The 60948-nt window shown below is 39.5% G+C and overlaps 1 protein-coding gene and 1 long non-coding RNA gene across 2 annotated transcripts in view; both read right to left on the bottom strand.

Annotated features, from left to right (window-relative positions):
- The window catches only part of LOC118163005, a 7857-nt gene extending 3519 nt beyond the window's left edge, over window positions 1-4338 (bottom strand). The window contains exon 1 of the long non-coding RNA XR_004748774.1: window positions 4212-4338. This is a non-coding gene — a long non-coding RNA (uncharacterized LOC118163005). The remainder of the gene's footprint in view (window positions 1-4211) is intronic.
- Window positions 4339-21788: 17450 nt separating this feature from the next.
- On the bottom strand, window positions 21789-60315 carry ATP6V1H (ATPase H+ transporting V1 subunit H). Its single transcript, XM_035318223.1, has 14 exons — window positions 60218-60315; window positions 59110-59236; window positions 54102-54204; window positions 53565-53654; window positions 50360-50473; window positions 48306-48410; window positions 47348-47401; window positions 44538-44635; window positions 42098-42290; window positions 39050-39228; window positions 38173-38298; window positions 36596-36697; window positions 32059-32172; window positions 21789-22626 (listed from the first exon to the last, which is right to left on the bottom strand). Exons 2-14 carry the CDS (start codon window positions 59211-59213, stop codon window positions 22566-22568), a joined length of 1443 nt encoding a protein of 480 aa, XP_035174114.1. The 5' UTR covers window positions 59214-59236; window positions 60218-60315; the 3' UTR covers window positions 21789-22565.
- Window positions 60316-60948: the final 633 nt, after the last annotated feature.

Below are 60948 nucleotides of genomic sequence, written 5' to 3' on the forward strand. Positions count from 1 at the left end.
TGATTAGATGTTGCCCAGACAGTAGCATTCTGTCAAGTTAATGAATATTAGCATAGTGACAAATCATTTTGTTTCTAATTTGGCACTCCAGTATTCTCCCTTTCAGTTAAATGATTTTAGAGTATTTCAGCATGTTTGGTTGCTCTTGCATGTTTTTTTTTCTCCATTTGAAGCATATGAATACTTTGAGAGAACTTTCCCAAATTTTCAGCAATTTAAAAGCACACACAGTTAATTTTTGTTAACCAGTCCTGCTGTTCACAATCATGCCCAAAGCACACAAATTGCATCACTCTTTATACATTTATACATCATCCATAGCAGCAGATTCTGAAAAACGTTCTTTTAAGAGTCAAGGAGGTACTCAGGCTTGAATGCATCATTTCTGTATTTTCAGAGAGCAAAAGCATGCTGATGAATGAGCAACCTCACAGCTGTAGAAACAAATGGTCTTTTTCCCCCCAGTTGCCTCCACTAGCATCCTCACAGATGACTTGGGCATCCTTTCTTCCCAATTACTGAAACACTCTGCCTGTAGAGCCATATGCATATTGATGTTGTGCTGTTACCAGATGCTTACACTACAGAAATTCTAATTACAGGATTGGACTCTGCATAGATGATGGTAGTCTGTCAAATTAATAACTATTATAACTCAGTCACTGCCGGCACCACAAAGCCCTGACATTTTCTTATTTAAATGATTTTGATTCAGAGCACAAGGAAGCTAATGGCTTCCTCACAGAAACAAAAAACTATTACATCAGAAAAAGACTTATGGACAGATTTATAATCCATTCAAGGGCTAATACAAATCATGCTGCTTCTTTTGGGCATAGTTCAAGCATTTTCTCTTCCATGTTGTGCCTGTTTCAAGTAGAAGTAACCAAAATAAAATAATTCAAGACAAATGACTCTTTGCCTCGCAGGACACAGATCCAAATCCTTAATTACAATCAGTTTGATCACGGTCCTTAAGGTGCCTAGTGCACCAGGAGTGGGGACTACTGGAAGACACCCAGCACTTCCCAGGACTAAACTCTGACAGATGCTTTCCACTCCAAGCAGTGACTGGAGTAGAGTCATGGTGGCTGGAACAGACCTTCAGGATCACCAGATCCACCCACCAGCCTGACCTACCGAGGTCCATCACTAAACCACGTCCCTTAGTGCCACATCTACACATCTCTTAAGTATCTCCAGGAATGGGGAGTCCACCACTTCGTTGGACAGCCTATTCCAATGCCTAACCACCCTTTCCATGAAGAAATTCTTCCTGAAGTCCAGTCGAATGTCTGTCCACCGCTGAGGCAACTCAAGACCTTAACCTCTACTGACAGTGAATGCTCGCAGACCCTTGCTGTCCTTGTGAGAAATAAAACTCATGCTGTTTAAATCCTAACGTACGTGAAGTTCTTCACTTTTGTCTTTGTTTATTAAAGCAAACTTACACAATTTGTATGAATCCTACCCCCGCCCCCAAGAGCAGAGAGAAGATTAGATTTTTTTTAATTTAATTGGATTTTTCCAATGTAGTTGATGAGTGCTTTTTATAAAATAAAATTATGATTTAATTACCTTGAGGGAAATAATTGCATCATCACCTGTGTTTAATATTAGCAAATAAGGAAGAGGAAGAAAAAATATCTAATAATGCACAGAGGATGGATTGACTGGTCTTGTATTTAATGACTTCGCTCCTAGTTCATTAATTTTAAGTCCAAATAATCCCTCTCAGTTTCTGATATGACAATGACAGATACAGGTACCAGAATTCTAAGGACATTTGTACTTGAGTAAGGAGAAGCAGCACCAAGCCTGCAGGCAGGGGCAAGAGCTTGTGACTGCCCCATGCTGGCAACCGGAACACCTGCCTGCGCCTCTGAGACCTGACCCTGGTGCAAGCTTTTAAACTTTCTGATAATCTCTCAGGCTTTGTGTCTGTTGCTTGCAACAACACTTAGGACAATTATCCCTCTGATGCTACTGATGAATCACTCTTCCCATTTGGGTGTGTAATTCTTTATCTTGAACATGCAGCAGAAGAATACAGTACATCCAGAAGCCTCAGTATCAAAGTCCATGCAATTCTACTGGTCCACTATTTTATAAATAAATGAGTGCTTAGAACTCCTTTAAATATAAATATGTACATTTACATATTGTTGACAGCCAGAAGAGACAAATTAAGGTGGGATTTAACACATTAACAGTAACCAGGTGACCTGACACAACTGAAGAGATTCTTCCCAATATAATATTTTATCTCTGCAGAGAATGCCTGCTTATCTGGCATATGTCTAATGTGCTTTATTGCTGCAGCAGCCAGAGTGTTTATTTGGAGCCTCACTGTGCTGCAGTACCACAGCCAGAGAAGTCACTGCACCATTCAGCCCTGGTTGCAGACCTGTGCTCCCAGACTTTGGCTTTTAGTTAGGCCACTGATGCACCTACCCCAGAAACGCTCCTGGACCTCACAGTGATGGAAAAAACAGTGCAAAGGTGGATTACTAAATGCCTTTGGCTTTTCCTAAAACAAGATCATTACCGTTCTTTAATTTTTTGTTGTTGTTGTTAATCACTTATGAAAGGTGGGTGGGAAATGCAAAAGTCATCATGCTTTTTAATTCCTGTAATACAAAATTAGACTTCTGCCTACATGTTTTAGTTGCAGCATTGTCTTATTCTTCAGGATTCTGTTTAAAAAATAAAAATAAAAAAAAGCAGTTCAAAAAGTGTTTTCCTTCAGTGACTATGACCTTTAAAAATATTCAAGCTGGTGTTTGATTTAACATTTCAACAGCAAATATATTTTAATGCACATAGGACTATTCTCAAAGTTCACAAAACTGTTTGCATAGATGAAAGGAGCAGCTAAAAGACTGTACTAGGAAATTAGATATATATATATATGTATGTAGATTCCTTCCAGGTATAGGATAACCTGAAACCAGCAAGTTTGCTCATATACAGTCTGACACTGCACATTTCTGATAAACCCCAGCTCCAAATCAGCATTTATAAGCAGCTCTGTTCAAAGTTCACATATATAACCAGGAAAACTTTCACTGTTTCAGTGGAATTGGATCACGTCCTTGCCACTTATTAGGCATTTTCCTGCAACCATGTTGCAAAGCAGAAACAGATTTTAGAGGAAGGACATACCTCACTCAAGGAGAGTATGTGAAGACACCAGAACATAGGAGAGGTTACACCATCACCATCTCTGGCTCCTGACCAAGGATCAGACCACAGTTCATTTGTTTAACTGACTGTACGTTGTCAACATGCAAGTGGGAAATGGTACAAGATGAACAGAGATGGTGCCTGGTGATCTATGTACCCACAGCTGAACGTCAAGATACTAGACTTATTTTCAGTGTTCACAGATCTTTCATAAAATAATCAGTGCCCTACTATCTTTGGAATTTGTTAACCCCTCTAAAGATTATTTATCTAAATCAGTTTCACACGTGGACCCAGTTACTTGTCCTTGTGCAATCTAAATTGCGTGTTCTGGCTTTTCTCTAGTGTTCAGGTTCACATTTTTCAAAGTTTCAGGATTTGTAAAAGTCCTGAAATCAGTAATTTCAGTAGCTACTGAAGTTTGTTAAATATAGCATGCCCCCAAGGAGGGGTGGAGGTGTGCGAAGGTCACTCATTTCAGCAGAAGCATCTGCTGTTCTTGTGCACATGCCTCACAGATATTTTTGCTTCTTTCACTGTTGCTTAGCAAGCATCTCCCATGTGCTGAGCTCTGGCTTGACTCAGTCAGCCAAACCTCGGCACCCGGTGCCACACAAGATGCCTTGGGGAATCCCAAGCCCCAGCACTGGCTGACTTGTATGACTGATACTATCTATGGCATCTCAAATTGCTCTAGATACCCCTGTTCAGATAAATAACTTACATCTGTTGTGCTAGAGGCCTTCCCCCTCGCCTCCCCAGTGCATTTGTAACCATACGCCTCAGCCTTGCCTTGTCTCCTCAGCACCTGAGCCTCAGCTTCTACTCTTACACCAGGGGATTTGGCAAGGCTCTCAGCCAAATGTGGCCGTGGAGACAACGTGGTGAAAGGGGACAGCTCTTGGAGGCCAGATCTTCTCTCCCCTGGGGCTGAAGACATGAAGTCCATGCCCATCCCCATCCCAGCAGCCTGGGAGCTGCTTGCTAATCTACATGCAATGTGCCAACACTGCCCACACCTGTACCTTGAATGTCAGAAGGCTGCTCCTGCATTTTTGGTGCTGCCAGATCTGGGATCAGTTCAGAAAGCCTCATGCAGACCCAGAGCCGATGATCTCGTTCTGGTCTGTCAGCAGCAGAATCCAAACAGAGGCCCCTTCAATTAGAAAAAAAAAAATAAAAAGAGTTTGCCTAGAATAATGCACATATATTACTGAAAGAGCATGAGACCCCTCCCGTTCACCTCTACTTCTGAGAGAAAAAGTTTGTCTTTTTCTATAGGTCTAGTGTCATAATGCTGCCTTAATCTCTCCAGCTGGGCAACTGCTGTTTTTTATGGATGATGTTTATCTTTTTCTGCTGTTGCATTATTTAAACATTCTGTCACAGACAGTGGCACTCAGGCTAAATATTTTAAAAATCAATAAAACAAAAGCCTTTCAAAATATTAGTTGTGGGGGGACGTGTTATCAGGACTGTACTGGGTGTCAGTTTTATAGTGGTCAACCTTACTAATACTCCATTTGTGCTTACAGACATTTGCAGATAAGAGAGCTTCCAGGAAAAATGCTAATGAAATATTGGCAGTTATAGTGCAAACTATTCACTGAAGCAGATTTCTAATCTGCTTTGAAAATATTGTCTGGAAAATTCAGAAGCAACAACACAGCATGCAAGGAAAATGAGACAGAATCCAACTCATCCTTGGACTGATGCTGCTTGATCCTGCTCTTTAAGATAGCAGGCAACTCAAAACCAGTTTTCACTGAAGGATCCAATAAAGTTTCCTTTACTTCTGTGTATGAAACACTGCCTTTACTGTTTGGGATTACATCTACTGGTATCTCCCAAGACCTGAAAACCAAAGAACATATGTGCTTTTAAATACATTCATGGTTCTTCACAAGAACTGAGTCAATGATCCATGCAGCTGTGTTTTTACTCATTCCGGGAAGAAGATTTCACAGCTAGAAAGGAAAACACCTTTGAGTCTTTGCTTTCATCTTCACAAAAGGGCAGCCAGAGCAAGTGTGCAATTTCTTTCCACCTAAATACTAACAGATCAAAGAGCAAAAATTGCTAGCTTGAATGCCTACAGTGCTTTGTACTCCAGGAAATCATTTTGTCCCCCAGCCATACTCTCTGGGCTGTGTGGAGGCTCCATGTTGGTGCCTGTCCAACAGTAATACTACTGCCTGTTGGTGTTGGTCCATACAGCAATACTAACATAAAGATGGCTCCAGAAGGGAAGCTAAAGGTCTGTGCTTACAGATAGCGAGCAATTCTGGAGAAAAACAAAAGCAAAACCCCCCACTGGCAATTTATTCATGCAAGAGGTGGTGCAGGACTCTGTCACAGGATGCTATAAATGTGAAGCGTTGAGCTCAAAAAGAGTGCTGGAAAATTTATGCAAAACCAAATTAAGCCTCAAGATCACACCAAAATCTTTCTCTAGTAAACAACCCCCCTCAGGTTCTAGAAGCCCCTTAAAGTTTACTGGATGCCAGCAAAACTCTTCATGGGATTAAAAAGCCTATCCTGCCCTCCCACTGTGTCTGCTATGCTGAGGCTGCCCACTCTCCTGTGCCAAACAAACTTCTGGCCTCAGCAAGTACAGGCCTTCTCCCCGTGCCACGTACAACCTCCCTGTGCCCCCTAGCACTGCACTGGGAAGGCTACCCTGATACAGAAAGAGTGCAATGGGAATAAGTCACTAAGGGAACCATAAAACCACACTTCAGTTATTGTGCTGTAACTTCTCCAAGCAGGTGAGCCTTACAACGGATCAAACTTCACTGACAAAAAGCTTATTTTCCCAGAGAACACAAAATGACATCTCTTGCAACATATTTTTCCAAGGTCTACTTCTGCCAGGAGACCTTAGTTAAATAACACCCCAAATCATTCACAGCACAGTCATCTTCCCACAGCTACTTCTCCAAAGAAGGGGCTCAAAATATCCACAGAGCTATTCAGTGCTTTAGTAGTGAGTTACAAATATTTATTGCTTTAGCTTTCCAAGAGACTCAAGTGTACAGCCTGTTATCTAGCTTAAAGGTACATATCCCCTTCTTAAGCCTTGCTAGAGAAGTAAAGGATTTCTGCCAAGCTAGTTTATTGTCCTTCTCTTTCCCCCATGGCTATCAATACCACAGAGACCTGTATGTCAGCCTTCTGCTCAGGGATTGATTTTAGCCTCTAGTCTGCCACAAACATGGTGAGATTGGCTGGTGCCTTTCTGATGGAGATGCTTTTCCTCTGGGTTTGTGCTAAGAAAGAAGTGCCCTCTTCACCTTAATCCAACTAAATTTTTATAACCAGTATTCTTCCTGCAAACTGCATGCTCACAGTTTAAGTGCCAGAAGCAAACATTACATAGAGAGGTACAACGTAGTGATGCCACCAGGTCATTTCCCATACTATTCACTTACAAGCTTCAGCTGAATTCCTCCTGTGTTTGGTGCCAGAAGGCCCAGTAACAAGAGACCATGAGAGCAAGCTTCATGAACACCTGCTCTACATGGCAAAAGCCAGACCTGGAGAGATCTCAATGGCACTTTTTCTTTCCCAGTGTAAAAATTAGTCCAAGATGAACAGATATTGGGAAAACTTCCCTTGAAATGATTATAAACTCGCCAATATGATTTCAGCACACAGTCCAATGCACTCCAGCAGACACAACACAGTACGTACATATAAAGCTATTATCAGAGTCAGATTGTTTATAACCCCTGAAGTTTTACCCACGTACATTTAACATAATGCTCATCATCTGTATTATAGAGCTGGGGTTTTTAAATGATTCCAAACAGCCCATAACTAAATCAGTCCAAAAAATGGTTATCGATTTAAGTTTCATTCATCATACATGTGATTTTGGTGCAGTTATCCACCAGAAGACCCTGCAGATGCTTTGCTTGCTATTTAAGTAAAAGAATTGTGATCCAAACATTACTGTATTTATTTCACCTTGCCGAGGTTTAACAACCACTGATGATGGATTATTGAACAGAGAAAGATAAAATCTCTTTAAATCTCCATACTTTTTTTTAATGTCAGTTCTATTAACATGCCTTTTCATCTTTTAAACAATTGGCAGCTGCTCAATCACAAACACACCTTTCATCATTTAAAAAGCCCACAAGTGCTTTTGTGCTACCTCTTTCCTACCACACAGATGAAGAGCAGCCCAGCAGGCATTTGTTAAACCTCTCCTTTGAAGTACAGTTGTTCTGATGTCATGGACGTTTCTTCTAGCCTGACCTTATGAAAGAGATGATTCACTTTTCACTCTCTCTATTGTACGTAATTTAGAGTCCATGTAAAGCAAAGAAATGAGAAATTATGCCTTTGTAAACTTAGAAAAACACGGGGTTAGATTGCAGTCCTGCCTGTGACTCCAGCTCCCTGCAGCTGCTCCTTGATCACAGCCCTCTGGGGACACTGGAGCTCAGTCTCCGAGCAGAGAAAGGCCAATGACTACACCAGCTCAGAGGAGATCTTACATTATCTAAGCAGAGGCACTGATCCAGAGCAACAGGAAAGCACGGGCACCACACCGCTAACTCATACGCCACTGCCTGGCCACAGGAATTTTCTTTGCCTGAAATGAGAGGAAACTCCTATGCAGGTTGTGTGTCTGAGGGCAGAGGGACGTGCATAGTGGTGCCAGGTGAACCTCCTGAAGAAGCCCCACAACCTCTTGATCCCCTTTGATGAGCCGTTGCTCAAGCAGGTGGGGATGTGCTCGGCAAACACTGCCACCACACCGTCAGTGCCAGTTCACAGTCAGCAAGGCCTTATCTAATTGTTCCCGTCAGGCTCACCCTTGGCCAAGGTTCAAGGTGTAAAGCACCAACACACAACCTGCCACTGTTTTCTGCTTACACCACATCCAGAGTTTCTCCTAGGCATTTCTGCCACACCACCACAAATTGGTTACAGATTCTTAGAGTATCTTGCTTCTCCTCTTAATCCTTGGATTTTTGCTATGCCTTCATTATTACAGCCTTTATTACGATGTCTCATTTAACTAGTTTTATATCAACAAAATAATTCTGTTGACTCCAGTCTACTTCAGCCGCCATGTTTTTTGCTCAACTGTACATATAAAGAACACATGCCTTTTTTACATAACAGTCCATAGCTAGTGAGTGCAAAATATATTCTCTCAGGCATTAGGAGTGGAAAAATTATATTGAGGGCACATCAGAGAACTATGCTTTGGGGCATAGTAGCTTGAAGGTATGTTTGAAAACAGAAATTAAAATATAGCAAAGGAGTGGTAACCTGTGCTATTACTTTACATACGATTTAAATCACAAAGTATTGCACAAAGAGTGTAGAAAAGTATTTTGCACAATAGTGTTTATGCAGATAACACGGTCCTTTCTGTGCAGTTGAAGCCCATGGTGGTATTCATATGCTAACCTACTTCCTTCTAAATTCAGACTGCAAATCATTTTTCAAACTTTGTATGGAGTATATTTATTTTTTCCATTAAGCATTTTTTGGTTTGTTTTCTATTAAAGGTAGAAAAAGAGGGGTAGAGGAAAAATTGAGGGAGAAATAACTTGTTTGGATAGGTCAATTCTTCAAAATTTCAGGTGGTTTATTCATCATTCTTGATTTAATCAAGCTGAGGATGAAGGAACAAAGCCCTATATTTTATTCTTTCATCCCACTAAACAAAATACTTGTGAGCTGACCAAGTAAAGAGCATGTGACAGCACCTTTTTCTGTCTGTATCTGAAGATGAGTATCAAAGTAGGAGTGTTTCAAATCTCTACCACCTAGTATTTCCAGAGCGTCTTTGAGATTTAAATGCTTCAGGCTGTTACTAGTTTTTACTTTATCTAATTCCGTAGGAAAACCAGGCTTAACAGGAAAAAAGTTTCATGAAAGAATATTATGAAGCCTATTCCATCAGAAGGGATTGCTGTTCTTACAAATAATTGATCTACTCTTTCTCTTCTTATTTCAGCCAACCTTCACAGAAAAAGAGGTATAAGCTTTAGGATACCCATAATAACAAATGATCTAAAAACATGAATACGTCTTTCAAAAGCACTGGAAACCCAACAAATAACAAATCACTTGAAATAACTATTGTCCTGTAATACAGATCAGAGGGGAAAAAAACACTTCAATGAAGAGCTATAGGGAGGTTGTATTTATTTTTTTAATAAGGACCTAGGTGGAAAAAAAAAAAAAAAAAAAAAAAAAAAAAAAAAAACAGTCCCTCAGTAACTAGCAGGTATACAGTTCAATATACATGGGGGGAGATGCAAATGAAGCCACCACTAAAAATGTGTGCATAGGATTCAATTCTCCTTTTGCCCTGGGCTCTTGCATGCAATTACCTGCCTCATTTTGGATAGCTGTTTCTCCACTGGTGAAAAACACCTGCTGTTTCCATAGTTGTTAATCTTTCTGTGGACTAACAGGAGCTCTGCTCCAACAGCTCTTGCAGAAAATCTGAGGATTTAAGATGCTGTAAGACACCCATATTCTTGGGCTGCCAGAGCCTATTGCCTTTCCAAAGCCTAGAGCAGATATACCCCCAGAAGGATGGGATAAGCCAGGCATAGCAAAGCCTGCGGAACACTGACAAAATCTTTTTCCCCTATCTATGCAACTCATGTCATAAAATGATACAAATTGAACCAAAAAGGCAACTGAGAAGCTAAGATAATATAACCTGCAGAGTCATTGTAAAGGCTCAAGGCCTCCCCCTTGATAGAGAAGCAGCATTTGGCAGCTCTGCCCTCCTCTACCTTCCCTGTTGGGTTTGCAAAGATTCCCAGCAAGACTCAGGAATTAAGCACCCAGGTCCTTCTGTTCAGGTCTGAATCACAGTTAGCCATAGACTGAACAGGGGAGAAGTTGCCGTTTCTCAGCCTGAAAGGTGAAAACATCTTGCAGATTTGCAAGAACTCATATTAAGGATTTCTACTTATGGGCTATCATCAACTTGTAACCAGAAGGGCTGCAAAGCTGATGATTCTTCCCAAAAGGGCCCAGCTGACAGCTACTCACAAGGAAAAGCGTGCATCAACCACAAGTTATCGGAACAGGTATTTTTCCCTCCTGATACTGAGATCTGCCCCCTTACCAAATCCACATCGTTCACTGTTCATAACTCCTGGCAATTCTGTTTATGCTGTATGTACCTAAAGGAGGCTGTGTAATAAATGACTGTCTTGAATGTAATCACATTTCTTTTGTCTGCTTCCCAGAACTAGAAAACAATATTGCATATACACAAGATATAATTATAAGTCAAACTGCTCAGCATTTAAACCACCAAGGCTCTGCAGCTAGTATAGCACTTATGGGACGATGGGCCCTATTTCAGGCAAACAAGCAAGATGCAGTTAGAGTGCATGTTGCAGAGCGAAAAGGGCAACAGCCCCCACTGGGGGTTGGGAGAAACTACCGTAATATAAATAATTTGCAAAAGAAGATCTCATTTAACATCCAAACTCAGAGCAGAAATAAAAGTAGGCCATTGTGTTTAGGGCTGACATTTCAGATACTGTTTAGGTCAAAAGAAGGTTCCTGATCCTCTCCATTTATGGCTGCTCCCCAGGAGTCAAAGCTTCTCCCCACCCTGTAGCCTCCAGTTCTCCTCCTAATTACAAAGCTGCTTTAGTCCAGTCAAGATATCTAAGTGATAGATTGTGACTTACGTAATTACAATAGCCCATCAAGCTCAAATTTAACATCAGTTAATTACATAACTGCTACTAACAATAACACAGAAAGTAGCAAAACATAGTTCTGAAGAGAAAATTAAGTCAAATTAAAGAATAAAAAGCACTGATGGAATCACAGCCTGCTCATAGGCATTTCTATGAACAAACTTCATCTCAAATCCAATAACTTCTGTAGCAATCCACTCCATACCACTTCTATCCAAGTGAATGAAATTTTACAGCAAAGTTAAGAGAGAAACAACAAAGCACCACATTAAAAATCAAGACAATATTATATTAGCTCTTCTGTGTGCACAGGAGATATCTCCTGTCTAGGTGTTAAGTGGATTAACTTCTATTGCCCTATAAGACGAAATCAGGTTTGCCTGGCTAGATTTAATTTCTGTTCTACTTATTACACTTCGGAGTTCCCATTAACTCCAAAGCATTTAAGCTATTTAGGAACTTAGGTCAAAACAGAAAAATCAGCAAGCCTCAAAACAGTGGTTAGACTAATCAGGTTGTGAATGCTACTGTTCAAATACCTCATCTGCCTAATTTCAGTCTGAAACCAGTTCTCTCTATCCAGAAGGGAGCTGGGAGCTCCAGCCTGGACTTCCTTGGAAGCTTCTCCATCAGCTTTGCTGCAGCAGCTTCATTTCAAATAGCTGATTCACTGAGATAGGTACAACCTCTGCCTTCTGTACCCAAAGCAGGTGCTAAGGCTCCTCTGTCCTGCTCTCTGTCTCAATATTTAATGTTCTGTATAAAGTAAAGAGTCATGCATCAGTACACGTCCAATTTCCAGCATCAGCTCCACTGTCCACTTGGAGCTGGACATGGGCTAGAGGCCTCCAAAGATGGTGGCTACAATTTCAGACTGGGAACCCTCCAGGCCCCAGTTCATTCTCTCAGGGAGCTTCATGTTATCATCATTAGTTCAACAGTTACTAATTTCCTGCTTTTAAGGTAAACATGCTGGAGAACTGGTATCATACTCAGAGTAGTTACCAATATCTAAATAATTTTGTTAAGGTAAAATCACCAACAACTTGTGACCTGATCATGATTTAGCAAAAAGACAATTTTATGCTACATTAACAACCAGCCCATTAAAATTTGGAAATATTTCAGTGCTGTTCATCTCAGGAAAAGGACTGCAAAACCTCTTAATCAGGTCTTGCTATGCAACCACATGCATGCAATAAAAATCCTGCATTTCAGGACAACACATTAACACGCTGTTAAGTCTTGTGAACACAAGCAGAAGTTAACCTCTTAGCTCCAGAACTAGGAGAAGAGCTTCATATGCTCTGCTAGCAAAATTAACAACACACACACACAAATCCTACCCTTATATTCAATAACCTTCCAAAGCCTGACAAGTTTTTGCAGGATTATAGTAGTCACTTTCATTAAGAACACAGATGGTTCTCATTTACTGTAAGTCAGGAATTAAGTTACAGAAGCCTGTGTTTTGTCTTATCTGCCCATGCAGACTGAACAGAACAGACAACTGAAATAGGGGAGGATGGACAGACAGGACCTAAAATAATTTTGGACAGCACTAATATTTACACGAAATGGGTCAGCACAGGAAGGGCACTGATATCAAGGACCAATGACTAATAAGTAAGGTAGCACCCAAATTATCTCAAATTTAAGGCTTATGTTACATATCTTCATCGTCCTTTCATATTTCAATTTCATAAACATCAAATAAATTAAGAGACCACTGAGAAGGCAATGATGAAACAAGCAAGGCTGTGTGATGTTAACAGAACATAGTAGCAGTTACATCAGAAAGACAGAAACTATTCAAAAGAAAACTGCTTCCTGGGGAAAAAAAAAAAAAAAAAAAAAAAAAAAAAAAAACAGAGACAAGAGAATTGACTTTTCTCTTCAAGAAGAAAACATTACCATAGAAATAGAGTAATGCATTTCTAAATTACCATCCTATGTCCTTTCAGGTAAGAAGGAAGTAAAGACTGAAATATTTGGCCACATAATTCTTTCAAAGCAAGAGAAAAACAAATTCAGGTAACAAAATTAGGAAAGCGCATTGTCACTCTGCAGGGTGGTTCATTCTGCATGGAAAACAAGTCCAAACAGTAGACTCAGTAGCAAGATAATTGTGAAGTATCACATTTAGAAGAGCTGTTTTGCTCCTCTACAAAACAAGAACAACAAAAATAAAAAGAAAAAGCTGTGTGTGTAAACATCTTAATTAAAGCTTTTTTTTTTTTTTTTTTAATTTGGATACAATACCAGTCTTCCCCAGAAAGCCACAAGTCTGACCCAACGACAACAAACAGCATATCAGTTTGGTAATTAAATCTCCCGTTCTCCACCAGCTCATTAGTTACGTGCACGTTACTCAAACATAAGATTTTTGTTTGCGTGAGAAGGTATTAGTGCCATTACAGATAACACCCGTCCAGCCTATGTCTCATAAACGAGTTCCCTCTAACACATGCTGAAGTTCACATCAGAACTTGCTAGCACCTCTAATACATCAGGCCTGCAGTGCACTTAATTGTGTGGGGTTTTATTTACTTTGCATTCAGACTCAAGGAAGAAAACAGACTTTGTGGTACAATTAAGTCCCATTAGAGACAGAGGTTAATGGTCTTTCTAACTGGTTTCTCCCTAAATGACCTAGGGAGGTGCCTGGAGGAAGTTACTGCCACAAGACTGTAAGTAGCTGTAGGAAAATATCAGCACAAGAGTAAATGACAATATCCTTGCTGTAGCTTCAGTGAACCTGGAAGAAGATTTAGGGCCAGAGGAGTGTGTTTCTGGTCCAAACTTCCAGCAGGAAGAGTAAGAGTAAGAAAGGAGAAAAGACACTTAATGCTGCAGCTTCTGAGAGCTGGGGACCAGAACCAAGTCAGGCCTTCACTGATCTTTCCTGAACCTTTCCTCCAGTCACAAAACAACTCTCTGCTTCCACAGATTTGAAGTTTCAAGCCTTTCATGGAAACTGGTAAAGCCCCCAGAAAAATACAGGGGAAAAACTGTTTTATTTCCATTCCCTGCTGTAACATCATCGTAGGCACAAAGAGGCAGTGGTCTGAATCCTGCAGTTCAGGAGAGGTTGTTGCAAGGATCTGCCATCGGAAACCCGATTGTGGAATCAGCCTTTAAAAGGGATGTAATCAAGAGTAATTCTTAGGGTGTGAGCTACCTAGCGGTACAGCAGAGCACCCCCGGTCCCTCATGGGGCCCCTGTGTGTGCCGGCCTAAAGCTCTGGTGAGCCAGGGGTTACCAGGCCGTGCCACGCACTGCTCCTTCTGCCTCTTCCAAAAGCTGGGCCCTTCCCATCAAAGGCTTGCTGCTCTGTACAAAACAGGGTCTCTTGATGCTGCAGCCCAGAAGGGAGGCTGCACGGCCAGTTAACTGGGGAACCTGCTCTCTCCACATGGCATAACAACTATTTTCATAACAAATTACATCAGAACACAAATGGTTTTTGTTTGGCCTCTTTGGCTTTTTATAAACCCTGTGCTGCAACAGTGGTGATTAAATACCATTTCCAAGTACTGGTTTAATTGTTTTGCTAGACAAGAGCTCCTGATAATACTGTAACCTTTATTTTTCCTTCCTTCACTGCAAAGTTGTGCTGAGAAAAGCACCATCTGCCTTCTACTTTGATCACTCCCTCACTAGTTACGAGACACTCATTTCCATTCTGCCACTTCAACAATGTTGGGAAAAGGTCGTGTGATTTTGCAAAAAGTAATGTTTACAGTAAGCAAATTCCCAGACAATTTAGAGAGGCTCTATGGTGAACCGACTATAAAAGCCTAAAGCTTTCTGTGACAGTTACTGCACCCAAAGTAGCATAGCAAGCAGGTGCCTCAAAGCAGACAGATGAGTTGCTACAGTCTGAGAGCAGAACTTCCAAAGGCTCAGAAAGGTCAGCAAAGACATTAAAAGTTCGACCTTTGGTCACCAGTGAGGAACCCCTTTAAAAGTAAATCAGAAGTTGTTATACATAGAATTTTATGTATACAAGAAATCTGTTTAATTAAAGATGAATACCTGGAATTCAGCCAGTGCACTGGAGCCTGGGAAGGATATTTAGTACTAACACATCCCAACCAACCCATGCTGCCCCACATACAAGATGATGCCCTCTCAGACCTGACACACACTTCAGCCCACAGCTAGAAAGCCAGGACACTATTATCAAGTCCTGAGCAAGTCTCAGAAGTATCACTTTATGATGTGTGGCTCTATTTCACTCCCGCCCCAGGCACTTCAGATTGGAAATAGCTTGCCTGCCACTCCATAAAATGAGAAGTTTTATCTGCAATTTCTAACAGCTTCATATAATAGGAAAAATATAATCAAGATAAAAACAGCTCTAAAGGAAGAACAAAAAACACTCACCCCTGGAAAAGCTGCATGGAGTTCCTTAGCCATATCTACAACAGGAGGAAACATCACCTCTCCTGCCTTGCCTGGTGCTTATGCCTCAGGGTGGGGAGCAGCTTTTCCTGCAGTCATAGCGGAAGAAAAAAAATGAAGCTGTACATCCAAGTACAGATAGAAGCAAGTTGGCAGTAATGAGGTATACTCAGAATAGGCCATGCAACCCCCTCTTCTTCTTCACCAGCCTCCCAGAAAGCCCAAATGTTAAGTGAAAAAAGCTAGCAATTCTTCACCATCCTGGGAGTCTGCATTTGTATCGATACACAGCATGGAAGTATGATAAGGTGCATTTAGGAGAACAGCAAAAAGACTACTACACAGATGCTATAGTAGTGCTTCAGCATATATTCTCAAGGGGGTTGGTTTGCTGTGTTTTTCCGAAGGTAAGCAGGATGCAATTTTGTCCATAGAAAGAAAAAAGCCACTGATATAAATTCTTCACAGCTTATGCAAATACATCCAAACTGTCCACAACTGCAGTGCAGCTTGAGCAATCATCCTCCATTCACTGATCTCTTTTGGAATCCCCTTACCTGACAAATGCCCCCAGTTCAATTATTTCTATGGCATCCAGACTGGGCACGAGGCAGAAGCAAACAGCTAGACATGGCACACCGCAGGCATTTCAGATGAAATACAGCTTGATACACTGAGCAGAGGAAGGAGTAGATGGCACAGAGCAGTCTGTGTTGATTAAGATTCAACTTGCCTTTGTGTATGTCATTAATATCACCTACATAAGGCTGCAGTAGAGGTCATTTCAGAATGTTTCTCTAGAACTGGTTTATACTACAATGTTAGTGATTTACGGTAAAAAGGGAACTGAGGAAATATAAAGTAATTTAAAAATATTTTTATATTTTATAAATTCCTTTTAAATTGAAAGTATATTACCTAATCCTGTCTGGCAACGGAAGCCAATGCACACCAATTAGTTTTCAAGTCTCATGCTGCTAAAACTGTGCATCCTGGGCCTTGTGAGACATGATCACAAAGAACACAAAATACTTCTATTACAAGCAATACATGAAAAAGGTCTTCAAGAACACATATTTCAGAATCATCATTTTCTCACATCTATTTCTCAAGCCATCTTGAGGCAGAAGGCAGAGAGAAATATATTTTAAAATTGATTTCAAGTATCCTATTTATTGTTTCTGGTGATTTAGGACTACTCCATAGTACAAGCTGGCTTTTTCAACTTAGGTCATAATTAGTCATATCTGCCTACAACACTTAAATAGAAGAGTTAAAATTTAATTTACACCATCTTAACGCTGCAGTCTCACAGCCAGCAAGAGGTGTTCCCATTGCTGTAGAAAAAGCATCTCCATCTTTTCAAAACACACATTTAGAAACCTAACCTGCTTTATTATTATATTTAGGTTCTATTAAGTAAACTGCCAATTTAACATGTTTTTGTTTTCTTGTTAGGTTGGCAGAGGCTGTAAACAGAAGTGCCCCATCCAAGATGATGAATGAGCAGTCCTCACTCCTCAGAAATAAAGGAAGAGAGAACAGTGATGACAACTGATGAAGCACTGAAGACCACTCAGTAAAGAGGACCATAGGTAGAAGTTCTGCTTAATAATCTCAAACACTCAATGAAGACGGTGTTTTTTTTTTTTGCATAAAGCATTGGGCAGCTGGAAACTGGTGATGGGAAACATCACCAATTCTAAAAAGAATTAGGATATAATACAGAAAAAAATGGATGGCACTATGAACCAGAACACTAACAGCGGAGTGACATTCCACAATACCACAAGATGTACAGTTTTTTGCACTTAATAATAAGAACCTTCTCTATAAAAGGAATTCAACCATTTAAGGCATCTGAGATATATTTCATTATCTTAATTATTAACTGATGATGATGATGCGAAGCTTTGTGATCACATATCCTACTGCTCCTCAAACTTCCTTACGTAGCCTTACTCAGAACTATGATCGCTTTTTTTATAGATTTAAAATATTGAAGAAAACTTTAGAAATGTAAATTACCAAATGTGTTAATCTGTTCTGTAATTCTCCATCAAGCGTTAAAACTACAGTTAAAAAAAAAAAAAAAAAAAAAGTGGTTTCATACATATGCATCTGGATAGAACAGAAGCAGATAAATTCAACTGCACTTGCTGGGGAAGCCAAATACAAAGTAATTCTTTCAGATTAAAATTTCCTATGATCTCTTAGCCAAAAAAAAAAAAATAAAAATGTTGCAACACTGAAAAGGCTTAAAAGAAAAAAAAAAAATACTAAGAACTGTTTTTCTCCTTGGTATTTATGTCAAAATTTTTTCACCTTTTTGATGACTAATGTATCTTGCTTTGCATTTGTACACATCTACAAGCCAGCTATTAGCTGTGATCCCCACAGTGGCAGAATCATTATCTGAAGCTGTATTTTAGTCAACTGAACATGGTAGAATAGGCTTGTTTTGCACCACTTTATTTTCATTTAAATTATCTAAAGAACAATGACCTTCAAGTCTGCAACTTGATTACATTCTCCTTCCACAAAATAATCTGATTCCATGGTAGTTCTGGAATTTCTGAATCAGTAGGTTATAACTGTCATTGCCACAATCAGCTACCTGTTTTTTTCACCCATTTTATGGCTGAGCCATATGCATGTGGCCTTATTAAAGTAGCTTATGACTGCGTTCAAAAAGATATTTAATTTTTAAGCTTTGTCTCTACTAAGAAGCCAGACAAGGCATACTAACTGAAGAGCCTTGAAAAAAAATCCTATCATGAATATGCACAAAAGGACACCGAGATGACTCATGAAAATGTAATTGTTCTTTGTTGCATATTTAGTTTTTTCACAGAGACATAAATTGTGCACTTCTGGGAAAATTTATGATATTATCATATTGAAAAAGAAAAAAATATGTTCCTATTGCCAACATTTATATAAAGAGCTTTTAAAAAAAAAGAGTTGTTTCCTCCAATAAAAATAAGGTTCTCAAGGCACAAAAATTTTCTTGGGTACAACCAAAGAACAGACACAGAAAGAAGACACTGCATAACAGTTAGACATTATTCCTTTTTCTGTTATTATGCTCCTTACTGTACAGTAACCTAGCTTTAAAGCAGCAGCAAGGCCCAGGGGCAGGTCATGAAAATTTTCTTGAAGATGGTAACTGTTTCTTAGCATGTTTTTCCATGTTCAGCTGCTCCTTCAGCAGAAATGAAAGCTTTCGGATAGAGATGGCTCAAGAGGATTCCTTCAGACCCTTTTGTAATTTACTGGGCTAAAACTAGCATGGAAAATTCACAGCAAAAAGAGTATTTGCCCAAAAGCTCCAGGTACTACAAACTGTAAAACTTCATTTGTTCACGCAGACGCATAAAGATATTTTTGCAATTCTGATGAGCTATTAAAGAGGTTCAGTGCAGCAGGGTCCATCTAGGGCCCAGGCAGTCCACCTCCTGCTCAGCCCTTGTTTGTTTCAGTGTGGGAAAGTAACGCACACTGGCCAAGACCAAGACCTGTCTTTCTCTTCATCCAACTGCAGGCTTGTAGGAAGAGTAAAAATGCACTAAGCATATCATTAAAGCGTTTTCTTAGCTTACTTCCAGAAGGCAGTACTGTTCTTCCTTGTGTTTCCCTTCTATCTCTTCTGCTTTGATTTATGACAGGTTTAAATTCCTTTTATGATTGCTGTGTACTGCAAATTCACTCATTTATTTCCACTTCAGATTTCAGACCCGGAGACCAAAAGTTTAGAGAAAATCATTTAAGCAAATGTATCACGAAAAGCTAAAGAACCTCAAATGAAGAAAATTTAAAGCCTGCTTATAAAGATTTCAGAGATGCAGTTACTTTCATTATAGGAAAATTAAACTCTTGGAATCAAAGTAAGACTGCAAACAAATTTAGGAAAAAAGAGCAAGGTAGTCATCTGGTCTGTGGCAGATGACCTCCAGTAATCTCTAAACCTTCATGTCACCAGAGCAATAGAAAGAAGCTGCTGGCACACATTCCTCTTCCCAAAACCAAGCTCTACCCACACTGTCATCGCAGGGCTCTGAAGCGTTCAATCTGCCACCATGGCACCTGCCCATATTCCATATGCCAGATTTGGGGAGGACGTGACTGCGCAAGTTAAGTGAGCGAACAGGTGAATAGTAAAAACAGTGCCCACTACTAAGAGCTAAAGCTAATCAGAACTTTTCAGACTAAAAACTAACATAGCAGAAAGTTTTATGGATTAGTTGAGATTCAATGAATGCTTTTGGTCAAGCTCCCGATTTCCACATTTAAAAGCTACAGGACAGCTCCACCACTCCACCACCACCACTCTCTCACTCTCCCTCCTCAAAGGGAAAGGGGGAGAAATACAATGGAAAGGGCTCAAGGGTTGAGATAAGGACAGGGAGATCGCTCAACGATTATTGTGAAGGGCAAAGCAGACTCAGCATAGGGAGACTAGAGAAATTAATTACTTATTTTTCTAATGAGCTAGAGCAGTGAGAAAGAACAACAACAAACTAAAACAACTTTCTCCCATCCACCCTCTTCCACCTCCTCCCCCTCAAGTGGCACAGGGGAACCAGGAATGGGGGCTGCGGTCAGTCCCTGATGCTTCGTCTCCACCGCTCCCTCACAGTCCCTCTTGCCCCTGCTCCCCGCAGGTTCCCTCCCACGGGATGCCGTCCTTCCCGAACTGAACCTGCGGGGGCTGCCCACAAGCAGCAGCTCTTCAAGCACTGCTCCCACATGGCTCCGTCCCACAGGGTATGTCGGTCAGAAGCAAACTGCTCCCGCACGGGTCCTCCATGGGCTGCAGCTCCAGCCCGGGGCCTGCTCCTGCGGGGGCTCTCCATGGGCCGCAGCCTCCTCCAGGCCACATCCACCTGCTCCACCGGGGGCTCCTCCACGGGCTGCAGCGTGGAGATCTGCTCCATGTGGGACCCATGGGCTGCAGGGGGACAGCCTGCTCCACCAGGGGCCTCTCCACAGGCCACAGGGGAACTGCTGCTGCCTGCCTGGAGCACCTCCTGCTGCACTGACCTGGGGGGCTGCAGGGCTGCTTCTCACTCTTCTCTCCCAGCTGCTGCTGTGCAGCTGCTTTTTTTGTTTGTTTGTTTTCCTTCCTTAAACCTGCTTCCCCAGAGGCCCAACCAGCATCTCTCCCTGGCTCAGCTCTGGCTAGCAGCAGATACCTTTTGGAGCCAGCTCTGATCTGACGTGGTACAGCTGCTGGGTTCTGCTCAGAGGTGACTCTCACAGGCCCCTGGTACCAAAACCTTGCTATATATACTCAGTACAACAATAGACAAGCATAATATTTAGATGTTTGAGGACAACCCCACTGAAACCCACATTTCCTACCAAACAGTTCTTCTGTATTCTCTTTAGACAAGAGAACACCACAGACTTCTGGTTTTGCAGACATAGATATACCTCCACATTAGTGCTCCATCACCCTGTGCCCACCATTACAGCTGTAATCATAGGGCCAACCTTTAAAAGATTTTCAAAGTCAGTCTTGGGTTATGCCTACACCAAACAGAGGTGACATCAACAGAGGTGACCCGAGTCTCCTTTGTAGAGCAGTGCCAATTGCCTTAAGCCAGTCTTCACTCTGCATGCATGTCAAAGGGCTTTGTTTCAAACAAATTCTTACCTGGTACAGTGGACTGTACGCTTGACAAGTAACCAGGGTACATGTGATATGCATCCTGCAGCTGAACCAAAGAATCCCTTTATGTACCAACAGCAATGTGTGATGCCAATCCAAGTGTGAAATTAGGGAGGACTGATGTATTTCAAGACCACTCAACTGATCCAAGACACAACTGGCTGTGTCTGTGTACGCATGCATCCTTACTCTTCCAACAGCTTCCCAGGTCACCAGCATCTCATCACTGTAGGAACATTCACCATTGTGATAAGATCCACCTAGATAACCCTCACACTTACTCAAATCAATTCATATCCATTCATGCTTTGTTATACTTTCTTATAACAGCCACAATATCAATGCCTACTTCATACATGCATAAGCAAGCAGTACATAATCCAATTTTAATCCAATAAATCACAAATTGTCATCCATAAACCCATTCTCTCTCCTTTGCAACTGTAGTCAAACTTTAGTTGCGTACAATGAAAACCCAAACTGCGAAAGAAGTTTCCCCAGTTTGTTTTTTGCTTGACAAAATATCCTAAGCTTTCTTGGAGACTTGCACCACACATGAAATTGTCACATTCTCTCATCTCTTTCCACTCTAAAAAGTGAATCACAAGAATATGCTTAGTGATGGAAGTGCCTATAGCCAAGCTCATGTATGTGCAACAAGGCTTTTCACATGCCATGTCCTATATAATCCGTAATTCACTGATGCTTACATCATCTTTGCTGTCAGGTGCTACAAAATACAGGAAAGCTTGAAAGCCAAATAATGTGAGTTAGTGTAAAAGAAATACAATGGATTTTAGAATGACACCGAAACCACAGCATTTACAAGTATCTTTAATAATTAACAAAAAGCACTCCATCAAATTCTGAGTTCATCTATTACTGCACTTTTGTTATTAAAAAGAAAAATCATTTGATCTTTGATCTGCAATTTTAACACTGCTATTATTCAGCTCCACTAAAACCTTAAGTATCACTTCTCATTAGAGGAGTGTTCTCCCTGCCCTCCACTTTGCCCCCTTCTTGTGAACCAGTTTTAAAATATAGTCTCAAAAGAGAGAAGTCTCCTACCCAAAATTGCCCCCGTACATTTCTTTTATTTACAGTATTAACATTGTTTTGAGAGTTGATACATATTTCAGTACTGATAATGAACAGTTCTCAGGCATTCCCTACAGAACACGAAGTCTTTATTAATTTCTCTGGAGATATACAAGTGGATTTATCTTTGCTTTTCCTGGAAAGTGACAAGACTGATAACCCACTAAACGAACATTTTTGCTAGGTTGTGACATGGAATGAAAATCCTTTAATAGCATTCTTTATTATGAGAATAAATACATAAAATAAATGCAATATATTAGCCACATTTTTTCAGATACGTTCAGAAGATAACAGGCATTTATCAGAACTAGCTCAACAATTTTTTACTAAGCCAAAAAACACTGGAGGAAAGCTGGAAAGTTTATGCACTAGTAGCAGACAAAGACCACGAGATTTCAGTGTTTCCTTGGACAATTAATTTAACAATTAATTTAAAAAGACAAACATATTCTAGTTAGAAGCAGGAACTGCAGTGCACTGATAGAAGTGTTTAGCTCCGTGCAGTGGCCGTTTGAGGTTGTTCTGACTGCAATTGCTTGCCAAGGTATTCCCTGAAATACAAAAAAAATAGACTGAGAAACATTCTGGAGAACATGGTGATGGGAATTATAAAGTACAGAAAGAGGGAAAAGATTTTTACATTTAGAGCTGTTCCTTCAAAGAGAGTCTACTAACATTAGACAGTCACTGGGGCTACTATGACAGTACCTAAGCTTCAGGCATCCAACATCTAATCTTCTGAAAATAAGGTATGAATTGAACATCAGTGAAACTCTCCAGAAAAACAAAGAGCCCTCCTATAACATTCGCAAGTCCTGCCAACTGGTACAGAACACCCATGAAGCCCACAGATTTTTCCTGCTGAATATACACATTAGAGGCTGTGGCAAATTATTTAAAAAGGATCTCCTTCATGTGTTCACGCAGCTGTTTTTACAAGTAATACTTTGTTTAACCCATACATTGTCATTTTAACCCATACGCTAGCAAAGTCTTCCTATAGCTAAAGAGGCACTTAGGAAATTTAATTTCAACTTGGAAGAAATAAAAGGTATTAAAGTCAACACTGCTATATACCAACAGGTCCTTTAAAATGTTGTTGGTTTTTTTTTCCCCCACTTGTTCTGAAGTCTATCTAGGCAGTTATTTAGTATCTGTCCTCTCAACAATCAAATAAACACCAAATTTCCTTAGCATTTGCCTTAGCAACAATATTGAAATTCTATGGAAAGATTGCACAATTTTGAGTCTTCTCATCTTTCGCTGTCTCCAGTGAAAGCAGCTCAACACTTCACAGAAGCACAAGGAAGCTGAAAGAGGTCTTTAACAGTAGGTGGGTTGAAATTCATTTTCAGTAATAAGCGTTAGTAATTGCACAGCTTTATCAGTTGAAACAGAGGGCTCAAGACCTGTGAAATCTAGGCATTTTTCTGTCTGCCAGTCGTACGCTTTGAACCACCATTTTCCTCACTACACAGCTGTTTCAATCTATATAAGTTAAGCATTAGAAGCAAAGGAATGATGTTCAGAATCGAGTTTAGAAAAGAATTAACTCAGGGGAATGCGCTTTTGCTTTAAAAAAAAATCCTTCTCCAAAAGAAAAGGATCAGTTCTTATTGCCCATTCCAAAAAACTGCTTTTCAGTTTAGTGTCTTGTTGATCTGCAATTTCCTATGCATAACCATTTCTACTGCAGAAAAAAGTCTAGCACCATACCTGTATCACCCAACAGCATTTCTGTTTTAAAGCTAAAAACAGCTAGAAAAGCAAAATTCCTATAAAATACAATACTAGCTTCAAACTCCACAAGCAATGATAGTAACAATTTGCATGCTGAGCCACACTTTGTGATCGAGCACCTTCCTTCACAGCTTTATCAGGTGTTTCTGCAGGATCGTTGCATTTTGAGGCTAGCACTCAATAGAAACACTTTTGATCATAATAAATAGGTTATCAACCTCAAAGCTGAGGCTCCTGATGGCAAAGAGGAAATAAACTGCTCTCTTATGGTTTGGTAGGACCCAAAATTGCACCACCAAAACAAATTAAATTTGACAGCCATCCAAAACCACAGCCAGCAACTACGGTACAGCTTCCAAAATCATCGAATCTCCTTCTGCTCTTCTTTTGTTCATGCCTATGTGACTGTACTAGTTCTACTATTTCTTCTCACATCCAAGCCTTGAAAGCAACTAATGCTTGCACGTAGATAGATCTGCTCGCAGCACCACAAGCCTGCCAAGTTATTTATTCTTAAAGCAAATGTGAACCACTTTGAATGTGAATTTCCAAGGTAATTGTTTAGATGTAGGAAAAATCAGTCAAGCTAACGATCCTTAACAGTACAGATTGCAAGGCTTTCGCCAGTTCAGAAGCATACTCAAGATATAGTAAAATCCAACCACAGTGCACTGTACTCAGCAAAAATGGCTCTTGAGAAGGCAGAGCAGGAGAATGTTTTATGAGCACTCAGTGACATATTCAACTTCCACCGGCTGCTGTTAGAAGTACCAATTAATCTTCAGTTTATCATTTCCAAAGTGTGTTTTATTGCTTAACCTAGGACCTTTCATCACCTTCCACACATCTTCCACTAAAAATCAAGTTTCAGCAGCCCCCTGTTCTCCCTCCGTTAAAATACATACTGAAATACATGAAGATTTAAGAGCGTGCACATATATATATTTTACACATGGGTATTTCATCACATCATGAGATTAAGCATTACTATAAGCTTCAGTCTTCACACAAGCTGGGCACAAGTGTCCATCATTATGCTCTTACAGATGAAATGTTTAAGATTTGACTTACCCTGCACTACTAATCAGTTAAAATTTAAAATACAAAATGGGATTTTAGAGCTATTGTTCACACCACAGAATTACAGTTACCTTTAGGAACACAAGCATTCCAAACACTGCACTGGAAGATCCCGTAGGATGAAAGATGAATAGACCTTGTCACCAAGATAACAAATCACTTCACAAAATATTTAAAGAAGCATTTGACACAGATTAGGGGTGCACACTACAGTGGAAAGTAACGAGGAATTAAAGTGATTTTTGAAATAAGATATACATTCATGCATTGGATCACTCCATGTCCTAAACTTACTGTTATTCCTTCGTTCACAGCTGCAGGAAAAGGCCAACTTTATTTTAAAAAAAAATAATTGCAGTCTTTTGCAAGCACATCATGTTTCTAAGATGGTTATGCTCAGAAGTAAAAGTACTTGACAGATGAAGATGGCAGTTACCGGTACAGGTTTGTGCACTGCCTGATCAGCTCGCACTGTAGGCTAAGCACATCCTGCTAACATTTGACATAGCCAGGCTTTTAGGTTCCACATACTCACATAGCCTTGTGTTGCTCGAATCTTACAAGCTATTATGTTTCCCTTATGATCAGGCAAAGCAGATCGTTCTTAAAGAACATATATTGAATGATATGCTGAAGATACATGAAATTCGAAGTACAAATTTGTAGAAAAAGGGTAAAACACTGTCAAAATACAAATTCAGTCTACAAATTCAGTCAACAATTCTTCCCACTGGAGGGCTGCCTTTTGTCTGAATGAAGCATTGCATTATAGTATAGAACACTCCAAGCCAAACAGAAGTAGAAAACGTTTTCACTATACACATATAGGCTGATTTTTCTTTTGAATCATTTAAGGAGATGAAGGGAAATGAAATTCTGCACCCCAGTAATCCAGTAGTGCTGAACACATTTACGTATCATGCCTTATGACTTAACTGCTGTCCAGGAAGTGAAGGAAATGAAAGAAAGCTCCTGTACACTTAACGGTAATTCCTCAAGTACCTAGAAAATTCTGCACTTTTCCACATCAAGCAGACTTACCAGTAAGCACATCACTTCAGTACACTCCCCATGCTGGGGCTGCCAAGTATCTACAGATTTCACTTCTCATGTATTGAGGGTACCTTGCAGCAGTTCCTAGTAGCACTAACTCTGAATCAGCACTAGAAACCACACAACAGAACAAGCAGACAATTCATCCTCCAGCCAGCATTAATAACCAAGATGTAAAATTAATCGAGCAAAAAGGCTCAAGAACCTTGGAAATTTAAATTTGCAAGTTTAGCACTTGGGAACAAGTTCTGCTTTTTTTCAGTTTTCCTCACACTGAAGCAGAAAGACCTTTATAAAGCTCATGAAGCTAATCCGGACAAGCTTGTAGTTACAGATAACTGCATTCAAACCTGAAACAATCAATTCAACTTGCAAGAGCACAAAGTATTTATTACCTCTGCACTGAGGAAGTGTGTCAAAACATTCAAGTTAAGTATATCACTTTGTAGTGACTCAGAAGTCCTCAGTAACTTAACCAAAGCTCAGATCAACAAAACTTGAAACATTTTCCCCTCTATGAGGTGAGGTATAACTCATTTCCATTTGCATATTAATCCTTTAATACATATTAGAGAACCGAGTCCTTCTACATTAGTAATTTCCCCTTTTTCAGACCTAAGCTTTCAACACAGGTTTTCTAAGGTATCCTAAATGCTTTTTCCAACGTGAAAAAGAAAACAGGAGTATACAAGAATTTCTTGCATCTCAAACGCTTATTCTCCTTTGTTTCTTAATTCAGTTATGCTCATTTAATTGGTTCTGTTTGCATACAAGAGACACGAAAGCACTGGAGCCAAGATATACTTAAATGTTACAGCAATTACAACAAATGCTGAAAGGTCATTTGGGAAAAGGCACAAGGAACTGATCCAACACATAAGCCAGCAAATTCACCAAGTATGGGGTAAGGAGATGACTGCAAACAGGCACAAGAACCAGGCACAAGACCGTAACTGAAAATTTTATACTAATTCTCATATTCAGCAAAACCATTGTCAACAATAAATAATTTATGATAGATAGGAAATATAGGAAATTTCCAAGACACGCAGACCAGTTTTCCAGAGGTCAGGTGCCAAAAGGAACAAGCTTTGCAGTTTACGTAGTATTCCTGCTAGGTTTATATTCCAATTTCCAGTCCAGTTAGTCCATCTTTAAAGCAACACTGATCAGAAGAGAAACCATCAGAAAATTACTACTTTGGTGAAATTTTTCCCTATTATTCAGCATAGCACATGAAAATTATTTCTTTGAAAAATAAAAAGCAAACTAAACAGGATAGTCGATATTTGCAAAATATTTGTTCCACATCAATAGAAACTCTAGAAATATCCAGTGTTTTATAAATGGTGCAGATCTCAGGAAATATAATCATAAACTGCAAGGTCCTGGAAAGCATACGCACAATACAAACCACAGTCCCTAACTATACAGAATGAACCTTTACAAAGAGACATTTACGTCCAAATGAAAAGATGGAGCAATCATGGTAAATATCAAGTATGCCTATAATTCATTGGATTTTTGCCTAATTTGTCTCATTCTACCTGGCAACCATGCTCTTCAAAAATTATTAATCTTTTTTAGTCAGAGAATCTTCTCAATAATAGTTAACCACCTGAAAAGTTTGAGAAGAAATACCATTGATAATGAAGGCCAAAGAGGATGAATACAATATTTGGGATTTAAGTCTACTGTGTTAAGCATTATCTGTCTGAGTGCTGGGAGAAACAAAAAGGGTCACGCTTCATGGCTGCCAGTTAACCATCATTACATGGTGCACTTCTTGCTACCAGGACCAAGTAGGGTACAGAAGCTATCTCAGGGGTTGCATTGGCTTTGGAGAGCAAAATTTGTGCCTAAGAGAAGAATAATGACATGCTGCGTGTTCAGTGCTAGCTCTAGAACAACAGCTTCTAAATATAGCATACTGCAAATTCTAGGCAGTTTCAGATTTTTTATTACTGTCTCTCTGCATACCTAGTCATTTTAAAAGATGAGGAGCAAGTAATTTTGTCTGGGATGTACGCTCTGAAAATAGCGCATGAATCTGTTGCATATTCAAAGCTTACCTGAATGTGTTGCTTCCTTCAGTATGCCATTTGTTAATTTTATTTCCAATGCCATACTTGATTGTGCATCAGTGACACATCCTAACTCCCATTGTTCAGCATCCTCCGTCCTCATACTCTGCACACTGATGCCTATTCATTGAATCACATTTTATTTGAAAAGCCTTTTCATTTGAAAGAGGTTTCTAGCTCAGAGCCCACGCAGGTAAAAGGTCCCTGGGTAGACCAGGCATCACACCTGAGCCCGGAGATGAGATGCAATCGCTCACTAACAGCAGCTCGCTACTAAGGCGTGAGTAGAAAGCTGCAGCACAGTTCAGTGCTTTATTCAAATGACAATAGGCCAGTTACTCCCTTGTCATAACAAGCACACCCGTGTAACCTCCAGTTGTCAGCCCTCCATCCTCCCTTCTACAGCAGTAGAGCTCTCATCACACAATCTGTACAGTTGAGAAAATAAATCATCTAGGTTGGAAGAGGCTTCAGGATCATCGAGTCCAACTGTTAAAGTGTTATGCTGTGAGGGACATGGTTCACACATAGGGACATGTGTAAGTCTTGTCACGTTAGAACTTAATTTGATACTTCTTTTTTATTCTGCATCTTAAAAACATCACTCCAGCATTAGGTTCCCCAAACCACTTCCTATTACTAAAATGGTCAAGTTGGGCATTGTCTCTAAACACCATCAAGAACAAAAATGTTCCTCACACACAGAGAAGGCATCAATTGAACAGGACAGTTGAAAAATCCATGCCATTATTTCCATTCCAAACTCCCTAATCTGCCGATAACAGGCTTTTATCATCAGCAGTGCCAGGACTAAGCACACGCTTAGTTAAGTGAAATTAAAGCACAGAATAAGTTACCATTTAAAGATATTAAGCAATGCTAAAGAAACCTTCCCTACCTGCTTCCTCAAATGCACGACCATTTAACATGCAAATGTAACCAGAATATTTCACTTGAATTTACCTCATCAGAAAAACTGCCAGCAGTTGCTGCCTTTGCCAAGGAAGTTTTGCCATTAAACAGAATGCCTGACAGTCTGATTTCGTCCCCATTTATCCCTGACTTAAAATCCCCTAAGGAAAAGCCAGCTGAGCAGTCTGTAATGAACTATTCAAATTACTTAGAAGTTAATTGTCTCCATGTTGAGTTATCAGCAGCCTAATGATACAGCCGTGTTCTAAGCAGAAGGCCACTTCAGCTGCTTCATGACACTCACTCACTCAGGTACCAGAAGTTTGAGGCTTGGTGCAAGCCTTGATTTTCTTGTCCTTCTCCGTTAGGCTCCAGATCTGGAAGAACCACACTGCTTCTGTCATGCATGCATCACAAAAAGTAATGCAGGGCTGTATCACACAAACTGAATTCAAAGAAAAACAACTGCCTCAAGTGAAATAACTGGAACTACAAAATACATGGAAGCAGGAGGAAAAATGCTTATTGTTTCCCCACCTCTGAAGAGCAAGGTAAGCAAAACTTTAACAATGCCAATTAATCCATATTATGATAAAGCTAAACATGCAGACACTTGAACTGCACTATGCAGCAATTAAAGACTCAAGAACTAAGTTAAGTTCTCTCTCCTCCCCAAATAAGCTATGAAACTGAAGAGCTCCCGATTCATATCAAAAGCCAAACCTATACCAAGACAAATTTATCTTCCTACGTACAAACAGTGCATCACTTCTCTAGCACAAGCTACCCAACATAATTGCCAAAGCATTCTCCTTGTAAAGGATGAGCCAAGGACAAACCACTCACAGAGGCTCCTTCCAATAAGCATTAAAAAAAATCCCTTGAGAGGTGACAATACAAATCTGAAAATGGTGCTAACAAATTTCCTATTGACACCGCTGGAGATCTGAAACTAGATTTAACTGCAATCCCTCATTCTCAAGTCTAAAGGTTCACAAGCTGGGAAAGAAAAGCAAGGGTTCGTGTTCATACCATAAGAAGAGCCAAGACTAATCCAGAACAGCATATTTTATATATTTAAAATTAGCATTCAAGTTGAAAATGAGAAGAGCCAGGCCAGGCATCAGGAAAACTTCCATTGCCAATGAGGTACATGCTGGAGAAAGACCAAAGATTAATATCTTTATTACCAGATTTTCAAGGCATCAGAACACACAGCAAGTAAAACCTTTCCCCCCATAGAAGACAAATTCAGTAACTAGCCCTTACACATTGTGATCTCTACTTAGCAGTAGAGAATTTATGATACTAGGAATGTTTCAAATATGTCAAAACAGCATAAAGTAAGAAAAGCAAGCAGGGTGGAGTGCAATACACAGCACTGCCCCCAGATCAGGTTGTGCATCACCACACCTCATCTCCATACACACAGAAATTGAATGTTATTTGCCAAAGTCATCCTTACAGGCAGAGAACATTCACTCTGGATTTGTTGTAGTACATAATTTAAACGTTTAAGTGTTTCTCTGTTATAGGAGGCTGCCCATAGTATGAAAGGAAGAAGCAGCACAACGTGAATTTTGTAATGTGCATGAGTTCAAAAACCAAATACTTCAAAAAGAAAGGGAGGAAACTAGCACTGTTTTATGGAAGATAAAACTCCTTTGCAGGGGTCAGGAGGCTTCTCTCACCCTTGATAGCCTGTCTTCTACAGAAAGTAGGTCACAAAGAACCTTCTGGAACATACCTGGGAAAATTATTTCCCCTTACCACTTTCACACTGTTATCACTAATCAGCACTAAAAAAAAAAAAAAACAAACAAGAAAAAACACAAGAACACCCAGTAGAATTTACAGGTAATTCCAAGAACCAGGCTTTTAGAAATAAAATGGTTAAGCTAAAACTTAAAATCATTTGTCTTCACATCTGCGTTCTAATGTACTCAGATGCACTGCTGCATTTTATCCTTCTATAAGGTAACGCCAAATTGGAAATATGAGCTTTGGTTAAATATTAGGTAATACTCAGATTAAGAAATCCGAATCAGTATTTTTAACTCTTCATGCTTTGTGTTTATCATAACTTCAACATAACCTGTCATGCAATCACTGAAGTGTTTCAGCAAGTCAGCTCTTCAACACAGAACAGGGCCTTTATAGGTGAGACACTGGAGAGGCAGGGTGACCCACCAGCAAGTTCTGTGGCAGAACGCTCCAAGACTTGAAGTGTTTTGGAGATTTATTAGGAAACTAGTTGACAAACAATGACATGAAAAGCCTCACTTCAAATGCTATTCTAGGCAAACGATGAAAGAGAAACTGGTGAGTGGTTTTCAACTTCAACTAACCAACCAGCCCAAAAGCCTTCATACTCCATGGGCTCAAGAAAAACTATACTTACATCCCTTAAAATGGAAACAGAAAAATACCAGTGTAAAGAGGCAGAAAAGATCAGAGCAAAGAACAGATCAAGAGAACAGACAAGCATGCACTTTGCAAAACAACTATTAAATATTTGAAATACCAGTTCTTATAACCACATCAGCCAAGACTAGTTAAGTTTGTCAGGATGCCTATGGACATTCTTATCATTTACAAGACTTTATAGTTTTTGCAAGCCTGAATTGCAGCTCATAGTAGAGCAATAAGCAGTTCAACTATGTCCAGAATTTCACTGAACTTATTACTTAGGTCCCATAAGGTCAAGCTACTACACTCAGCAGCAATAAAAACATACAGAGAATGTAGTTAAGATCCTATACACGTCAGCATCACAGACAAGGATTATCGAATCCAACTCCTGACTCTACACAGGACCACCCAAAAATCAAACCAGATGTCACGGAGTGTTGTCTAAATGTTTCCTGAACTTCGGCAGGTCGGCAGGCTTGGTGCCTTGACCACTTCCATGGGGAGCCTGTTCCAGTGCCCAAGCACCATTCTTGGTGAAGAACTTTCTCCTAACTAGCCACATCACTCTATCATTTAACAAATGTAGTTTCACCATATTAAAGTGTTATTCCCACTCTCCATCCTTAAAGAAATTGGTCTTGATTTATCTTTATAGCCCCAAATCCCTTACTGTTAGCAGTATATTAAATAACCCTCACGTACCAGTTGTGAACCATCAACTTCTGCACAGCCAGCAGCGCATTGTAACGAACTTGTTGGTCCTCGTGGTGCATGTGGTTCATTACTAGCTGTTTACCACCAAGTTGTTCAATCACTCTGAAAGACAGAAGAATTTTTTTTTTCACATTACTTAGTTCCTGGGTAGCTCTCCCATCCAACCATTTCATGTTCAGGGCATTAAAACTTAAAGTAACACAGTATTCTACTTATTTTATTACACATATTTAACTCCTATCATATACATCCTATTTGACATGTTACCAATGCAGATCTCTCATAACTACCTATGGAAATTATATTTTTTTGGACAATCCACAACATCAGAACAAAAGTTTTAATAAAACATTGATCTGCCAGGGAGCCCTTTTCACAGGAAGGGTCATTTACTTTACCCAGCTTGCTAAAGAACTCAGTATTGCCTTGAGAAGATTGGCAGGGTACAGCACTATCAAGTATTATTTAGGGGAAGGTAGCACCCTCTATTAATTGATGATATCCAGATGACACTTTTTTTTTTTCCAATAATGAGTCTCTAATCCAGTCCAGCATGGCTTACTATGCTAGATATACCAATACCTAATAATCAAGCCTAATCTTCATGGCATTTATCAACAAACTGGTACTGCTCACAGGGCTTTTTGCCACACAAACTATAATCGACCCACAGTTATTCACAGTTATTCTTGTACAAGATGCTGAACTGGCTGCTAACAATTACAATTTCCAATAAAAAACTAGTTCAAGCTGCATCTCTTGCCACAGATTTCATAGTAGTCAGCCAGACCTTAATATCTATACCAAATCCCATTCAAAAAGCTGCTGAAGCCTTGTATCATGTCATGAAAAGATTGCTTCATAAATAAATTGGTCGGCAACATACTTAAACCTAGAAAAGGTTGCATCCAGATGATATTACATCAGCATTCTAGTCTGCCATAATAGTTTGGAGAAAATTTGCAAGGAATGTGTGAACTGATTACTCACCATGTTGCACAGTGTTGTAGGGTTTGTTTTTTTTTAAGATTGGATCTCTTACACATCACTGAGTAGGTAAATATAATTCCCTGTTAAGTGGCTATCAATAGCATTACTCAACTCAATACTACTCTGATATTTTTATCTTGCATTAGCTGTTTTTATTTCTTTGTATGGCCAAATTAATGCACCAATACTGCACAACACACCATGGTTTTGTAAGCCGCAAAGCAGTATAAAGGCATAAAGCAGAGATGAAAAAAATCCTATTTCATAACTCAGACAAGAACTATCCCGGAAACCCCAGGGAATATTATTTCCCAACAGCATTAGAACACAAGGATGTTTCATACAGAAGGCACAGATTCAGAAGAGTGCAATTGCTTTAAGCCAGAAAATCCTCACCAAGAATTCTCTAAGTTATTAGTAACAAGACGAATTCATCAAACCTTTATTGATATTGACTTTAGATTTCTCACATTTCTGCAAGTTCAGTCTAAAACCACTGCAGACAAATACAAGACTACGAAACATAATCAAGACCATTTTCCCTCATTACATTTAATCACTGAACTTTCAGGAAGTTAAAGGAGGTAGAAGGGGCACAAAACTCAAAGCCTTCCTTTTGCAAGGAGCATGCAAGAATCAAATGGAAAGATAAAAACCTATAATCAAATGGAAGTATTTTAGATGACAGGACAACCACTGACATTATGGCTGAGAACATGAAGAGCCCAAGGATGGTGTTACTGCCCTTGTACAACACTTCCTACTTGCACAAATCACTTCCCAGCTACATATGGAGTGACTGAAAGGTAAGCAACTAATGAGGAAGGTTCATAGTAAAGCTTATTGCTTCAAGTTCCAAACCTGGTCAACATTTTTTTTTTTAAAGTTGTTCTTCCTCCCCTCAACTTCTAGCCATTTTAAAGTAAAATAGAGCTCAACTGGCCAGTTACAATCTTTGTACATCTGCAGAGACTCTTCCCAATAACAACAGTGCACTACAACAAGACAGGGGCAATTCTAACAAGTTTTCTGGATGCTTAAGAGAGATTTTAATATAGCATATTAAAGGGAGAAGGAGGAAAAAAGATAAATGAGAACAGGTTAGACTGTTATAGCAAAATATATTAATATGAAATCTACAGTGTATATCTAAAAGCAGACTAAACTGAAAAAGGGAAAGCAACCAACCTGTCTCTGAACCATGAGACAAAGAAGGGAAAAGCTTCGTGCCAATTTCCTGGACATGAAAAGCAATTTCAGAGTAGGGGTGACTGTAAACAACATTACACAGTGGTAACTCCTGAGCTGTATGGAAACTGTAGTGCAGGCTGATGTTTGATCTGTGTTTATTATAATAACAGCAAACACCAATTACATACTTCATTTCTGCTGTTATATTCTCAGCAAATGCATATTACTGACTCTTATTAGAAGCCCCCAGTGCCACGGCCTTAAGAGTCTGCACCATGATGATCAATTTTAAAGGCAAGTTAAAATTATGTAAGCTGACATCATTAGAGAACAGTCAAAAACGTAGCATTTGACTTAAAAATATTTTCTTTTGTCAGACAGAGGAAGGTCAGTGACCTTTTAACTCCTGAGTCTCTGCTGAACGCAGCTAGTAAACTCAAAAAGTTTCAGGATTTGATCAACCTTCAAAGGCTTAAATAGGATCCATTTAAGAGATAAGGTTAAACACTTAGAAGAAAAAATTATTTAAGATGTTTGAATTCTCTCTTCTAAACCATTGAAGAGCATCCATTCTCCCAGTGAGTCACACAATGAAAGTGTGAAATGCCAACCAAGCATGGGAGCAGTAAATAGCTATATACCAAATACCACTACGCTAAGAAATGGACTTTTCAATGAGAACTGACACACTGTCCTTTGGTATTTTAACCTTTTAGCCCTAAAATTGTTTAACTGGAACTCGCTGGTTTACAATGAAATTCCTTAGAAGAAACAGACATTTTAGTTTGTCCTTCAGAACACAAACCTAGATAATCTAGGTCTGTATGTAGAAAACAACTGAAGTATATAATGTGATAAAAGAATGTGGGTTAGAATGGTATTGAGGACACTTGTCATTTACCAGTGATCACTCCTTTTGAAGGCAGATACGCTTCTGAATAGGTTTACCAGCCTGGGAGGAAGGTAGTATAGCAGCTGAGGTACCACCAGGAATACATTTTCTCAGCCAGCAGCAGAGATACAGGTTCTGTTCGTCCACTCATTTGACTTCATAGTTTCAGTCCAGCAACTGCATGGCTGTACTAGACCAAGCATTATACTACACTTGAATATGTATGCAAGCTGCTTAAGGATTATGCAGCTATCTAATAAAATTGTTTCAGACAAAGGGCAGCTTGAAACAGGAATATTCAGTACTAATCCTTCAGCTTTGCCTCCTTGCAGGCAGCAGTGTTTCCACCTCAGAAGATATATTGCCTCCACTCCAATACCACTTGTCATAAATCTCTTTTGGAAGACACAGGAGCTGATCAGCAAATACACAGCACTTCTCAGTGTAAGTGGAATACTGAACACCTGATTTTTCTTAGTAGACACAGTTAATTTGTTCCAATAATCTAAAAATACCTTCAGTTCAAATTGCTTATATAAAGTCTGCGAGTACTTGAGCAAGTCTTTCTAGCATATGGCATCAAGTTGTAGTCCTGTGTTCATGATTCTGCTGATGTCAAGATAGCAGTCTACACAAGAAGCATTCACGCCATTTCCAACAAGCCTAGAAAACCATGCCATCTTCCCTTTTAAACCCTATGCAGAAACCAAAACCTGACAGATTCATTGCTACAGAAATTAAGTCACACATCCCCTTGGTGACTGATGAGCTTGATTTCTACAAAACTGAAAGGCCCATTTCTGTTTCAACAGTCTCTCTTCGTTAGAGATGCAATTATTCAGCAAGTAATTTCTTTGCTCACAGAGTTTTAAAACAGAGCAAAGCAAATTCAGTAGTGTCTGTATATTTTGACTAGAATTCAGGTTTACCATACATTAATATCTTCAATTAAACTTTATATTTGTGTAGCCAGAAGAAGACACAGTAAAAATAACGTGACAACTGAGTCTGTGCTAACGCCTTTGAAGTTACAACACCAATTGTTTGTGACAAAGAACTTCTTGATGGTTTTAAGTCACAAAATAGACTTAATCCTTCTGGAAATAACCCATCACTATTCTAAGTCCAATATTTACAGTCCAATAGTTACTGGGGGCAAAAACAATATGGTAATTAGATAGCTATTCTAATTTATTCCCATGTAAATCTGCTGCTTTAGTTTGAAAAACTAGTTCAAGATTGATTTAGACACAGGAAAACCCAAACTAGGTCTTTGACTTAATATATTTTAGCATCCCTTAACAGTGGAGGGAACCGATCTGTAACACCTTCCCAATTAATTACCTTAGTCATCACCTGCAATCCCTATGTAGGTATTTTAATGTAAATTAGAAAAAAAATCAGGTGAAGTCTATACTAGCCAAGTGTTAAGCATATTGGCATTTCTCTTACCTTTTCCCACGGGGATAGTGTCGTACATATTCCCCCACATCATGAGCAGCTACAGCCAGCACTTGTGGATCATCAGAAACCTCCAGAAGTTTTGTCAGGATCCTAGGAAATAAACAAGTCCCTTGTTTTTGTGTGGGGGGGGGGGCTTTTTTTCCCTCCCCTCAATTTGATAAAATAAAGCTGGCAAACAAAAACAACACTACTAGTCGCACAAACAGTAAAGCCAAACTTTGTTCAAATAGTAGTTGCATTTAAAACAATATAGACCTGGCCTTCCTTAACAGAATTATTAAAAAGTATTTACTAAATTCCAAAGAAGTCCAGCATCACTGGCTTAAGAAGTCAGTCATGGTGGAAATCAGAAAGAATAGCAAGTTCAACAGTAAGTTGAAGTACATTAGAGTTAGAAAAAGAGTAAGATGGTAGATAAGGGAAAATAAAGTGGTAGGGCTTGAAGTGAAAAGAGAATCGTTTGACAAATGCCTTACAACATGAGAAATTCTTAGATACAAGAACCTCTCAACATTTTTTGCGTCGTTTTTGCTGTTTCTTTTTTTTAAGAGGAACTATTGTAGATCACTACCTTTGTGTCAGTACAAGCACAACACATTTAACTAACTTGTACCAAAACCTGGAGAGAAGAACAGAGCAAAGTATTGCAGTTACTACAGGAAATGCTAAATCTCACCATTATATTCATGTTGCAGTTGGCAACAGCTAAATTTTTTGACTGTAATACTAAATATCTAGGAACATGCCCTCAAAGTGACTTATCAGACTGGGTTTGATGAAGTCCCAGTGCAGACCAAAACGCACCTAAAGTTCAGACTCAGTACGTTCCCTGCCTTCCAACATTGTGCATATTTCACTTGACCTCCTGCTTGCTGTTAGGTCTTGCATTTATTAGTGAATGCCAAGCAGAAAGATCTCCAGATACTATCAGTTAATGACAACAAAATTAGACAACTAACAGCTCCCACAGCAGTTTAAATCCTAGACATCTTTTGAGTGCATACTTCCAGAAGTCAGCAAATAAGTCCTTGACCTCAATAAGAATGATAAACTTAAGCTTCAGCTTTACTTCATCTAACGAACTTACATCAAAGTTTGTCCCAAGTAAAAATAGACTGGAATATATCTCAGTAACTTTGATTTTCCATGAAATAGCACCAAAATTTTCAAACCCCAACTATTCAAGAAAAGAGCTCGTTGCTCACATCAGTTACAACACAAAAAATTAAGATTAATGTAATTAAAAATGTTTTTACCATACACCAATTAGAATAGCTGTTCTTCAAATGGAAGTATTAAAAATTCAACTGTACACGTCTGTATCTAAGTTATGGTAAAGATATTCCTCCTTTTTATCATCAATACATCTTGACTAGTAAAAGCAAATAATTCAGCTTTTGAAAAATAAAAATAAAAATAAAGTGCTAAATAAGGACCATCCATTCTAACAACAGCAAGATGCTCTGACTTGCAAACATTTTTCATGTTCACGTTGAAATAAAGCATTAAATACAGGCTCAGTTCAACACTGAAAATATTAAAGAATTCAAGACTTGAAAACCTACTTGAGTAGTTCATAGTTCTTCTCATTTAATCTTACAGCGTTCTCCCGCCAAAACTTCTCAGACTTGTGTACAGGACTCCACTCCAGCCTTCCCGACTTGAGCTCAGAACTGTACTCATCGAAGGAGCTGCAGAACAAAAGATCTGAATGAAATACTGGCAATGCTTCCACGAACAGAGTCTGAACTGTACACCAAAGCCTGTGCCTAGCAAGACAGAGCTGGAGCACAATTTGTTATGACACATTTGACACAACTGCAAGACTGTTCTCAGCAGAGTGTGAGAACTGCTCTCTGCCTCAGAGTTCAGCTGAAAAACACAAAAAGGCATGAAAGGTAAGAGAAAAGTCTGCCTTCGAAACATACTCCCTCCATCCACTCCAAAACAGGAATCCTATGCTTTTGTGAATTTGTCAGCTGTTTTGCATGTTTTCTAGGTTTTAAATTCCCTCATCAAGGAACTTAGGTCTTTCATAGAAAAAAGCTTTTGATAGCAACTACAACACAGTTCGATTTACACACAAGAGCAAGAATTAGGCAAGCACTAGCAAAAACTTGAGTTAACCTGGACAGCAAGATGTACGCAAGAAGTCTTTAGCTTAGACTAGAACTCCTATAAACTCCTTCTGTAGTTGTTTTCACATGATTATCAGTTATGAAGATAACATATCCAGAAGTGAAAGTTTATTTTCTATTTAGCCAGCATACACTCATTTTGAATAGGAAACTTTTATAGATAACCAGAATCTCCGCACATTCTCTATCAACTATCACTGAAGTATCATAATTCCATATATTATACAGCTTTAAAGAAAAAAAAGGTTTTTTAACCAACATTCGTATAATTACACTTTTTGAGAAGTTCATACTTAAAACATACCTAAGGTCTTGCACGCTCTCACCAAGCTTGTCCAGCAGAAACTTGATATCTTCACTTATGTCTTCATCATCATATTTCTGCTGATCCAAGTTCTCTAGCTGCTTTAAGACTTTACACTGAATCATGGCAAGAGCATACTCTTGGCGAGTTTCTCTCTCAGTTGATTTCTCTAGCAAATTCTAGGAAAACAAAAGGATGGTTTTTGTTTTTAAGGACAGACTGTTTTGACAGACTAGTATCATTGAGAAATTCTTACTGGAACAATTTATTTTAATACGTAACCATTAGGCAGAACTGAGAGATTCCTGAAATAATGTCTCCAAAGACATACAACTTTACCAAAAAATAGCTGCTTTACACCTACGTTTAGCGGTGTCAACTGCCATGGGCTGACCTTGCTACACAGGAGGAGTATTCATTCACGTGTGTCATTGTAGGAGGCCAAGAGGAATTTTAAACACAAAGACTGGGCTCTAGCTTGCAAGGCAAAAGTAATGCAGCCATGCAAGAGGAAAAGCACAAATACCACTGCATTCAAGCTTGGGTCACTCAGACCCTTTTCCTCCTAGATGGTATGCTATCTTAAATATAAGAAAGTATTAATTCACCTGTATTTATCATTTTCCATATTAAATAGGGCTGACTAGAACGACTATTCAAAGAAAAAGGGCACACTTAAATAGCCCAAATCCCAGAGTCTCTGCCATAAACAATTGATTTTATCTGGAATTATCATTTTAGCTTTTGGTGCAACATCAGTACAGAGCAGGAAAGCCTTTTTTTTTTTTAAAAAAAAAAAAAAGAGTCATCTTTCTATCTAAAAAGCTAGCATCTGGATTAGATCAGCTTCTTTTGAAATTGGGAACATTCCAACTAGGTATTTTTATTCAAATAAAAGCTTAGTGGTAAGACTGGAATTAGAAGCACAGAATGTAATAGTCAAGTTCCAATGTCATTTATTCATTACATTTCTACTCAATCAGCTTCAAATTACGTTGTTCAGAGGTAGCCACCTACATTTTCTAATAAAAGATAAATCCCATGTAAGACGCTGTCCTTAGGAAAGAGAACATGTGTCCATATAAATAAGCCTTAACACCTACCAGAAATAAGCTATGCAATCACACAGAAGGAATTAGACTGCATCACTCTTGTCCACATCACAGAACCACTATACTTAAATTATTAGTAAGGTAGAACACTGCAAAGAACTACTAAAATTTGCCTATTGAAACTAAGTCGTATTACTGCTTTTAAAGTTAATTGTATGTGGCCATTAATGTGTGGAAAAAGATACATTTCTATTTCAGCAAGAGAAGGTAATTTACACAAAGTAATGCTAAATTATCTACTTTGAGTTGTAAGTACTAACAAAAGAACAAATCATGGATCTTGAACTTAAATTTTGTCTTTTAAGGAGCAGGTATATAAAGTTTCTAAAGAGATACATAGACAGCTACTCCAAATACTATTACATAACTCATACCAAAGAGAGGTATTCAAGCTTTTCACAGTGAAATTGAAAGGATGTATTAGGAAAATACAAATATATGATTAAGTAGAATGGATCACTGAACTATTCATTGATAAGTTTTACCCTACCAAATGAATCACAGCTTTAGTAGGGGCATAAAATGCAATGAAATCAAAGAAATACAAAAAATGAGGAAGATATTTTAATAGGTAAACGGAGAAAGTAACTGATATAACGTCGACAGTTGCTTTTCAGAAAAAAACGTAATTACATACTTCATATAACTAACTTACCAAAGAGGTAAACCAGAACAAATTACAAGTCAGATAGTAAAGAAAGTGTATGCAAGTCGTTAAGGCTCACGCCATGCCTTCAGTACAGACAGCAGGCATGATTTGGAGAATTCTCAAGCCTACTTCTTTATACAGGTCACACCCACGATCCCCCAAACTAATACTGCAACCTTTCACACAGAAAATGGTCTATTTTCCTCCACTACCTATTTTAACTTTGCTTTAGAAATTAGACATCAGAGCTGTGAGTTCTGATCTTTATTTCCTGGCTGCCAGTTTAAAACCATATTCTCATGCCACCACTTATCTTCAATGGTGGGAAAAAGAAAACAGCCAAGTTTCCCTGAAGCCTGTAACAGAACCACCTTGTTCTTTCTCAGCCTTTATTTATTAAAAAAAAAATCGAGACAAGCTTTGTCTTGCAAAAATAAACTAACCCTAAGAACTAGAAGTTTTTTCTCCTGTTTACTTCAAGAATTGGAAGAAGTTGAAAATGAGCTGCTGAGCCCCTCAACTTATTATTTTTTTAAGAAGTTGTCTTGCTGTAGCTCCCTGCTTAATCCTAGCATCAAGGCCCTAAAGCACACTATTCATCTAAAGATGAATACAGTAAGAATAGTCCCACTGGATACCTCACATCACTGACCTCCTTTAATAGGATAAAAAATCATGTTCTTATAATCTGCCTTATCCAGTTTTTCAAAGTGACAGATGCTTATGACCATTTAAGTCACGGATTAAGCACCTTTACACAGCTAGTTACAGCTGATCAGCAAATCAATAAGCAACAACTACCCTCTCCTCATCCTAATTTGTCTTCAACAAATCCTCATTCATCTTGATAGAGTGACCAAGACAAGATTTTTGGACGAGGGGATAAAATTCAAGTCAGTCAGTCAAAGAGATACCTGATTAAAATATATTAAAATATTTTAATTAATTTTAATTGCTTCATAAGGCAGAAATGTATCAGATATTAATAAACTCCAGTCTTTTAGACTAGGACCAGCAGAAAAAAAAGTATCTTGAACTAAAGTAGCCCGCACTAAAAAAAAAAAAATTATCAGCCTCATTTTAAGAGACTGACTGAATGGTAGACATTATTACCTGCAGTAGCATGGCTATTACCTGTGGCAAAACTCAGCCCACACACAAAAAAAGAGGGACAATTAAGCTTTCATTCCAGGATACCTAATGCCTAACAGAAACAGCTGTGCATCAGCAGCATCTAACATCTGCTCTGAGAGAGGAACAGTGCGATTGCAGTCAAAAGACACTTACCCGAAACGCTGCAAGGATGATTCTAGTCACTTTCTCTTTGACTGACTCCTGAAGGATATCCGACAGCACTGGAACAATATTATACCGACGGAGATATTCACACATTTGAGGGCTAAACGCCAACAGCCACACACAGAAAATCATCTGATACTGGAGCTGGAAGCCACATTTGTTGCTCAAGACTCCCATGATACTGAAAAATTAACAGAAGTATACATTTGATTTTTAATTAACTGCATACATTGTATTGTTCTGCACAGAAACATGAAAATAAGTGTCTATCAGGAACTTATTGGAAAGAGCTGCTGAGATGAGTATGCAACCCACTTCACAGTATCCTGCACCACTATTTATCATTGCACGAGCAGCTTGTTCAGAAAGCCATCTTTTATAAATATATTTATTTCCTCCTCAGCCATAAAGAAGCTTTTCCAATTTGAACTACTGTGGTACTGCACACATCTTCAAGTTTACTGAGATTCTTTTTCCAGTGGCAAGTTTAGAGCGTTATATGTCATTCCAGGAGAAACAGAGCTGCTTTTTCAGTTAAGAAGAGTAAAAATGAACAAAATCTACAAGAATCGAATTTGTTTCTGTAGTTGTATTTCTCCATCTAACATCTGAATTGAGCTGAAGTAATCACGAGTTAACACATGGGTTTTCAGAATAAAGGTTATAGGTGTAACACATCTTGGACAGGACACACATACAGAGAACAATCAGAGAAGTAACGATATCACAAGACCTATGAGAAAGAGTAACACAGGTTTGTTCAGCCAGACTTTTTAAAATTTAAAAAGCAATTTACAAGTGCATTCCAAATAAAAGCTAACCCAATTAAAAATTATTTTCAAAACTTCTCAGAAGTGAAACAAACAAGTTTGAAATGTAGACTTACTGTAACACTTCAATAGTTTATTGTATCAGCTTCCTTAGTGAAAATTGTTTCAGTAGCATCATCTTGACACACATAAGCATCTTTTGACCTTTCATTTTAAAATTTGAATGGTTCAGTTGAAAGGGACCTACAAAAATCATCTAGTTCATCTGCCTGGCCTCTTCAGACATAACCAAGAGTTAAAACAAATCATTAAGGGCATTAACCAAATGCCTCTTGAACACTGACAGGTATGGGGGGGCCATCAACCTCCTCTCTAGGAAGCCTGTTCCAGTGTTTGACTACCCTCCTCATGATAAAGCAGTTTTTTCTAACATCCAGTCTGACCCTCCCCAGATACAGCTGTGCCGTTCCCAATCATCCTGTAATCAGTTCTCAGGGAGCAGGGGCCGGCACCTCTCTCTACTTCCCCTCCTCAGGAAGCTGCAGGGAGCACTGGGGTCACCTCTCAGCCTCCTTTTCTCTAGACAGGACAATCCAAGCATCCCCAGCCTCTCCACACAGGACATGCCCTTTACTATGCTATATACCAGCTTTGTTGCCCACTTCTGGATGTTTCAAGAACCTGAACATCCTTTTATATTGTGGAGCCCAGAACCACACACAATATTCAAGGTGAGGCCGCATCAACACTAAACACAGTGGGGAAAATCGCTTTTTTGACCAGATGGCCATTCTGTACTTAATGCATCCCAAAATGAGGCTTGTCTTCTTGGCTGCCAAAGCATGCTGCTGGCTCACGTTGAGTCTGCTGTTGACCAACACCCCCAGTTCCCCTCCAAAGGGCTATTCACCAGCTACGTGTTTCCCATCCTGTAGCTGCATCAGGCATTAGTCCATTGCAGGTGCAGAACCCAGCTTTTACCCTTGTCAAATTTCATACCACCGATGCCTGCCCAAAATAATTTCACTAACCACTTTGACTTTTCTCCAACTCAGAGTACAATGCTATTTTTTCTTAAAATGAAAACTGTACAGCCACTGTCCCCAGACATACGTGATAGAAAAGCTATTTACAGTTTTTAAAAGGTGATACCATCCTAGCCTCATGCAAAGCTATTTGTGAAGTGAATTTGAACTAAGATCTATTTGAAGCCATATACAAAATAAAAAACACGAGATCTTAGCTCTAGAACATATTTCTTAGTTTCTCCTTTCACTAATATGATGAAATTAAGTAACTCCAAGCTGAAAGACAATGATAATAATTAGCAGAAATTCATTTCTTCAGTTTTTGTAACAAGTGAAAAAAACTGAAAGCATCTTCAGTTGAAGGCAGACAGCAGCTATATTACCCTCCAGATATTTATGCGAACAGTTCTTCCTGAAGAGTGAAGCAGCATTTAGGCCTCACATTGGTACCCACATCTGTAGTTTCATTTGTCTGTTTGACTGTATGAAGTTTTGAAAACAAATACGTTTTGTACTCCAACAGAGAAGCTGTCTTTTGCAAGAGAATTCTATTCCAGAAGTCACTGGGGAAAATGCTATTGTAAGGTCAAGTATATCCACATAAAGTAAAAAAAAAAAAAAAATGCTCACCAGTTTACCCCATCTGCTTCTACCCACGCAAAGCGATATTCGTTGACCCTTAGCATCAGCTGCAGGCATCCAGCAACGCACTGCACGTACTGGGAACTCTGGGTGAAAAGAACAACACGTCACTTCTTATAAGAAGAGTTAGGTGACGAGTGCTATAGCTCAGTTTTCAGACTAGGCTCTACTGGCATACTGTAGTATACATTTCTTTAGCAACACTTCTTAGTTAAAAAAGGCTCACCCTTATAATGCTTTCCAAGCCTCTATTTGAGCAAAAAAGCACAAGAAAAGGAAAGGCAGGATGCAAAATACAAACAGAAGCATTTTGAATAAAAAAGTGTTATGCAAGCAATGCCATTTTACCATTCCAGCAATAGATTTTCATAGCTCATTTGAACATGCCTTCTTTTAGCACGTATGAAGGCTACCTTCTGTTTGATTATAGTGCCAGAGCCACTTGATGGACTGAATCAATTACTACTCTATAGAGCATACCAGAAAATAAATCAGAAAACTTATCAAGCCTGGTTAATCTGCTGGAGGCCTTTGTAGTCAAAGGAACTGAGCTCAGTTTCTTCCCATTTCCATTCTCGACTCAGAGCAGCAGCGATGCCATTACAGTTTTATGTTTTCCTATGCATGTGCCACAAAGGACCATGCTCACCATAATGAAATGTGTATTTACACAAAAAAGATAATGTTAGGAAGATGAGTACACAAAACCATCCTCAAACTTTAGCCTTGCATTTTCATTTTTCCATATTCATTGAAGTCTTAGCGCATAACATTACACCAAGAAAAACAAGTAAAACTTTCATATCATAAAAATGCTGTGAGATGCAATCACTGAATTCCATTTTCATCCAGAATCCTTTATGAACTGTCACAGACTTAATCATTAAACAGCTTTCTAACTCTAAACGTACATATTTTTCATGTAGTAACATAAAATCAGCTGAAATTCAAAAATGTTTTTTGGTCAGTAAAAAGAAAGATCCCAAGGTATTACAGAAGTGGCATTTTATTCTCCCTTCGTGCTCAGCTTTGGTATTATTTTCACTAACACTCAGATATGCTGCAGATAAAATATTTTTTCCTATAAGCCTTTATCTTTATTAAGTGCCTTGAAAGTTTTGTGGTAGATCAGTCACATAACACAAGGTCAAACCTTTCAAACGTTTACTGGAGGAAATAAATTAGGCCAGGCCATATGAAAATAAGATAAAAGACAAACAGAACAATGTCTGATGAGGGTCACAGAATGAATTCATCCCTTTGAAACCTTTTTGTAAAAAGTGAGTCCAAAACACCTAGATCCAAATCAAACAACATTTATTTTACTGGGTAGCTATTTGCCTCAGACTTCCATGCAAAATAAATAGTATGAACACACAAACACTCCTGCCCCAAATAATGTATTGATTTATCTGAATCACCAACCTCTGTACTCCTGAACTTCTTAAAGCATCCTCTTCCAACACTATTACAACTGAAATTTCCTAAGTCCCAGACATCATTTCCAATCTAAAATGTTAGAACTGCATCGCTAATTTACTCTGATACAAATTAGTTAGGACCTGCTTGGAAACCAAACACAAGCAAGATCTGAAATCAGAAACACCACCAAGCCAGCACCAAACCTGCCCAACTTAATTATCCTAGAACATATTTGTACTATCAGTTCTGCTGCTTTGGGACCCTGCAGTGGTACATCCACGCAGTGCTACAGCACAATGAACACATTTCTAACCAAACTGGAACAGCTTAACAGCTCCGTAACAAGTGGTATGGCATGCAATAGAACTATTCACTGTCATATGGCTATATGACAGAGTCTAACAAAAACTAACAGTATGGGACATTGAACTACGCACAAAATACAGAAATACCTCAACTACCACACGCAGACTGTGAATTTCCTCCCTACCTACAGCCATACATAGCAGTCTTTCATTTTTACTATTTTAAATCCTGGTCAGGTGGTAATTTAAGAGGCTTTTCTCTACAGGAAGCTAATGCTTTAAAGCTATGACTGCTTTTAGAAAAGAAACAAATTCTAGGCTCATATTTAAGTCTTCTGAAAGACTACAAACACTTTGAGGTTGCAAGAGGAACAAAAACCACACTGAATTCCACTCCACATACAAAAGGCAAAATAAACTGCCTCGCTGCACCACAACAAAGATGAAAAATCAAACGTTATCATCACTTCTATTTGCTCTGCTGCCCAAGTTCATCTCAGAGCCCAATACCCATTATAGCTACAAGAAATTCAATATATATGAATACTGATGAGAAAAGGACTATCCACTTTCCCCTGAATTCAGGCTATTCAAATATGAACACTTTATAGTTTCAAAAGCACTCTTGTAACTTTGTGCTACAGAAGTTCCTGGGGCAACAATTGCTTTAATAGCTGACGTGCCTTAAGTTCTGCAGAAGACCCAGAATCTTCACGCTTTCTCCTATTAGTCAGATAGTTTGGTGCTAAATAGACAGCATTGTTTAAATATTAAATGAATTTGCCCACCATATCTTCAAGTTTTAACAATGAGGATACCAGATACATCTACAGTTTTAACAACCCAATCCAACTTTGGAAATATGTACTTCCACTGCCAGCATTTTCTGTGAAACCCACGATTTTAAAAATACTTTTGTTTCTTGGCGCCATCACCTGGCACTCTGTTGTTGTACAGTTCCATTTGAAGCGTTTTCTGTTATTGATGCCAGAAGGCCTTTGCACCTTAATCCAAGGAGTGGATATCACCTGCCTTAAACAGCAGATTGACAAGCTTTAAAGAAACACTCACATCACTTGTGGAGACTGCTCCTGCTTCCACAGAACCACCTGTACCACGTAGTTTCTAGGAAACAAAAAATTAAAAGTTTAAAATCAGAGCCATCCTTCACACTTAAAAAAGGTTGTTTCCAACACCGCTTCAATTCTCCCATCCCTCTACTTGTAAGAAGAGTTTATTAAATACTTTTTCTGCTTAATATATTATGGTAGCATATTGTATTTTTCACACACATACACACACCATTATGTCTAGAGGGATATGCTTGGAACTTATCGTGGCATAGCACAATTTCCATTTTTTCCTCTTTTTTAAAAAAAGTGTGGATTTAAGACCTTTATCCACCTTTGTCTTAGGATCTGGATGCTGTTCTCTTAATGTTGGAATTTCTTTCAGAAAGATTAAAGACTCTTCTTCTAGAGGAAAAAACAGAATTCTTAATAAGCCTACAATTAGGAAACCCATGCAAAAATACACTGCAACTAAACATACTGAATTATGTTTCTCTGTAATCTACTTCTGTTTCGGCACTACCTTAGAGAAAGACGAATCACTAGGTTTTGATAAGAACTGAAGGGAAGAAACGGGTAAATCTCAAAACAGAAGGCAAAGGAAAGATTCATATCTGAAGGACATGCCAGCAGGAAGCAGTTCATACTGAGGTAATGCCAGACAAGTTCTGTCCAAATAAATCAGGATTTATTTAGTTTCAAGTGGCAACTACAAAAAGACATAGTAAACTGGAAAAAAGCGTCCATGTTCAATTCCTGTTGCCATGAGATTTTTCTTCCTAGAAACAAGCTATGAGAAGCAAAACAATGAAGTGAGACAGAAAACCCTCGTGTTTCCTTAGTGCCCAGTAGACAATGAATGTTAACAAACAGAAAAAGCAAGAAGCCTTATTTTTTAATTTTTAATTTAAACTTAAATTTAAAGTCACTATAAAGTGTAAACAGAAGTAGCTTTTTACCTGTGAACTGAGCTGAGTTTTAATCCAGTTGAAATAGTAATTCAAGTCACTGCCTTCCATAAGTTCTCTCCCCCAAGCAGCCAGTTTGGCAATAATCCTTGCAGCCTGAAAGAGAATGAAATGAACAGATTTTCAGATCTAACAATTTCAGTCCTCAGTGTTAGAGGACAGTCCTACCAGCTCCAGAAACCAAGTTCAGGTAAAGGATGGCCCCTTACATGGAAAACAGGTTTCTATCTCTGTGCCTAGTAACTTGATTCCTTTAGCTTTCTTTTGCTTCTACTTCCTAGTAACTGGTGTTATTTTCACAAGGTTATCAGATACCTGTAGCTGCTGAAGTTCACAAAGCTCCAAAGAAGACCTCAGAATGGGCCTATCAATGGGCTATGGCTGTAGGATTCTACTGAAGTCAGAAATCCACCAGCAGTAAGACACTTAATGATCTAAGACATACATGAGCATGCTTACTTTAAGCGATTAAGGCAAATGCCATCACAAATTTAATAGTTTGCAACCATGTATTTTGTACTTAAGTTGAAGCAAGTCATTTTCAAGATGGAAGAAGGTTTCAACCTAGAGAAAGAAAAACAGAAAACCAAAAGGAAAGGTGGAATTTAAGAATGAAGTTGAGACATAAAAATGGTGGCAGACTAAGAGTTTTCATTAAATCTACAGCGTAAGACTATACACAACAAATCAGAAGAGTGCATTTTCTATGCCAGCCATTTCAAATTATTTTTAAAGTAACTATATGCATATATGCTGCAGGCTGTCGCATAACTATTTGAGCCAACTTATACAGAAAGAAGCAGTGTAAACAATTACTGAAGCAGGTGTTTGCCTGTACACAGCTCCATAATGCAGTGGGAAGATTATTGCAGGCACCTTTCCACTGTACTGCAACGGACTTAATTTTCTTCATAGCAGCCCATATGGTGCTGTGTTTTAGGCTGGTGACCAAAACAGTGTTGATAACACACCAGTGTTTTAGGCGTTGCTGAACAGTGCTTGCACAACACCAAGGCTGCCTCTGTTTCTCGCTTGGCATTCCCAGCAAGTAGTCTGGGCAGAGAGGCCGGAGGCTGGGAAGGGACACAGGGAGGACAGCTGACCTGAACTCAAACGGGTATCTTCTGAGTTAAGCGTTCAAGGCCAGGCTGGATGGGGCTTTGAGCAACCTGGTCTAGTGGGAAGTGTCCCTGCCTGTGGCAGGGGGTTGGAACTGGGTGATCTGTAAGGTTCCTTCCAACCCAAACCATTCTGTGATTCTATGCAACATCATACTCAGCAAGAAAGCTGAGGGGGAGTGAGGCAGTTTCCAATGTAGCTCAGTGACTGGCTGAACATCAGTCTGCTGGTGGTGAGTGACTGCTTTTGCAGCATTTGTTGTTTTGGTTTTTGGTGACTTCTTCCCATTTTTGTTTGTTGCTACCCCCCCACCACCACCCCAAGCCTCCTTCACTTACTGAACTGCCTACTCTCAGATCATGAGTTTTCTCACTTTCACCATTCCGATTCTCTCCCCCATCCCACTGTGGGGGACGGGACAAGCAACTGGGTGGGGGCTTTTCTCCCTGCCATCCAGGGTAAACCCACTACAACAGCAGCTGCAGTTTCCTCCCTAGTATGCTTACACACCATTTTAAGCAGACTTCAAGCAGCATTATAATAATTTGACAGAGTAACGTTCAGCAAGATTTCCTGTCATAGGATTAGAACTTAAATTCTAATGTTCATATAGGATGAGGAGCATTGACTGGCAGATGTTACAAAAGTTACTTTTCTAGTTATGCCTTACTGTGCCTAACTCTAAAATCCTTTATTTTCTAAGTCCTTAAAATCTACTCTAGTCTCCCCAGAAACACAAATGTCAAACAACACAGCTTTTCCTTCTAAAAAGTGGTTAAGTCCAGCTTATATTAAGAATGACTCATCTAGATTCCAACTAGAAAACTTTGAAGTCCAGGCAGCAGATTAAGTTTCAAACTCCAAAATGAAAATAAAACCAGCATTTTTCTGCACCATCTTCAGTGATGGATTCATTTGAAGCCTACCATATGCACAGTGAAAAGATCTTGTCGATTCAACATCGGCAGGAAGTAGGACCATGCAGTGTTTTTACCACGTTTTGCGTAATCAAAGAAGATACAAACACGCTGATGATTTTCCTGTAAAAACAAGAAGAGGGGGGAAGATCAGAGACTTGTAAGAGCATTCAACAGGAGACAGGTACCTTTGCTCATCATTATGTTGATATGTTAATATACTTTATCAGAGTGTATCCAGGATTGTAATAGGCCCTGGAAACTTTTCAGTTTGATGGTTACTTGCAGATACAGCCCATTTCAGCACACTAATGTTGAAGTGGGAGATTTGAGGAGGGTAGAATTAAGCTTTGAAATCCTAATTGTATCTTAGTGTTCCCACACCTGTTACAGTAAAAAATGATATATCCTTCTGATCAACCAGAACGAGAGGCTAGTTAAGTGATGCCATTTGTCATGATGCTTGGATAAAATCCATGAAGTCTTTCACATACTGTCATTTCCACACTAAAGATCTTTGTTGAGTCTGGAACTAGGGCACCGTGCACAGCTGCTTCTAGCATTTCACCTAATAACCTCTGCACAAAGCAGCTATAACCTTAAAGCAGAGCAGAGAAGAAGCCACAGTAACCTGAAGAAAAAAGAGAAGCTCTAAGAGCTGGAAATATATTCATAGAGAAAATGAAGTACATTGATTCCTGTTTCTCCTCAGCACTTCCACGTATTATCTAGCCCAGTGGATAGTCAGCTTTTATTATAAAGAGATGTCTCCCCTTTGAAGTCAAGCTACTTCAAACAAATACACAATTTCTATCAAGGAAGACAAAACTGTTCAAGACGCTACAATTAGGAAACTTGCACGATAACAGTATCTCAGCCTCCACTATCCCATGAATTTAATTTTTCAAACTCCACTACTTGAAGGGCTTTCTACCACTCGTACAGCACCCTTTTAACAATACTGTGGATGAAAAAAATCAGCTGGACAAGTCCACTTATTGAAGTACCATCCATTAAACACAAGATGATCTGAATGTATCCAAGATTCAAATACGGGCATTTTACCAGGTATCAGAGTTGCAGCCAACCCTTTTTTGACAGTTTCAAAGTTACTGCACCAACTGGGCTGCAAATTTCTGCCCTGCTTACTTCCTGGGGAGGATCAGATGTCACTGATGCTCTGATACTCCTAACTCTTCCAGCGATTCACCATTCAAGCATTTAATACTCTGAGACATATCAAAAAGCTCAAAAATTCCATTTCTGGTGTTCAAACTATGGAATAAAAAAAGAGGGACTTAAGATCTCAGGAACACCATGTCTTCATGGAGAGCCTCAGCTCTGTGAACACTAGTTTAAGGAAACACGTCAGCTTGATCAAATAAGTCACTCTTAGCATCTATACTGGTGCTACACAAAGTCTAGCTACAAAGAGCAAAAATAAGGTCAACTAACACAGTTTACAACATAGCTACAAAGGAGACAGGTCTGGAAGCAGGAAATCTGAAATAACTTCAATATGCTGTCAATCAGAAAATCAGTCTGGTGTTTGCTGTTAAGATGAGGCATAATGACAGGAGGAAAGAATGGACAACACCTGATGGCCCTGAAATACGTAGTGCTACACCATTCTAGGCAGCTTAATAGATCAATAAAAAGGAAATCCTAAACGTTCACATCAACAGCTGAATAAGTATCATTTTTCAGAAATGCCAGATGCTAAATGAAGCTCACTTGGGTGGTACTGCTACACCCACTAACTACTCTGCAGGTTCTTAAAGATTTCACAGTTAACAGACTGTGAAGTGTGATGGGGTCACTAATTCAGAAAAATTGTTCCAAGCATTTAGCACATGATTAGAGAAATGAATGTTTCCCTTGGGGATCCAGTATGCAGATGCTCTCCATCTTCATAAACAGAATGGTGATGTTCTCATAAGGCAATTTCCACAGCAGTCTCTGAAATAAATCTTTCTTAGAACCACAATCAGACCCTTAAGTAGAACTGCTGGAACCCTCCTAGACAGCCAGCTGGGCTTCTAGCACACTTGAAGCACAGTTGACATGATTTTTTACAACCTCACAAGAAAAGCATTGAAAGACAATAGAAGAGGTGCAGATGGTCATTATCACAGACAAAAGCTGGATATTATTACTTTTGATAGCTTCTAGAAGTTTCAGCTATCAAAGGTAGCTTTCAGTTACTGTTCGTTCATCTCATGAATTTACAGCAGGCATCCTTGCTCAAAAGAATTTCACTGAGAGAATCAGTGGCACCACAAGCAATTTATTGCTTAAAATCTTGGATGTACTGAATTAAGTCCACCAAGGCAGACAGGAGACTTCATTTCCACTACTGTGGATTCTTCTGTGCTTGCCATCTGCAGAGCCCTGGACTAAATTCAGCCACTGAATTAGTGGCCAATAAATATCCTGCTCTCCAACAAGAACCTTGCACCTTGGAAGTGTGCAACAAAGGGTCCGTAAGGCATCGTCAGCATTTTTACTATCTGAACAAGATCAAAAGAAAGAAGCCCTGTTTTAGCCTTGTCTAGCAGAAGTATGGACGACTAGGTGGCTCTAGGGTGATGTGAAGCAGATACCTACACACAAGACCTCTTTGCCAGCATCAAGATATGTTTGAATAATGAAGTATCACAGAGTATTGCGAAAGCCAGCACAGCTTTTCAGAAACTAAGGCAGAATTTCTGAAGTGAAAAAGCATCCAAATTCAAGCAAAAGCAAATATACATATACAAATAGAGAAACTTGCACTGACACCTCTATGCCGCGCTATCACCATAAAGCCTGAACAACTTTAAGTCATTTAACTTTCAGAATGTCACCCATGTCACTGCTGTAACATGGTAAGGCCCTGAATACAGGAACATCAGTGCAAGACCATCAAGTTAAGAAAGCTTCTGCATCTAGCTAAACATGACAGAATCAAGGAAACGGTTATTTCCAACCACTTTCTGTAACCAGCTAGAACTAATGCAGCTGTTTGAGTGGGCCAATGAAAGCCTTTACCTATGGGGTAAAGCACAGCACAGGAGATGGTATCACCTATTGTATGTTGTAGCTACAGGGCATGTACTAATGCCAAAGCCCATAAGCACAACAAGACCTAGTAACACTCGCTAGACTTGAACTAGACCAAGTAAACATACAAACATTCCTTTAAAGGCTTAAAAATAAGAGGTTATTGACCTACTTGCAGCATATCATCAACCATAGTCAGAATGTATTGAACCGTCTGCTCCTTCGAGATGTGAGTCATCAAGTTTATAAATGTTTTAGCACACTAGAAAATAAACGACATTAAAATTAACATTAACAATTGTGTTCATTCCTTTTGATAATACAAAACAGAACCTCATTACTTCACAGTTAAGTCTTACTGCAATTGAATAAAATGTTGGGATGCTTAATGTGTAAAAATGAATACATTTGGCATTATATGACAAAGAAGTTTTCTGTCATTGACTATTACCCTTTACAAATTGTTTTATGGGTTTCAAACAAGATAAATACTCCCCAGCAAAAGTCAGCAAGGTGCTTTCTGGAAAGACTGATTAGGTAAATCTCCATCTTGTATTTAGCAAAAAATTGTTTTTTTTTTTTTTATACAAGTCTTAGACTTCTTTCATAATATTTTAACTGTATCGTCAACATTAAAATAGAGGTGGTATGAAAATTTCATTCCATTCGCCTTCCCTAAAAAGGTATAATTAAAAGAAAGGAAAATTACTTGGTTGCCTTCAGTTTGCAACAGCTCTTGTTTCTCTTCTGGATTTCTTTTCTGTTCAAATCTTTGAATAAATTCACAGTCTTCACCTGAAATCATCTGTCCTCTGAAAAGCAAAGTATGAAACCATTAGCAACACACAAATGATAAATCATTAAAAACCTTACTTTCTTCAACTTGGTATCTCAGAGTCATTTTACCAATCCTACATCCCACAGCAGAACATAAAGAGCTCCTTTCTGCAGATAGTCTCAGGCGCAGAGTTTAAAACTCCGGTAACAGAACAATCACTCTGAAGTCTTCCCCGTGCATTGCTTCTGTTCAGCAGCATGATTAAAATTTTAGACATTGCCTTGTGTTAGTGTTTCCAAGATTCATCTCCTCTTAACATTTCCACTGAGTCAACTGCCTCCTCCACTTCTCAAAGCTATGTAGCATGATTCTTTTAACCCATCTTTTCCATGTTCTGGGTCAGTTTCCAGATGTTCCATGAACAGAGGTTCCATTAAAATCCTGGTAAACCCCCAATAAAAGTGCAATTTTTTTGTAATTGTCTCACTGTGTTGGGTCTGTCTGGTTGAAAAAAGCCTCAGCCCAAGAAGCGCAATGCTTGTTTACAAACAGGCTATTAGAAAACATCTGCTGACTTTCAAGGAAAAGTGGGATTTCCCAGCCCCTTTAAGCAAACAAGGTAACCAAAGCTTCCCTCCATCCCTATTCCTAACAACCATTCAATTTCACTGCTTTTATTTTCCAGGACATGTCTACACAGTCTGTCTATCGATAACAGTCATTCTGACTGAGCTTGGGCTGTCCAGATATCATCTGGTTTGGATCAGGAGTTCTGTAACCCTATTATTAAAGCTCTGTGCTTGAAGCACAAAGTCCTGCCTTTGAGGGCACTTGCTACAGGACTGTAAACTGCAGCCTTGTCAGATTCTAAGAAGCATGAATGCGAAATCACCATTTTTAAAACCTCTTGGTCTCTCATAATGATTCAGAAACTTGTGATTTTTTTATTTGTTATATATTTTCTCCAGCTGCTGTTCCTTTTTTGTCTGAATGACTTAAAAATCATTGTGGACTTCCCCCCCTTCCCCCTTAAAAAAAAAAAAAAAAAAACAACACTAAGTAGCATCTGCTGCAAATGCGAAGCTCATATTTAGGGCTACCTACCATGATGTCAAGACATGATTTCTTTTAATCAGCTATCCACAGTACTTTATATAAACCTAAAGGGCATTTATATGACCCAGCTGCTTGACAGCTAACATTCCAGCTGAATGTACTCTACAGTATTGAATGAAATTAAAAAACCTGCAAGTTAGGAAGCTTATCTAAGACTAGATTTGCTTCTGAAGTCTGAGATAACACTTGAATGGCTTTAGAAAGTTCCCACCCCAGGAAACTAAATCAGGTATTTTAAAATCAGAATTCGCAAACTTTTGTGAATTGCTTGAAGACACATGGGAAGCCAAATACAATTCAGCCACCAGGCATTTCACCTGATTAAACAGGAAGTACTGTCAAATGCTGTACAACAGAAAAACTGCCATATAGTAAGATGGAATTTCCAAAGTGAGTTCACTTCTCCAAAAAATCACTACCTTTAGAAAGCAAAACCAAAGTTTCCTTCCTTTGGGGTAAGGTACCCTACAAAGGCATTCTGACATCCTGAAGCAAATACTGAAAGCAACCACAGTACAAAACAGTAGCGTACCATATTTTCCACTAACAGAAAGCACCAACATCTCTGAACTACTATGAGTTTCAAGATCCAAAGGCAGGAAAGTCTGTACAGAATTAATGGCCTCAACTACATTTAGTTTCCACAAAGTAACTAGATCTACAGTTCACCCTCTACAGTTTTAAGGTTTGCTAGTTTTTTCTCCCTCAGAAACATCTGTTGTGTGTTGAATTCTAACTATTTCCATAAGTTTCAGTATCAAAAAAAAATCCACAGCCTAATTTTGGAATGGTAAACACTGGAAAACACAGGTGACATGTCCAGTTGTCATACCTAAATATTTCCTTTTTTTATGCCAATAATATACGTCGAAAACATGAAAGTCATCAGTTGAGTTAGTTTGACATTTAGTTTACAGTTACAACCTTCATGGATGAAATAAACAATATGCCAGTTAATCTTTAGCTTGAGTTAACTCTACAGAAGTCAGGCTACTGCAGCGTGACCAAATGCTAGTAAGACATTTTATTTTTCCACTGAGGATGGATAGAGCAGAAAGGAACTTCTGAAGTCGTTCCTCTGTGACCCAGACCCCTACACTGCTATGAATGGTGCAGTCTTTAAACCATCTTTATATAACTGTCACAGTCAGATTAAAAAAAAAATAAATCCTTAAATCAAGATTTCTTGGGAAGTTTTTTTTAAAACTCTTAACTACAGAAATGCTACCTAATCCTTAAGGAACACAGGTTATGTCATGCCTGAGTTGGTGTGTTAATTTAAGAAAACCAGACAAAATTCCTTCCTCTAATGTAAAGATGTCTGAAGACTTCAGTAAGTCTCCATCCATGGTGAAGGCTTAACATGGAAGTTCACCTCACAAACTGCACAGATTGCCAGAACAGCAGCTCAGAAGAGAACAAAGAGAACTGTCCTTCAAAATCATCAGTACACCAGCTTCCTTCTATTCTATAGGACAGAACAAACCACTCTGGCCTGCCTCTAACAGGTCACCAGAAGCTAGCAGTTTCCAGTCAGTAGTATAGCATGCCTCAATCTAGAAATGCCAGCCTATACAGCTGCACTAGCTGACTTTGCAACAAATCCCTTAAAGCACTAGCCTCAAAGAAATTATCACAACCAAATTCAGCTGTTGTAGAAAGGACACACACACACACACAAAAAAAAAACAAAAAAAAAACACAGAAATAATCTTTTCCTCTTTAGAAATCCCTAAGTTCTGCTAATATTTTCCAGCAAGTAATGATAAGCAAGCTCATCAGCCCAGGAAGTACAGTTCACAATGCTCTGTGATCCCTCTGGCACCACTTGAGCTCATCCTTGGAGCTACCTTAGTCAGACAGCCTGTTATCAGTAAATACAAAACACAAAGACTACGTTTATTTCAGAGCAACAATAAACAGGACACACTGTCATTGACATACAGAGGACAGTGAGAACTGAGCACTCTCACAGTATGGTCACAAACATTAGTCAGATGCACTACAGTGGCCTCCAAAACTTGACTGACCCAAAGAGAGGAAATAATTGACACATTCTCCTTTCATAGACTCCATAGCAGAACAAAGTCAAATCCTAGGATCTGGAAAAGATCCATCAAGTCTGCCTACTGGTCAGAAGTTATATAGGAAGCTGCTGACAAAAACAAAACTGCCCAATCCTTACTGATCTCCACAGAGAGAGAACCCCAAGAATGAAGGTGAGTTACAAATGGTAGACCACATGAAACACAGTCAAGCAATTAATACTACATTATATATTCAAAATATAGCCCTCTGCCAAACAGAACCATCCCCTACACCAACAAAAGCAACAGCTCAACTTACCAGCCCAGTGGAGACTCGGAAGACGACTCACATACTCAACAGATCAGCAGTGAACAGCTGTACTTCCACTAGCCAGTTACTGCCAATTGCCAACTAGAACAGCACTGAAACAGCCACCCAGGCTTCCCCAGAACACATTTCCTATCAGGTGGGTAACAAGGCATACAGTAACAGCAAAAGCCAGGCAGAGATGTGTCAACAAATGCTTGGTAGCTGCCACTCAAGTTACCACACCAACCTTGCTCTTTTGCACAGCCACTGTAATGTCACACTAACTGAACCAGGAACCATCTGAAAAATAACCCAGAAAAAGGATGGTTCTTCAACAGATCAGTTCTTTAATCCAGTTTACCATGCAGGTATACAAAGAGGGAAAAATAGTTCCAACTGCACAAATGGAATAAGCAAGACTGAGCTCCATAGCACAGTGCTCTGTAGTAGGTTGTCATTCATGAGCTTCTGCTGTGTAAGCATTTCTCAGCTTCCATGTGTACAGTTTTGCAATCATGTTTTTTTTACTGTATGGAAAATATTTACATATATATCACAGCCATCTGGAAAAACACTCACCTTTTGTAAAGTGGTGCAATGATAAACACAAAGCACTATCAGCATGGTTTATACCTCTATAATCACCAAGATATCTACCACTTTACTTCAGCATTAGTTCCTCTGGAACTAATTTGCTACCACAGGGGGACATTCGAGAGACAATAACAATTCACACTTTGCTGATATTCTTCGCAGGTCAGGAGGAGGAATGCAGGGATGCAGGCATTTCACATTTTACTTGAGATTACAGAGTGGAGAAAACCAGCAAATGTCTGTTTATTTTCCTTGTCCCCTACCTCATACACAAATTTATTTTCCTCAGCTTGTTCCTGTATCCTCTTTAGGCGATATTTCTCCCACCAGTTCCAGTGCTATTACTTCTAAAGTAAGTTCTGATCTTACCTGAAATAACCACGCAGCTCTCCCCAGACTGAAGTGTCTGCTTCTCCATTTACCTGCTTCAGTTGCTGTCCAGGACAATTATCCTTTATTTGAGGTACAGTTTGTTTTCCCAGACCAGTTTTGCTAGCAGTACTTGTGTTTACACAAAAGGCACTTTACCAGTAGAGAAACTATACCTACACATAAGACAACTCTTACCGTAAACTACATTCACTTCAGTACCTGTTTGATAAAGCTAAAATTGAGAAAGGTTTTTCTCCGGTAAGGAGGAAAATAGACTCTTTAACCATGCATTTACACCAAGTTACATTTGTTATTACTGTCTTCGATCCACATAAGTAGAGTTCCTTCTTGTAGTAAGAAAAAATTCCCCAGCCACTTGCATTTAATACAGACTTTTCCCAACCCTTCTCAGGGCACCAGGACAGATTGCTCCACATTGTAACAATATTCCAGTGCAACGCAAAACCACAAGAAGTTTAAAAATTAAAAAAAAAAAAAAATATGGCAACATTTTACTTACTGGAGATAAGACTGCCAATTTACTTTGTTCGCCCGAACTTCAGCAGCTTTGGCAGCAATGATATTCGTTGGGACAGCAGCATCTACGGCACCTCGGATATCCATCTTCACTGATATTTAAAACACACCTAGAAATACAAGTCAGATTTGAAACCTTTTGTTAAAGTACTAAAGAGCAGAATATTTGTCAATAATTTAAAGACAATGAAATGAAAACCTCTTTTCAGTAGTCCCATTCCCTAAAACCATTTTAGTACTTTCTAAGAAATCAAAGGTTTATGAAGCATCTAAAATGTGGTTTTCCTACAGCAGACAAGGGTATGCTATACTTGCACACTAAGCTCTAAGCAATCGGAATTTTCCTAAAATAAGAGATATAAACCTTTATTTAATAACTTTCCATCTTACCAATTCTCAATTAAACAATCAAATGGAATTATTTCAATAGACACTACATTTGTACAGTGAGAAATGTAGATACTACATTTCTACAAGGAGCCCTTCAGACAGCAGAAACTGTCTTCCTTCCAAATCAGGACTGATGATAAGACTTAAAATCCTGTGCACACATGCAGCTACCTCCTAACCATACTTCAAGACTGATTTAGTTATTTGTCTACTACTGCAGAGGATAAATAGAAAGATGTATAAAAACACATGAACTACAGTTTCAGAAAGAAGAAAATCCACCAGTTCAGTAGATTAAGAACCACACTACACAGACCAAGAGAGTGACCTTCACCACTTCTGCTTTCTCCTTCCGTTATGATTTAATCCCCAGCTGACTCTGATGCCAAAACAAGGAGCTGATTGCAGAGCCGGCCGCAGCAGCAGTTTCTGACGCCCTGAACCGGCTGGAGCCTCCTCGCCCAGCCTGGTTCTGACCCTCCTGGGCTCCCTTTGCAGCAGCGACCGGGAGCAAACCGGAACGCGCTGCCCCCACCCCCAACGACACAGCTCCCTCGCATTACCTAACGAAAATTCGATTTTAACCAAAATAGAAAACAATAATTAAAAAAAAAAAAAAGCCGAAACCGACCTCCCCTTGAACTCCACCGCCCCCCGGCCAGCAGACACCCGCCCCGCGTCCCGGAGGCCCCACAGCTCACCCGCCGGGAGGGCGGCCGGGCAGGCCGCGGGAGGCCGGGCAGCCCCGTCCCGTTCCGCAGTCCCCCTCCGGCCGCAGCTCCGCCGCTCCACTGCCGCCGCCACCACCGCCGCCGCTCGTCTGGCGCCGCCGTCACGTGACGCCGCTCACGTGATTGCGACGGCGGCCGCCGAGGCCCAAGCCGCGGCAGCTCTCGCGTGGCCCCGTCCCCCCCCGGCCGCTGAGGAGGCGGAGCGCCCCGGGGAGGGCTGGGGGCGGGGCCTGAGGGGCTGGGCTGGGGGGGAGGGCGAGGGCTCGCCTCTGTGGGGTGGCGTGGGCTGGGGAGCCGTGACGGGGGGAGGTTATAGAATCACAGAATCGTTAGGGTTGGAGAAGACCTCCGAGATCATCTGGTCCAACCACGCCCCTACCACCAATGTCACCCACTAAACCATGTCCCCAAGCAGCACGTCCAACCTCTCCTTGAACACGTTGGTGACTCCACCACCTCCCTGGGCAATCCCTTCCAATGCCTGACTGCTCCTGAGAAGAAATGTCACCTCATTTCCAACCTGAACCTCCCCTGGTGCAACTTGAGGCCATTCCCTCTAGTCCTATCACTGATTATCTGTGAGAAGAACCCGACCCCCAGCTCCCCACAGCTTCCTTTTAGATGATGTGCAATGCCCGTTTGGGCTTGCAGTGAAGCAGTAGGAGTCATCTACTTGACCCAACATCCATCCCACTCACTGA

Source organism: Oxyura jamaicensis, chromosome 2 (genome assembly GCF_011077185.1).
Source record: "Oxyura jamaicensis isolate SHBP4307 breed ruddy duck chromosome 2, BPBGC_Ojam_1.0, whole genome shotgun sequence".
In the NCBI taxonomy this organism is placed as follows: domain Eukaryota; kingdom Metazoa; phylum Chordata; class Aves; order Anseriformes; family Anatidae; genus Oxyura; species Oxyura jamaicensis.

Excerpts from the sequence above, each read along its gene's own strand:
- ATP6V1H (XM_035318223.1), bottom strand. The coding sequence starts at position 59,213 with ATGGATATCCGAGGTGCCGTAGATGCTGCTGTCCCAACGAATATCATT. Across the intron at positions 44,636-47,347 it reads GAGCAGTCTCCACAAGTGAT|AGTTCCCAGTACGTGCAGTG; the intron begins GTGAGTGTTTCT and ends CTTTTCACCCAG. Across the intron at positions 36,698-38,172 it reads AAGAACTATGAACTACTCAA|GATCCTGACAAAACTTCTGG; the intron begins GTAGGTTTTCAA and ends TTTATTTCCTAG.